The 72,089-nt window shown below is 41.7% G+C and overlaps 1 protein-coding gene across 1 annotated transcript; it reads left to right on the forward strand.

Annotated features, from left to right (window-relative positions):
- Window positions 1-14,060: 14,060 nt before the first annotated feature.
- On the forward strand, window positions 14,061-50,187 carry BPIFB1 (BPI fold containing family B member 1). Its single transcript, XM_078149083.1, has 17 exons — window positions 14,061-14,135; window positions 20,673-20,819; window positions 21,875-21,997; window positions 23,097-23,238; window positions 24,592-24,696; window positions 25,148-25,297; window positions 31,133-31,214; window positions 33,073-33,136; window positions 37,037-37,122; window positions 38,307-38,486; window positions 41,957-42,010; window positions 44,411-44,569; window positions 45,170-45,237; window positions 45,403-45,448; window positions 47,056-47,119; window positions 48,046-48,122; window positions 49,965-50,187. Exons 3-17 carry the CDS (start codon window positions 21,883-21,885, stop codon window positions 49,989-49,991), a joined length of 1,419 nt encoding a protein of 472 aa, XP_078005209.1. The 5' UTR covers window positions 14,061-14,135; window positions 20,673-20,819; window positions 21,875-21,882; the 3' UTR covers window positions 49,992-50,187.
- Window positions 50,188-72,089: the final 21,902 nt, after the last annotated feature.

Genomic DNA, 72,089 nt, shown 5'->3' on the forward strand with positions numbered 1-72,089 from the left:
TCAATCCCAGCTCTATCACTTACTGCCTGTATAATCTGGGGTGATCATTTGATTCCTCTGAGTCTCAATTTCTTCATCTGTAAAATAAGGGGCAGTTAGGTGGCACCGTGGATGGAGCACCAGGCCTGAAGTCAGGAAGCCTCATCTTCATGAGTTCAAATTTGGCCTCAGATACTTACTATCTGTGTGACAGTAATCCTCTTTGCCTCAGTTTCCTCATCTTCAAAAGGAGAAGGAAATTGCAAACCACTCCAGTATCTTTGTCATAGAAACCCCAAACGGGGTTATGAAGAGACAGACATGGCTGAAACAACTGAACAACAACAAAATGAGGGTGTTGGACTATATGGCCCTAAGGTCTCTTCCAGCGCTGAACCTTTCACCCTATAAACCCAAGATTGGGCTTCTACAGTTATTAGTATTGGGTCTATTAGTACTATTGAGTCTACAACTCTTAAAAAAATGTTATGCTTCACTCTCAAAAGAGGTATTTGAGAAGATACTAAATTACCACCGGGTGGTGCTATGGGAGTGATTTCTTTGCCCTAAGGAAGAATTCTGAGACCTCAAGCAATTAGGTGGCCTTTAACGAAAGCAAGGGCTGTGCCCAGCCCAGCCCTACTCCTATGGTACTGATAGCTTTCTGTCTGTCTGTCTCTCTCTTTCTCTCTCTCTCTTTACTCTCTGTGTATCTGTCTGTCTGTGTCAGTTTGTCTCAGTATGTCTTTTTCTCTATTCTCTCTCTCAGTCTGTCTCTGTCTTTCTTGCTTCTCTCTGTCTCCCTATCTTTGTCTCTGTCAGTCTCTGTCACACACACACACACACACACACACACACACACACAACACACACACAACACTTTTCCCTGTCTCTTTCCCTTTCTGTATCAGGACTGTATCATAACATGTGGGATATTTCTCTGTTTTCTGAAAGATCAAAAACATTCCACCGAAGCCCTAAGGGCAGCTAGCCAGTATAGTAGATAGTCAGGCCTGAAGTCAGGAAGGTTCGTCTTCCTGAGTTCAAATCCAGATTTGATCAACAACAAGGACCCTTTGAGATCACCTATTTCTACCTTACCCTCCTCTTTTTACATGTAAGGAAAAGGAGGTCCAGAGAAATAAATGACTTTCTAAAGGTCACAAGCAAGTATGCAACAGAGTTGGTATTCAAGCCCAAGTTCTCTGATCACAAACACAACATTATTTCCACTATAAAGTGCTTCCACGGAAGTTGGAGACAAGTAGAAAAGGCTAATCCTTTTTCCACATAATAACCCTTCGAATATTTGAAGACAGTTATCATACCCACCCTAGGTCTTTCTTTTTCAGGCTAAACCTTCCTAGTTCCTGAAGGAACCAATTCTCATGTATTACACTCTTCTGGACCTCTTGGATGCTCTCCATTCTATCATTGGTGTCCTTCCTATAAAGTACTTTCTAGAATTGAAAACAGCACTCCCAAATGTGGCCCAAGCAGGGAAGTGTATAGCCTCTCTGGGTGCTACACTCTGCAAAGTAGCCCAATAGCCATTGGCCAAACTCTGTCGACTCACATTGAGCTTACAATCCACTAAAACCATCAGATCTTTTGCTTAAAAGAAAAAAAAAATCACCATCTACTATTTAGCAATGCTTTTCTCATTTGGTACTTGTGAATTGAACTTTGAACCCAAGTGTGAGACTTGACATTTATCCTTATGGAATCCTATTTTATTAGATTTTAATTAGTGTTTTAGCCCACCTCATTAAGTGTTGTAACCTGACAGTGTTTGGCCCATGATTATCATCAAGTAGGAGGTTTGTGCCAACTACAATTCTGATGAACATGACACCTATGATTAAAATAAAATGTCCAATAATACGTAGTTAAGTAAAAATACCTGTGGTATTTTACTGGAAAACTTCTTCCAAGTTGACCTTGATCCATGAAAGACTATTCTTTGGGTCTGGCCAAGCTCACTCATTTCTAGCCCATGATTTCTCTAAGAAAGTCCCACCATCCTCTTGCCTGGTTAGATTGTCTCTGCAGGACTGTGACCAATTCTGGATCCTCCATTTTAGGAAGGAGGTTGATAAACTGGACCACGTCCAGAGCAGTGTGAACAAGATGGCAAGAAGTCTAGACTACGAGGAAGAGTTGAATGAACTGGAGATATTTAGCCTGCACCAAAAAATATACTTAGGAGAGACATGATAAGGTTCTTTAAGTATTTGAAAGGTTATCATGGGAAAGGAGGATTAGAATTATTCTGTTTGGCTCCAGACAGCCAAAGCAGGAACAAAAAGCAGAAATTGAAAAGACATCCAACTTACTGTGAGTGAGTGGAATTCCCTCTGTAACCTGAACTAGTCTTGACATTAATTTTAGCTGGAGCTCTCCTGGATATAAATATAATTGGGGTGAAGAGGAGAAAGTGGCACACAATGTAAGCTTCCTATACTGTGTACCTCCCCAGGACCCTCACACCCACAACTGGGCCATCCCCTCACCCTAGCTGTGTGATAAGGCACCTAATCTCCCTGAGTTTCCACTTCTGTAAAATAGGAATAATGAAACCTATGCTACATACCTGTGGTGAGGATCAAATGAGATAATGTATATAAAAGTACCTTTGAAAACATAAAGCCCTATATAAATGATAGCCTCATTATCACTCTGGACATTCTAGGACCCTTACATCCCACAGAGATACTCCCATTTCTCCAGTCTCGTCTAAATTCCTCAAGGTTGGCCCTTTGTCCCTCACTCTCTCAAGAGATAGTCCTGGGTTTTTCCTAAACTTCTTTGGGATGGCCTGAGCTCCAAAAACTCTCTAAAGATGCCCTCAAATTCTTCACAGTCACTAGAAACTACCCTACCCAGGAAGGAGAGAAGGTTCTTGTGTTTACATGACAAGACATGACAATTTGAGGGAAAACCAACTCAGAGCAGCCCCGATGCCAGAAGTAGGATTTTCTGGTTTCTAGCAGGTGCCTTCTGTCACCTCCAGCCCACTGCTACCTCGTGATCTTTCTGGGCTGTCAATTACCATGACTGGAAGCCTACCCTAGACTGGCATTGGGAGTGGAGGTGGGGAGTGGGGGGAGGGTTGAAGATACAATCTCCCTCTTCTAGGAACCTGGGGTTTTGCCAGGGAGAACAAAAACACAAAAGAAAAACTCTAGGGCCACATAGAGAGCCACAAAATGATTATACCAACTGCCAGGACAACATAGAAGAAAGGAGCAATTAAGGAAGAAGGTGAGTTTTGAGCTAGTTCTTGAAGTACTCAGAGAAAAAGAACTGGGAGAGTTCATGCTAGCCAGACAAAGTAGGGCCAGATAAGAAACAGAGAAGCATACAATGTCACTATCGGTTCTAGGGAAATTCTCTCCATGTATAGGGTGAGTGACATAGCTGGTATTAGAACCCAAGGTTCCTGACTCCTGGTCCAGGGCTCTTTCCTTTGGACAACACTCCTCAGTATATTGACAGCTATATTTCTGATCTTCCACGAAATACAGAGGCATCTAGCTTCAGCAGCCTGTGATTTCATTGGTACAGGCCACTACTGCAGAGGAGGATTCCTCTAGGATCTCTTAAGAGATTCTGTGGCCAAAAATATGCATTACACTGTGGTCAATTTGGGAAAGCCTTTCTGAACTTAACTGGCGAGTGTTAGTGCCGTACAGGTTCACAGGGCCTGGGCTATTCCAAGTTAGCAGGACCTCTTAGGGTTTGCATTCTACTGACATCACTTTTAAGAACCCAGGCTCCCTTCCATGACATGATGAGGTTTTATATTAGGACTTTGCTTTTGTTGTTGAGTCATTTTTTAACTTGTGACTAATTCTTCCTGCCTCATTTGGAATTTTCTTGGCAAAGATACCACAGTGATTAGCCATTTCCTTCTCCTACTCATTTTACACATGAGGAAACTGTGGTAAGCAGAGTTAAGTGACTTACTCAGGGTCACACAGCTAGTAAATTTCTGACTAGATTTGAACTTAGGAAGATGAGTTCAGGACTGACTCTAGGCCTAGCACTTTATCTAGCTGCCCTACTAAGGGTCCTACCATCTCTAAATCCTATCATCCTATTAATTCTGTCTAAGATCAAATTTCCTTTTTCTCTGCCAAGTCATATTATTTGCACATGTTGAGTTCATAATCAACTCCCTTCCAAAGCTTTCTGCTCCCATGAAAGCCTGATTGTTAATTCATTTAATTTAACAAACATTTGTCCAGCATCCATATCCCATCTTTGGGCTGTTGAATTTTTGAATCAAAATGCAGGACTTGACATTTATCCCTGAGAAACATTGCACATGTAACTCGTGAGATTCTTCTTTCTTTCTGTGGAAAGCCAAGGAAATGATTTGCTAAGAGCTTGGAAAAGAAAATTCTAAGATACTGACATGGAACAAAATGTCCCTCCTGACCCTCAGATGGTCCTCTTATCAATGGCAAGCACTGTAAGATGAGATAAAAAAAAAATGCCCTCTGCATTTTGCACATTCTCTCTTCTCTCTTTTTCTCATTTACTTTTGCACATCTTCTTAGTGAGATTGCTAGAGGCTATATGAGAGTACCAGTGACAGAGACATGTTCAGCCATACCAAGAGCAAAGAATTTGCATGAGGACTCTGGAGCAGTTGGAGATCATGCCACACCACAGTCAACATCACCTTCAAATCAGCCAAAAATCTGTAGCTATTCTGAATCCTGGAGCCATCATGGAATTTAACCTTCTCTAGTTTTCTTTGCTCCAAAAGTGTGTACCACTTCTCTCCTATTCCTTTATAAGACTCAAGTGTGCCTGCTGAGGAGACATCCTATCTGTACCTGGGAGGGAAAGGATCTGAAAAGGAGAGTTAATATTTCTTTTTGCATTCTAATTCCATGATATGAAACCTATGGGATCATATACTACATTTTCAACAAACTGAATTTTCTATTTCTCTAAGGACTCAAATTTCTGAAGGACAATGCTAATTTTAGTTGATCACTTTTATGACACCCACCATTTTAACATTTCATTTAAAATTGTTAATGTAAAACCAGAAAAAATTTAATTAGTTAATTTGTTTATTTTTAGTTTTCAACATTCATTTTTATAAGATTTTGAGTGCTAAGGTTTTCCCTTTCCTCTCTCTCCCCCCTCCCCAAGACAGCATGCAGTCTGATATAGGCTATACATGTACAATCATATTAAACATATTTCCACATTAATTATATTGTGAAAGAAGAATCAGAACAAAAGGGAAAAACCATGAGAAAGAAAAAACAAAAAACAACAAAAAAAACCAAAATAGTGTGCTTCGATCTGCATTTGGACTTCATAATTCTTTCTCTGGCTGTGGATAGCATTTTCCATCATGAGTCTTTCGGAATTGTCTTAGATCATTGCTTGCTGAGAAGAGCTAATTCTATCAAAGTTGGTCATTGTACAATGTTGCTGTTACTGTGTACAATGTTCTCTTGAAAACCAGAAAATTTTTGAAAGACTAGCTCAAAAATTACTAGAAAAAAAAACTGCTTCCCCCTCATTCCTCCAGTCATCAAGCTACGTAGTCATGACATACTAAGTGTTTGAATTCATAGGTGCCCAGGGAAGAAACCAGAGACTGAAATACCTCTGTGGGGTGGTGTTAAAAGAAATCTTGATTTGGGCCTCACTCTGGTCAATAAGGCAAACTCAGGAAAAGAAAGGCAAAAAGATTTTATTTAACACACCAAGGCAGATTACAGTTGGGTGAAGCCTATAGATTGATTCAAAACTGCTTGCTGCTTTTATGGGTAGGAGTAAACAACTTCCATAAGAGGGCAAAAGTATGTTGACTGGATTACATAATCATCAGAAGATGGAATTAATGCCCTAGATCCTTCCTCAGCTCCTGCCTCACTACAGTATTATAGGGGTAGAAATAGTGCCCATTTGCAAGGGCATTTGCGGAATACTCTCCTCTGCGAGTGACAGCACAAGGACACAAAGATTTTAAGCAAGGTTTAGCATGGAGCCCCGTAGGCTGACTTTTCACAATGGAAGCATGAGCCAAAAATATAAAAAGTTGGCTTCACATTTTAATATATGAGCAATATTTCATATATTTCATCCCCTATACAATCTTGGTGATGCAGTTTGGAGTTGATGGAAACTCAGAAATGTCAGGGTACAAGGTGGTATTTGCCTGGAAAGAATTCATGCACTCAAACCTTCTTCTAGTCAAAGTGGCAAGGTTTATTGTAAGACCAATAGTTTGGGTGAGAATCTTAGGGAATCTTTACTTAATGGAGGTGAGATTGCTGCTTATATGCCAAAAGGACTGTGAAAGGATTTGGATGGGATTAAGGAGTGCTAAGTAGTCTGGGGTGGGCCAGGTGCAATAGTGAAAGGAGGGAAAGGATTGTCAAGTAAGTTAATTAAGTCAGCTAGGTGGGCTGGGGTGGGCCAGTTATCTTAGGTGGAGGCCAATGATCTGGGCTGCTGAAATTTATGTGAAAATTCAGGGACTCAGTTGCTTTCAAAGATATGGCCTTTTCCTTTTAGGGATTGAGGTCTCATCACCCCATCATTGGAACCCAGGAGCTAGGAGGAAATGTCATGAAGGCTGACACCATGTTTAGGGGCATTCAATCTGTCAGCCTGCTACACAAGGTTTTGGCTCAATTTAAGGAAGAACTTCCTAATAATAACTGTCCAACAATAAAATGGACTTCCAAATGAAGCCCCCCCATTACTGAAGTTATCAAGTAAAGGCTGGTTGATGACCTGTCAGAGATACATTAAGGGAAATTTTTACACAATGTGGGAAACTGGAGTAGGTGACCTCTAAGGGTCTTTCCAACTCAAATTATCTATGATCCTAGGTTATAAGGATCTTAGAAATCATAGTTAACCCATTATTTCATGTTGGGGGAACTGGGCCAACTGGGCCATTATTTTGGACAAGTGAGTACCATTGGAGAGGTGGATGCATCAATCTTATAATAATTGTCATTTGGTCATTTCAGTCATGTCTAACCCTTCATGACCCCATTTGGGGTTTTCTTGGCAAAGACACTGAAGTAGTTTGCCATTTCCTTCTCCAGCTTATTTTATAGGTGAGGCAAACATGGTTAAGTGACTTGCTCAGGGTCCTACAGCTAGTTCCTGAGACTGGATTTGAACTAAGGTTTTCCTGACTCCAGGAAGGAAGTACTTTATCCACTGTGCCACCTAGCTGCCCCTATTAACAGTCACAGTTGACATATGTAAGACTTTACAGTGTTTGTTTTTCAAAACCCATTCCTAAAATAGTACTATGGTATTGGCATTGCATATATTATTCTCATTTTAAAGATGAAAAAATTGAAATTTAAAGAAGAAAGATGACTTGTTCCAAGCCAGAGAGCAAGTCAGCTGTGAAGTAGGGTATTCAAACCTAGGTGATTTGATTTGGGTAAGTACCTAGTAAGCAACCAGGTACTGCAGTAGAGTGCTGGTCTAGGAGTCAGGAAGACTTGAGTTTGAATCCTATTTCAGGCATTCAATATCCTTGAACTTCAGTTTCCTCATTTGCAAAAGACTTCATGGCTTCTTAGGTCTCTTCCAACTCTACATTTATGACCTTTGTCCAAATATTTTAGAGTCAGTAGTCAAATAGACGGAAAAATACAGGAGCTGAACCCCCAGAACAAAGAACCCTGGCAGTTACATGCCAAAGCCAGGTATGCCAGTAAAAGGTCTTTGAATGAGAAGCTGCACAATTCTTTACATGCCTTTCCTGCTCCAGGGTTGCCACCTGGGTCTCAGAGACCTGTCCTTTAAGCCACAAGCATTCTTTTCCTAAGGTCTGATGAGCTCATCCCAATGCAAAAATTAACTTGCAAGCAATATGAGCACTTAGCAAATGTCAGCAGTGGCCCCCTGGGGATGTGGATCAACATGAGGAAGGCAGGCACCCAGAATCCATGCCATTCATGGGCACTGCACTGCCTTCTGACATAAGAAGCCCATTCTTCTTCAGTTCCTGTAGGCCAGCTGCTCCCTGGAAGAAGATCTAGTCCTATCACGCTCCTTGCTCCTGCAGAATGGCTCTTTATGGCAGCCCCTGGAGCCCAGCACAGAGCAGATAAGGTCTGTCCCCTGTGGCTTCCTGCTCTGTCATTTTTCTACCATTGCTTCCTCCAGTCATTTGATCAGGTTTCATAGGCATGACTGAACCTCTATAAAGTCTGGCTTCCCTGATGACACGGCTTGAATTTGCTGAGCAGCTAGCTAGCCATGGTTGTGCCTCTGAATCACCAGTATCTCAGTCCTTTGGGGACACAGAGGTCTGTTTGTCCTCAGTCTCCCTCCAGTGGTCTCTAGTTAGCTTCCTCACAGAAACAGAAAGGCAGGGCAGGCCACATAAGTCCCTTCAACCTTTTAACTCATTATTTTGCCTGTGATATTGGTTAGAGATGAAGGAACTTTCTCCCTGGATGTGGTCAGGACAGGTAGCGCAGGGCTATCTCAAAATTGTGAGGCTGTGTTGAGTTCTGTAGGGAGGGAGCATACCCTTACCTCCTTCATATTGGCATTCTAAAGGAGGAAGGAGGAGTGGGGCTTGCCTCCCTCTCCGGGATCTAGGGCTGCCACTCCCCTCACAGTCCTCTCCCATCAGCTCTACTTCTCTCTCCCAAACTATAGTTTTAAAAATTTACTTTTTTTAATTAATGTTTATTTTCTCATGTTCCTCCCTAAATATATGTGTCAAACAAAACAAAATAAACATAGAAAAACAAAACCCTTGTAACAAATATGTATAGTCAAGCAAAACAAATAACTACATTGGCTGTGTCCAAAAACATATATCTCATTCTGCACCTTGACTCTATCACCTCTCTACCAAGAGGTTTCCCCCAATCTGTCTTCTTCCACTAGCTTAACTACACCCAGCCAGAATTAACTGCCCACCTGAACCAGGGTTCAGGTTCAGGGTTCATTCCCAATGGAATGCCCAGTATGATCATCTTTGGGCTGGCCATGAGGCATTCCAGGGTCGCTAGCATGTGGTAAATGTTCAATAAATGCCTTTTCATTTATGTAAGGGGTGTGTGCGTGTGTGTGAATGTGTATGTTACTCATGTTGGTTATGTGGGTCCACAACGGTCCGTCTAGATGTGGCTAACAGGGAGGTATGAATAGATTGCTATAGTCTCTTCTACTCTCCTTTCTTGGAGGAAGATTTTGATTCCTGCCAGGAGGACATTGAAGCTAGAAGTTGGTCACTCTGCTCTTAGAGAGGTGGCATGGGGCTAGAATTATGTCTATATGTCCCCCTAAATATTGTTAGTCAAAGGGAAATTTTTAAGTTCAAGCTGTACCCATGATTTCTGTCCTTTAACAGGGAATGACTGCCCCAAGCTATAAATGCAAGGCTTGACTGCCTTATTACCAAATGCACATAGTGAATAGCAGAAAAACCCCATTTATCCAAATTAATAGCAAATAAAAAATCAGAGGTTATACAGATGAGACTATATTGTTCAATACACAGAGTGAATGAACTGTTCCACTAGGGGGGCCTGAGACCCAAACCTCACCCAAGAGAAAATTTCCCAAAGCCTTGGGTTGTGGTAAGCCCTGGTTGTTGTTTTTAGTCATGTCCAACTCTTTGTAATCCCATTTTGGGTTTTCTTGGCAAAGATATTGGAATGGTTTGCCACTTCCTTCTCCAGCTCATTTTACAGATGAGAAAACTGAGGCAAATGGGATTAAATGACTTGCCCAGAGTCACAGAGCTAGTAAGTGTCTGAGGTCAGATTTGAATTCAGGTCTTCTGACTCCAGGCTAGGCCCTCTATTCACTGTGTCACCTACCTGCCCTTATTACATCTATATAAAGAAGGGTGTTGAGTAGATGATCTCTAAGCTCTGTTCCAATGCTGAGCTCTCTCAGATTGACATCCTCTGCTCAATATTCTAAAATCCCTCCCAGTTTTGATGTCCTTTTTAAAAAATATTTTATGTTTTAAAATCTTGTCTAGCTCTAATATTCTAAGAGTCCTTCCTAAGCTCTGATTTTCCATGTTCTAAAGGTACTTCCAGCTCTGAGATTCTGTTGTTTTGGAATATACTTCTTTCTGTTCATGCATGAATGACAATGCTAATAATACTACCTATCCCATCATTTAAATGGTATTTAAATTTCATTTAATTGAATTCCTACATTGCCTGAAGTCCTATCACTTAATTTAAGTTAAAGGAAATTATTCACTGGAGGTCTGGATCTATTCTCTTTCTTGTTGGTTTCCTCAGCTAAAATGTGAATTCCTGGAGGGCAAGGAAAGCTTCTACCTCCTCCACCAAAAACAAATGACAGGGTTAGAGCCATAGGAGGTGCCCACAAAGACCTGCTAGTGGATAAGCTCTTTAGAATTATCTGGGTTTATATTCTTTGAGGCAGGACGGCATAAGGGATAGAGGGTCAGGAAGACTGGATTCAAGTCCTATAAGAGCTCTGTGACTTTGAGTCAGTCACTAAACTTCCCAGGGTCCCCAGGCAATGCTCTGAGACTATACATTATTTGGTGGTGCCCATTTGGGAGGGAGTTCCTACCACAAAAGTTCCTTGATGAAATGATCCTTGGGTCCAGGCCAAAATGAATGAATGTATGAATGAATAAATGAATGAATGAAAAAAAAAGTGCTCTTGCACATGCTCTGTGCATTGGAATGATGGAACCAGGAACTATAGCCATATAGAAAAAAAAATTAAAATTAAAAAAAAATAGGGGCAACCAGGTGGTGCAGTGGGTAGAGCACTGGCCCTGAAGTCAGGAGGACCTGAGTTCAAATCTGATCTCAGACCAAACACTTAACACTTACTAGCTGTGTGACCCTGGGCAAGTCACTTAACCCCAATTGTCTAAAAATTTAAAAAAAATTAAATAAAAATTTTGGGGCAATATTTAACAAAATAAATAAAAATACAAAAGATTATAGATAATATTATGTGGTTCTCTAAGTCAACATGCAACCAGTAGGGATCCTCACATACGATTTAGTGGCTCCCTTTTTCTATTTCACTGGCCTAAATTACCTCTGAGGTTCCTTCCAGGTCTGGGAATCTTTGATTCTGTGCTGCTTTGACTTTCTCAGGGATACACACACACACTCACATAGTAAGTAGGCATTTTATATAAATATCACATACACACACACTGTGAATATAGTATATACATAATGCTGTGTGTGTGTGTCTATACACATTCGAATCCAGATCTTCTGGTCTCCCCCTTCCTCCCTCATCCTGCGATTTGGCTAACCCATCCTTCTCTTTGTTCCTCACACAAACGCTCCTGGGCTCCCCTGCCTTTGCTTTGCTGTGCCTCCCTCCTGCATGTACTCCCTCCTCACCTCTGCCTCGAAACATCCTTCTCTTCTTTCAAAACGCCTTCCATAGCAAACCCTTCTTGATCTCTTCAGCTACTAGTGTCCTCTCTCCCTAGCTTTGCTGTTGTTGTTTAGTCATGTTCAGCCATATCTGACTCTTCACAACCCCCTGAGGGGTTTTCTTGACAAAGATACTGAAGAGGTTTGCTATTGCCTTCTCCAGTTCATTTTACAGATGAGGAAACCGAGGTATAGAAGGCTATGAGGCTTGCTCAGGGTCACACAGCGGGGATGTGTCTGCAGCTGGATTTGAACTCAGGAAAATGAGTCTTCCTGACTCCAGGCCTGGCTCTCTATGCACTATGCCACTTAGCTTCCCTCCTTAACTACCTGACATTTAACCACTTCATATTTATTCTTTCTATATTTATTCTATCTGTATTTACATCCTTATCTCATCTATTAAAATGTAAACTCTTTGTTATTAGGAACCACTTAGTTCATTTATTTTTTTTATTCTTAGAATCTAACATTACTAATAGATGTTTGTTGATCGGTTGATTGATCTAAAACCAGTGTTCTTTATACTATAAAGAATGACCTTCAGAGCTGAGACTCAGCTTTTTAAATCTCCTCGGTGATTACAGACCTTTTCAATATCAGATTTGACCTGTAGAAACAGCCCAGAGTCATTTGGAGCTGCTTCTGGGAATGAAGTGAGTAATCACACTGGGGAATACCTACCTCTGTGTATCACAACATGGTGGAGCACAACATGATGGAAGGGGATGCCAGATTTGGCTCCAAGTGACTTGGGTTCAAGACTAGCTAACTTACTATGTTCGGAACTCTCTAACTTCCAGCACTTAGCATAGAGGACATAGTAGTTACTTAATAAATGTTTATTGAGTGACTGACTATATAACCCCAGCATTCAGTTTTCATATCTGTAAAATGAAAGACTTGGACAAGGCAATACTAAGACATCTTGCATCTCTAAATGCTAATAATAGAAATATCAATATTTAATGTGATGCAGAGTGAAGTGAGCAGAACCAGGAGAACAATTTACATGGTAACAACAATATTGTAAAAATAATCAACTGTGAAAGATTTAGTAACTCTGATCAACACAATGACCCACTAGTGTTCCAAAGCACTCATGACGAAACATGCGGTCCCCCTCCACACAAGAACCAAAAGACTCAGAGTGCAGATTGAAGCATTATTTTTTTCTCTGTCTTTTTTCTTTCTTTTTTTTTTGGGGGGGGGGACGGAAAAGGGGACATGTCTAATGTGGAGATTTGTTTTTCCTGGTTTCATATTTGAAATGGACTTTGTATTTCTTGCTTTGTCAATGGGTGGATGGAGTGTAAATGGAGGGAGAGAATTTGGAATTGAAAATAAGATAAAATTTAATTAAAAAAAGGAAAAAATAATAAAATAAAATAAATTATTTAAGAAAGAAAAGAAAGAAGGAAGGAAGAAGAGAAGGTAGGAGGGAGGTAAGGAGGGAAGAAAGAAAGAAAGAAAGAAAGAAAGAAAGAAAGAAAGAAAGAAAGAAAGAAAGAAAGAAAGAAAGAAAGAAAGAAGAAAGAAGAAAGAAAGACAGGAAGGAAGGAAGGAAGGGGAGAGAGAGAGAGAGAGAGAGAGGAGAGAGAGAGAGAGAGAGAGAGAGAGAGAGAGAGAGAGAGAGAGAAAGGAAAGAAAAGAAAAAGGAAAGAAAAACCTCTCTTTGACCCAGAAAGGAGATGACTTAATCAAGGTCACAATACAGAAAAGCTAAAACCAAAACCCATGACTTCTGATCCTGAGGCCCAGGGCTTTTCCCACTGCACTTTATTGACAACTCATCTGAAGACGGCAGCTTGGGGATAAGTTAGAAGAAGGCCAGTAGAGGAATCTTTCTATTTCATATAAGTTGGACACGTCTCTGAAACTCTGCTAATTGGCACTAGGAAATGTTTTCTGAAGAAACTGTCATGGAAAGAACATCGGATACACAGAAGAAAAATTTAAAGTTTCAAAAGGGGACAGAAGCAGGGTCATTTTGTCACTTGTCAAATTTAATGAATGCTTAAAAAAATCTCATCATAACAAAAGTCCACAGTTTCATACACAAATCTGTGTTGGAATTTTTGTGTATGTTGACAATTATTAAGTTCATAATTTTTTTTAAAAAATTTCTTTGGATTTGTAGCTGGAGAACCTGGGTTCAAATCCCTATCCTGCTGCTCACTACCTGTGTGACTTTGATGAAGTCATTAATCAGTCTTGGCCGTAGTTTCCATTTTCAAAATGAGAAGCTCTCCAACACCCCTTCCATCTCTAGATTCCACATACCCAGGATCTTCCCAAGCCTTATAGTCTGTTATTTGCCAAGGCATCAGAAGATTCATGTTCCATAGACCATTCTTTTCTCAGGCAGCAATGCCCATGTTTTCTAGAACTCATGCTGAGGCCCAGCCTCCAGTAAAAGAGCTCTATCCCATTGGGGTTCCTCAGCCTGGTGGAGAATCCTCCCAACTTCCTTTCCCTGGGACCCAGGAAACTTGAGCTGTGAGTTGATGCAGGTTAAGGGTGTTGTTTTAGCTCATCGGGTCTCACAAATATTTACCTTGGAGGACTCTAAATACAATGGAGGCTACAGCCAGTCAGGCCCAAAGGGAAGCACACCCATTCCTGACTCCAGGTTCTCAGAATAAAAGGACAGAGTGTCCCCCATGGTCCCACCAGGAGACGGTGGCCCGACTGAGGTGACAAGTGGAGAGCTGGAAACTCCAGCTAGTGCAGGTAAAAATGATGTGAACTGTGTAACGAATTTTGCTTTGCTGTAAAATACCACAGAGATTTCCCAGGTAGAGACAACTACTGAATGGAACAAGAAATTCCACTGCTGTCTTCTGCTGTGGGTCTTCATGTTTGGTGAGGCTGGAATTTACTAGCTTCCAGAGATCCTCAGGTTAAGTAGATGAGCTGTGATGAATCAGCCTGAGCGACTAAAACTTTTGTTTGTATCCAATCCTGTCATTACTGTGTAGTCTGAAGCCTTATAAATATACATTTTAAAGCCACCTTTCCTATTTGATTCTAGATTTCATTCAATTTTGTTTCAAGATGCCATATTTGCCTCCCTTGTTGCCTTTATTGGGGCAATATTTTGATTGGCTTGTGCCCTGTGCTTAAGCAGCTAGGTGGTACAGGGTGGAAAGCATGGACCTGGAGATGTCAGACCTGAGTTCATATTGGCTCCCAGGCACTCACTAGCTGTGTGAACTTGGGAAAGTCATTTAATTTCTATCTATCTCAGTTTCCACACAGGAATAACAATGGTACTTAGCTCCTTAGATTGTTGTGAGATTTGACTGAGATAACATTTGTAAAGTCCTTTGTAAACATTAGCTAGCAATATGACTAAGAATAATAATAAATGATTGTTGATTGTGCAGGAGGAGGCAGGTACAAAGCACGATGAAAGGCAGTCTGTGAAAAGTTCACAGACAGCTTAATTCAACTAATCTTTATTGAGCACCTACTGTGCAAAGCACTGTGTGGATAAGTAAGAATTAATTAGTTGCTTTTTGTTTGGATGAGAAGTAATCCATAGTTTCATTTATTGATGAAGTCTTCTATTCTTAAGGAGAGATGGAAGAACGTGTGATAAATAATAAAATTAAATTGATTCAGGTCTGGTTGAATGGCCAAGAAATCAATTGTTCAGTGTCGATTTGGAAGGAGTTTTCCAACTGAGTCACCCATGATCTGTCCTTGGCCCTCTGTCATTTAACATTTTAATCAATGAATGTGCATCTAAAGGCACCTTTATCAAATTTGTTGATGACATAAAGCTGGAAAGATCAGTCATACACTGGATGACAAGAATCCAGATTCCTCCCCCTCTAATCCTAATAGGTTAGAACTCAGGCTGAATCTAATATAAAAAGTTTAACAGAGATAATTAGAAAGTCTTAATCTTGGGTTCAACAAAATCAATTTCACAAGTGTATGACAGAGGGTGAGAGTATGATTAGGCAGCAGTTCATCTGAAAAATACACAGACATTTTAGTGGACTTCAAGTTCAGCTTGAGTCAAAGCAAATCAACTAGTCCAATCTTGGGAAGCTTTAAGAAAGGGAACCAAAACTAGTACAATACATTAAATCAATGCTCAGTAACATAACATCCATTATCTAACTCTCAGGCATAAGGATGCTATAGCCTAGCCACACTCTGCCCTGATTAAACCACAGCTATGCTCAGGCCTGGGAACTGTATTTTAGGAAAGATGTTGATAAACTAAAAGGAAATCCCAAGGAAGGTGGTGACCACAGTGGCTAAGGGCCTTAAGTTCGTACCACGTGGAGACTGGCTAAATTTGTTAGCCTGGAGAATAAAGGAGGGACTAGAGAGCTATTTTGAGATGTTCGAAGGGCTGTCATGTGGGAGAGAGATTAGACTTGTTCTCATTGACCCCAAAGGGAAATGGGTGGTTGTTCCAACTAGTTAGAAATAGAGAGTTTCTGAGATCCTTCCTGGCTCTGAATTTCTATGATTTCATATTCAGTGCTCAAATTCAGTGCTCCAGGCTGGGCAGGAGGAGGATACAGGTTCTGAGGAACTCGGTTTCCATGCAAACTCCAATTTTCATTTATGGAGAGATATTCAGATGCTCCCATTGTTTCTACCCTCAAAGTCGAAACTCTTCCATTTCCACACCTTAGTTCATTATCAGCATTAGAGCACGACCACTGCTGATTTTTACAGGTAATTACCCTTAGGGAGAGAGCTATCAGCAGGTAATGTCCTAGATATGTTTCTAGAGATGCCTATGTTTGACAGCTGTCTGCTGCGTGTCCTTGAGGGGGTGAAGGACAGAGTTATTGTTTACCATCTGTTACATGCCCATATGTTTTCTTCAGGGAGGAAGTGGCATAATTGTCAGGGGGTCATCACTGCCACAAAGCATCTGTGCTACAGAAGGTGAGACGGCAAGTGGCCTCTGATCATTAAAGGCTAAATAGCCCCATGACAGCTTAAGGGAGATGCTTTAGTTAGGCATTCATAGAATCCTTGTAGAAAATTAACTTTTTCCTTTGAGTCTGCTTATAGTTGTTAGGTAGTGAATTGTTCCTTCTTTAGGGACAATCTCCAGATTTGCAATAATTTTTGATACTGGTCAGCATCTAATTTATTTGTCTCTCCAGGTTTAGTTTTTGAACTGGGGCTTTGTGCCAAAATTAAGTTTTTCTCCCTGCTATGATGTTGGGTGGTGCAGTGTCCCAGAATTAGGTTGCTCTGGAGCCATGAAGTTCAGTGGGATGGATCTTCGTGGTACTTTCTGGCATCTCAGTATAGGGTGTTGGGAGCCTCAGAAGCCCTTGGGTCTGCAATATTCCAATGTGAGTGCTAAAGCTATAGGCTGGCCACTGCTCACAATGCAGCATTCCCCACCCCCTTCCCAACACCCCCACTTAGAGTTTTCTGATCATCTTGGGGCGTTCTCAGGAGAGCCCTCTTCTGTTGTTGCCTCAGGACACAGAATCTTGTAGGCTCACTAGCTCATGTGTGGGTGTGTGGGTGTCTATGTGTCTCTGTGTCTGTGTGTGTGTCCCTAGCTATCTCTAATAGCCCTAAAACACTATGCTGGGCATTCCTATTGCCTTTTGGCTTCTTGCTGACCTCTTATGCAGTTCTAGGATAGAAGAAGTCACCTACTATGGTTTCAGAATGGATTTCTTGATCATTATTCCATCCGGTGTAAATTGCAGGCTTTTGCTGTGGAAGCTGGATGGGCAGCTATCTTGTCAGGAAGTCCCCTCCTTTTCGACTCGATTACAAGAGCTAACATATACCTTAAAGACTGTCTAGGCTAGCCTCTTTATTTTACAGATAAGGAAACTGAGGGTCAGAGAAAATCAGAATCTCAGAGGCCATCTAGTCTAATCCACACCAAAACAGTAATTTCTTCTTGACAAATGATCATATAGCCTTTGGCGAAAACTTCTAGTGATGGGTAACTCACTATTTTCCAAATCAATGTATACTATTTTATTGATAGATCTAATAATTAGAAAGTTTTACCTTATGTCAAACCAAAACCTACTTCTTTGTAACCTCCATCTACTGTTCCTAGTTCTATCCTCTGGGACCAAGCATAGGTGAAATGTCTTGTCCAAAGTTATGTGTTAAAATAGAACCCAGTTCTTCTGAGTTCCAGCCCAGAACTCTTCACTCTACGTAAAGCTACTGTCCGTCATGAAGTTTGGCTTTTACATCATTCTCGGATTCTGACCTTGTTCCCTGGCTTGTTCCATTTTTGACCTCTACCTTCTATGTGCTAATGATTTAAAAAAAAGTAATATTAACTATTCATATTTTAAGACGGCTTTAAGGTTTAGAAAACACTTTGTTCATAATGCCCTTTTGAGCTATCTTTATTTTATGGATGATGAAACTGAGTCCCAGAAGGGGAAACTGACTTCCCTGAGGTAATGCAGCTACTAAGGGCCAGAGACAGGACTTGAACCCACATTCTGTGCCTCCACGTCCAGCATGCTTTCTGCTCTAAGCCACTGACAATCCTCACTTTCCTCTCTAGTTGGTTCTGGTCTTTGCCTTAGTTCTGCCAGTTCTGTTTTCCATCAAATTGGCCGTGGCATTGGGCTGGCCTCCTCCACTCATGGGTAATTGCAGCACAATTCCCTGTGGCAGTAAAGATGGGAGTCACCAGGTGTGTTCTTCAATGATGCCAAGACAAAACGTCTCTCAGTGATGGCACTGATTCACAAAAGATGCAACTTCAGCAGCAGTTCCCTGCAGAAAGTTGTGGAAAGACTTTGAACCTTCAGGGCCAGAACTTCTCTGATAGGAGGTCTCAATCAGATCATTCAGGCAATGATTTAATTCTTCTTTGGACTAATTTCCTCTTCCAATGTCCCATTGTGTTATGACAGTGACCTTGACTTCTTGAAGGCTCTATACTAGTAGAGAACAAATGCATCCTACCCAGCTGGAAGGACTTCAGGTATTAGTTCTGGTGATATGTACTGTGTGTTATCTAAGGACAAGCTTAGACAATGCAGCGAGACCCATAATCCATCACCAGGGGCTTGGCCAACAGAAGATAGAATTTTTCATCCGTGACAATCAATTAAGCTTGTCTAGAAAGGCCTGGAGGGCTGGAATCTATGTTGCTAGAGGAAGTACCCAAAAAGATGAAATCATAGATCTATATAATATAATGACCGATCTTTATAATCAGTCAATCAACAAACATTTGTTAACCACCAACTATGTACCAGGCAATGTACTAAGTGATGAGAACACGATGAAAGGCAAAACCATAGTCTCTGCCCTAAGGAATTCACAGTCTAATATGAGAGAAAACTGTGAGATAGGAAGCCAAGGGAAAGATACTGTGGGAGAAACAACAGTAGGAGAAGACATAGCCCTTGGCTTCAGGAAGCTCACAGTCTATTTGGGAAGACAAAACACCTGTAAGAGTTAATTATAACTTCCGTTTCTGTGGTATTCTTAGGTTCACAAAGCATTTTCCTGGCAATAGCCCTGTGAGGTAGGCAATACAAAGCATTATTATCCTCATTTGACGGATAAAGAAGCTGAGGTCTAGAGAGATGAAGGGGTTACCAAAGGTACAGAGTTAGTGAGAATTGAGGCCAGGGCTGGAACCCTGGTCTTTGGGATCTATTGTGGTTATTGCTATTCAGTTGCTCAGTCATGTCTGACTTTTCATGACCCCATGGACTATCCCACACCAGGCTCATCTGTCCTCCATTATCTCTTGAAGTCTGTCCTAAGTCATGTTCCTTGTGTCCCTGATACTATCTATCCATCTCATCCTTTGCCATCCCCTTCTCTTTTTGTCTTCAATCTTCCCCAACATCAGGGTCTTTTTCAATTGGTCTCATCTTCTCATTATGTGACCAAAGTATTTAAGCTTTGGCTTTAGTATTGGACCTTCCAATGAATAGCCTAAATTTATTTCTCTAAATATTGACTGATTTGACCTCCTTGCTGTCCAAGGGACCCTCAAAGATCTACTCCAGTACCACAATTCAAAAGCATCAATTCTATAGTGCTCAGCTTTCCTTATAGTCCAACTCTCATAGTCATACTTTACTACTGGAAGAATCATAGCTTTGACCATATGAATCTTTGTCAGCAAGGTCTTATCTCTGCTTTTAGTAATCTGTTCAAATTTGCCACAGTTTTCCTTCTAAGGAGCAAGGGTCATTTAATTTCATGGCTATGGTTGCTGTCTGCAGTGATCTTTGAGCCCAAGAATGTAAAATCTGACACTGCTTCCATTTCTTCTTCCTCTATTTGCCAGGAAGTGATTGGGACCATTTGCTAATATCTTATGGGGTTTTTTTTTTATGTTAAGCTTCGAGATAGCTTTTATACTCTCTTCTTTCACCCTCACCAAGAGGCTTCTTAATTCTTCTTCACTTTCTGCCATCAGAGTGGTATCATCTGCATATCTGAGATTGTTGACATTTCTTCCAGGAATTCCAGCTTTTGATTCATACAGCCTGGCATTTTGCATGATATACTCTGTATGTAAGTTAAATAAATAAGGTGACAATATACAACCTTGTCACACCCTTTTCCAATCTTAAACCAATCAGTTGCTCCATGTTCAGCTCTAACTGTTTCTTCTTGGCCCGCATATAGGTTACTCAGGAGACAAGTAAGATGATCTGGTACTCCTACTTCTTTGTGGATTTGTCACATTTTGTTGCGATCCACACAGTTAAAAGATTTAATGTAGCCAATGAAGCAAAATCAGAGGCTTGTCTTGGAACTCCACTTTCACCATAATCCAGTGAATGTTGGCAATTTAGCCTCTAGTTTTTCTGTGTCTTTGAAAGCCAGCCTGCACTTCTGGTAATTAAGGAAGAGTCAAATAATACGAGAGATATCACAAGACAGTGTGGGCTAAGAATCAGAGAGCCAAGGGTATATCGCTTACAGGATGTCTGAACTGGGTTGTTCAGGCTTTCTATCAGGGTCTGGAAATTAAACAGGGCCTTGAAGGCAGAGTATGTCATCCTAGGTATGGCAGACCTTAGCCAAGGCACAGAGGAGGGAATGAGCCTAGTGCTGAGGAAGGGGGAGAATGGGAAGACAAGCCTGACTGAAAGGGGGCTGAGGTTAAGCAGGCGAGCAGCAAGTATGGGACAGAGCTAGACAAATAGGGCGGAGCCAGATTTTGGAAGTTTTCAAATGCTGGGTTAGTGAGTTTAGATTTTACCCTGTAGGCAGTGGTCCCCAACCATATGGTGAAAAAGAATTCCTCTTTTACTCCAGGCCTTGAGTTCCACTGAATAAGAAGACAGGAGGCAGAAAGAGGTGTTGGCAGTGAAACCTGGGAAGACCAGCAGTGCTATCCACCCAACTCTGCTCCCACCCAATTCAATTGCTGCTTCCTCCAAGAAGTCTTCCCTGATTTACACAGTTGGTCACAACCATCCCTGCAGACTTCACACAGCACAATTTTGCACTCCTCTAATGCCCTGCAATCTTGTTTCTTATGTGTATATGTCTTATTCCCATATTGGACTGTGAGTTCTATAAGGGCAGGGATGATAGTATAGCTTATTTTTATCTCCTCTAGCACCTAGCAAGGAGTTCTTCACCCAGTAGGCACTTAATAGATGGATATTGAATGAATGCTTGTCCTGCTGCAAATCCCAGCAAAATGTCCAAAGGGGATCTGGTGGAGAGGAAGGATGTGAGCTCTTAAAACTACAAAACATTTGAGCTATAAGGAATTTGAAGACTATCTTGCGTAATGAGCCTTTCACTTTAAAGAGTCAGAAATGTCAGCTTAGAGAGAAGGATCCTGCCTAGAGTCATATCCTTGCCCTTAAAAGGCAAAGTTGTGGTTTAGGTAGCACTTGAGTCACATCTTCTTGCACATAAGACCCTCCAGAAAACTCCAGCTACCCAATTACAGGTTCAGTTTACCAGTAGTCAGCCACACGACAAAATTAGTTCAAAGCAAAGGCATTTAATGAAATGCCTAGAGGCAGCTAGGTGGGACAGTGGATAGAGTGCTGGGCCTGGAGTTAGGAGAACCTGAGTTTCAAATGTGACCTCAGACATTTATGATTTGTGTAATCCTGGGTAAGACACTTGACCGCTGTCTGCCTCAGTTTCCTCAATTGCAAAATGGGGATAATAATAGCACCTACCTCCCAGAGCTATTGTGAGGATCAATGACATAATATTTGTAAAGCACGTAGCGCAGTACCAGGCACATAGTAGGAACCTAATAAATGTTTCCTTCCTTCCTTCCTTCCTTCCTTCCTTCCTTCCTTCCTTCCTTCCTTCCTTCCATCTGTCCTTATTTCCCTTGCTTTTATTATATATTTGTGTCCAACAACAAGCCCTGTTTTTATACTAGGCATACCCTTTCCCAAAATTCTTCCTCTTGCCTGGTCCTTCTAATAGGATCATTTCACTTCCATGAGGCATTGTGATCATTCCATATTCTTTGCTGATTATAGGAATAAAGATGTTCCAGCCATGGGGACTGGCACTTCTCTGGGGTTTGCTTGTAATATCCTTGGCCCAAGCTTCACCAAAAGGCCAGGCAATTTTGAGCATTGGCCCAGAAGTCATCAACAAAGGTAAGTTAGAGTGATAGGTCAAAAGGATAGGACAGCAGGGACTGTCACACACTAAAACTATTAGGGCTATACAACATGGAATGAGTAGGGCGTCAGGTCCACATCAATCAAAGGATTCAGTGCCAGGACACTAGAGAAAGATTGCTGGCGTTGTAGTCCTGTGTCCAGAACTCTTTGAAACAGCTGCTACTGAGCCTTTCTTGAAAGTCTGTCCTATTTTGGAGGAGCCATGCAGTACCAGGACCAATGATGCTCATATGGAGAACAGAGATAGGATTCAATACATGACAAGGATTAGAATTCAGATTATGGCTGAGATATGGCTGGAGTTGGGGCTCAATCTGAGGCCAGTCATATGGTCTAATCTATAAACAGAGTCAAGAATTAATCTGTGCCTGGGGTTAATGTTTGTCCTGGGCATGAGTGAGGGACTTATCTCAGTGTGTGTTCAGAGGTTTGAGGAGGGCTTACTGGATCACATACAGGGACACTAGGATTTTAGCTCCGAGTTGCATCTGTAACTAAGACTTCTTTCATTGGGGAAGAGGTTGGCTGATTCATTGGTTGTGGTGTATGTAGACATACACCTGAAAACAAGGAGAAGAATGGACAAGAGTGGGAGGAGGCATGAAAAATTCAAGTTGTGAGGATAGTTTTGACAGGAGGGGAGAAGCCATCCCCCAGAAAGACCCATTTTCCAGAGGTGAAGGTGGACCTTGGCACGGGGCAGGTGAGGGAGCAGACTAGGTGCAAGGAGGTGCATGGACAGTGGTCTGAGGACAGCCAAAAGGAGGAAGCGTGTTCCCTTGGGAAAGTAGTGCACTTCCCTGGATGCAGATGTTCTGGTACAAGACTCCAGCAGCTATATCCTAGTTACAGCTCTGCTCAGGAGACACGGTGGTCCATCAGCTGAGCACACAGGAAGTTCTCTGATACTCTATTGAGCCCCCAAACCCAAGTTTCCTCTTGGGTAAAATGGCAATAATACTTGTACTACTTACCTCAAAGAATTTTCTTTTTAAATTTTTAGGAAAGTGTTTCATAAATCATATATTTCTACAGACATAGCAATTATGATTTCAAGGAATTCTTTTTTCAGTTTTTTCCCAGGAACTTATAAATCAGAATGCTATTCAGATCCTAAAAGATTTGCCTCTTTATGAAGCCATGAGAAAGAATCAATTCAGCGAGATGCCCTTGATTGGAGGCGTCATCAGTGGTTTTCTGAAGCAGATTGCATGGTGAGCAATTGGGTGACACCAAGTACATCCTGATATGACTCAGTCTCTGGAGGGAAAGATTTCAATGTCACTTATTTACAATAACAATTAGTTGATTCAATTCAATTCAATAATATTTATTAAGTACTATACACTATGTATTGTGCTAAGCAGGGAGGTACCTTGCTCTTAAGGAGCTTAGAGTCTAGCTGAACCAGGAACAAAGAGAAAACAGTACAAACAGCCCTGGATTCAGAGTCCTGGGACTTGGGTTCAAGCCTCTTAAACATTCTGGGCCTCAGTTTCTCAATCTATAAAATAGAGTGGAACTGGATAATCCAGGAGGTCTAAATGTACATCTTCATGTATGATCCCATGTGTGTGTGATAGAAAGTGTGCGAGAGTATGTCAGAGAGATAAAGTGCATGCATGAAGTGAGGAAGGGAAAGTTGGGGATGAGGGGTTTATGTAGCATCAACAGGACGAGACCCATATTAAAGTCTGACATTTGTACTTGAGCACATATTTATGTGCTCTGTCTCTCTCACTCTTGCTGTGTCTCTTTCTCTCTCTTTCTATTCCTTTCTCTTCTCTCTCTATTTCTCTCTGTCTCTCTCTCACATATAAACAGATGTATACACATACAAGCCCCTATGTGGTACCCTGAATGTGTGACTATCTCCTCCAGAACCAGACCCTCAGTTTAACTGGCAATTCAGCACAAAATCAGTTCCCATAGTCCCTCAAGACCAAGACTGTGTGTGTGTGTGTGTGTGTGTGTGTATGTTAATGCATATTTATAAAAAATCTAATTAAAAAGTATTCTTCAAAGAACTCTGCTGCATGTCAGGCCTTAGGCAGCTCCTGACCTTGTCCACCTTAGCTCTTATTCTCTACATGTATGTGAAAAGAATGGGTGGGTGTGTTTATATGTATATGTATACATGTATGTTTGTATGTACATGTGTGCATGTGTGTATGTGTGTTTAATGAAATTTTGCTCTAGAATCAATGACCTTTAAGGTCTCAGAGATTCCAGGATTCTAGGATTCTATACAGTTCTGACAAGAGGGCTAATTCAGTTACTTCAGTAAAAAAAAATCAAACGAAGTAGTCATTTGGCATTCCATGACATTCTCTTTCACTAAGGTATGAAATAAGGCCATTTAAAAATCACTAACACAAGAAAGTGTGCTTGGGTCCTATGGTTTCTATTTATCCCCCATGATATGCTTTTTGTACATGAATGAGTTGTGTGTAAACTCCGTCTCTCCCATTAAGAAGGAAGACACCTTGGTCCCAAGACAACATTGTGGCTCTAAGAGTAAGGATCCTGGGCCTCATCCTTGCTTGACTGTCATTCCTTTACTGCAGGCTGAAAGTCACTGAGGCTGCCATTCCCCAACTGGCATTTCAACTTCCTGAGCAGGGTCATCTCCAGATCTGGATCCCCCTGGATATGGTGGCTACCCTTAATACGTGAGTAATCCCACCAAGGGTTTGGGCCACCTCCTTCATTAAAGTGGGGGCCAAATGAAGTAGCACTTGTCCGAAGTAAGGCTGTACTCTCCATTCCTTTTCCCTGGGGTCCCTTGGCTTTCTATCCCTGTTACTGAGCCCAGGCTAAATCCAATCTCACTTAAGTCCTTGAGGATATGGCATATCTGGTAGCCATAGATATGACAAGGGGTCTGAGCATGAAACCTAGCCAATCTACATGTAAGAGAAAGTCAGGAAAATAAACTCGAGAGAGTAGTTTCACAGCTTCTGGCACAAACCCGGCATTTTCACAACTCCCTGCCCTGGGCAGACACTCAGTGCTCCCAATTTCCTCCTGCCATCTCTTTAGCTAAGTTCTGCCTGCTGAGTTCTATTGGGAGATTGGGTGAGGCTCAGGGTAATTTCCTGGAGTATCTCTATTCCTTCTTAGCATAATTATGAACAAACTCATTGAGCTGCACATGGAAATTGATGTCATAGCTGAAATCCATACGAAAACTGATTATCAAGGGAACTCTCATGTAGTCCTTGGACAGTGTACCAACAGCCCCAATAATTTACACGTCACTCTTCTACAAAAGTGAGTATTTGTCATTTAATAACTAAGAACTTTTTTTTATGTGAAGCAATTGGGGTTAAGTGACTTGTCCAGAGTCACACAGCTAGTGAGTGTTATGTGTCTGAGGCCGGATTTGGACTCAGGTCCTCCTGACTCCAGGGCCAGTGCTCTATCCACTGCGCCACCTAGCTGCCCCAGTAACTAATAACTTTTTACGTGTAGGCAGCACTTGATAGTTCTTCAAAATACCTTCTTATCCATCTGATTTGATTCTTTACTTTATCAAAGGAGTCACCTTTATTTTTTTCCAAATTACATAAGATGAAATTGAATAGAGATAAATGTGCATTCTTACACTTTGGTTAAATAAGTATCAACTTTGTAAGTACGAGATGAGATAGGCATGGTTGTATGGCACTTTGTCCAAAAAAAAAACATTTAAAGAGATGTTAAGTGGACTAGTCATAAGCTTGAGATGCATCAATATTGTGGTATGGCAGCCAAGAAGGCTATTTCATCCTAGACTTCATTTGCAGAGGCATAATATTCAGGACTTGGGAGGAAAGAGCCATATTGTATCCTGCCCTGGTCAAACCAAATATGGAATACTGTGTTGATTAATGGGTAGCCCACTTTAGGAAAGACAGCTATTCTGTAAGGATCAGAATTATTATTATACCCCAAAACAATCAACAATGATTGGTCCATATCTCCTTCCAATCTCTACAAAATTTTATAAGGGTATATTCCACATGTATATTGAGGATATTGAAGTCAAGAAAAGGAAACAGGTTGTCTTTCATAAACAATGTTAAACAGCATCATAGCCACAAAAAATGAGTGAAAGTGGCAAATAATATAGGATCTCATTGTTCTTTTTGTTTGTTAACTATTTTTAAAAAGCATTCCATTTGGTAGAGTAAAATATGCCCTATCAAATCTTTTCTCTAACAGCATGTATCTGACGCATACGTTAAAATCATATGATCGATTGAAAATGTAGCAGCAGATAAAATTTGTGTTATGACCCTCAGATTATTGATGCCAAATGAATTATAAAACACAGAGACGACTCTCACCAGAGAAGTTTTCTGTCATTTACTATGTCAGTTGAGGGATCCAAACCCAATAGAGATTTTTTTTTGAGGTGCTCCAGATGTTCCTCTTTGCAAATAGTATTGTACTGATTACATTGAATCTGGTAACACTCCTGAGCCTTTTAAGGGAGACCCACATTAGCTAAAAAAAAAAAAAGCGCTAATTCTTCACATGGGAAAAAAATGGATAATGAATGCATATGTAATTGTATAGAAAATCCATAGAGCTGGTCTATCATAAATATAGCTTAGACAGTGAAAAGAAAGTGGACTTGGCCAAGAAAGGAACTGAAGGAAGCGAGAGGACTGGACTGAATGGCATAGTGCTTTTAACGACCTCAAGTTTCTTGCTGACACAAAAGCCTATCTTTTCACCATAAATACATCTCCGGTGATGTTGTATAGCTCTGAGTAATGTGGTAACATATTCTTCAAAGAATTACAGTTTTAGGCCACTCAAGAGGCAATGGAGAAGCACATTGTGGATGTAAATGTGATGAATTATATTATTAGAGTTTCAGATGTTTATAGGAGGCACTAACTTCACTTATAAGTTCTCAGGCTACTTGCCCAATTACCATAATAAATCTAATCAGCACAAGTGCTAAAGCAGTCCAGGTGTATGTTTGAATATTTTCTCATAAATAATAAAATTTCAACATCTCTTAATCAGTTAAGCTCAGAGCCCCTACTCCAGCATATCAAATATTTTTGATGAAGCTCAGGTTTGCAAGGTATTTCGTTCTGGGTTACATCTTTAGGGCCTTGGCTTTTTGAAATGTGATATTCCATTCTCGTTTGTAGTGTCTGGTGGCTGAATAGTTCTGTGTTATTGAATTTCTATATTCAGAAGTTCTGGGAACATTTCTGGCGTTATTTCTTGTGTTATCATATTCAGGCATTTTTGCTTCCCATGTTTTTCTGGGAAGCAAATGATTCCTAAGTGGTCTCTACATATCCTGACTTCGAGATCAGTTTGTTTTGCATATGTGCAGATTACTGTTCTTTCATATTACTGCTTTTTAGTTCCCCTTCCAGATTCCTTTACTTCAGAGGATTGGTATTGCCCAATAAGTTATTCTTTTTTTGCCTCTTTAAAGAGACTTGACACCCTAGATTCAAGTTTTTCTCTTCTGTTAATTATTTCTCCTGTGCAGGCCACAAATTCTGCCTTTTATGCTTCTTTCAAGATTCTGATTTCTTTCTCGAACCATTCAGGAACATTGACTTTCTGCCTTTTTTTTTTATGGGAGTCCCCTAAGGATTGGAACCCAAAGGTCTCTCATTCTTCTCTCACATTGGGGAATCCACTTTTCATTGGCCTGGCAAGGTAGGAGAGAGTGAAGGAAATAAAATTTCTTCTATGTAAACATGTTCATTTATGCAGTAGCTTAAAGAGCATTGGACTACAAATCAAAAACACTCACTGGTTATGCAACTATGGACAAGTTACTTAACTCTTCATTTTTCCACTTCCTTATGTGTATAATAATAATAATTGTGCTACCTATTTTTCATTATGAGGAAAGTGTTTTCAAAAATGCGAAGGCTTATATAAGTGTGATGTGTCACTAAGTCATCACTGGGGCCCTGTCAAAGTCTTTTGCAATCTGATGTTCAGTTTTTCTTCTAATCAATGAATTCTTGGTTCTTTTGGGAGGAAACAAAAACCTGCAAACTTCTGAAGGTATTAATAACATCAAATAGCCATTAGGAACAATTTTGATAAGTTGAATTAGACAAGTATATATTTTAATTATCCAGACACACAGTTTTTATAATAAACAGAAAAAGTTCTGGAGGAAAATATGATTTACATTTTTTCAGATCTTCAGTGCTCACAAAATTGCTTGAAGCATCAAATGACCTAAAACACAGCTTCATCTATTCCCGACAAGTGGCCTTAGTAGCAATGGAACAGAGCAACAGTAGTCTATGAAAAATAACAACAGTAATAAAGCAGCAACAATGTAACATTAAGGTTTGCAAAATGCTTGACTTATATAATCTCATTTAATTCTCATTCCTTTATCTTTACTAATCTTTGAATAAATTAATTGATGAACCATTCTTTATTAAGCTCTTGATACATGTCAAGCACTGTGCTAAGTGCTAAGGATACAAATACAAAAGCAGCGAATTTGCTTGCCCTCAAGTACTTACATTCTAATCAGGGAAATCGTACTCATAGAGGAATCGTGGAGATCCGGAATGGTGAATAAAGTCTCAAGAGAGTATGACACACTCCATTCAGAAGCAATGCCCAAGTTAATTTGATCATGGCTCATGGTTCCAAAAAGGGTAAGGACATTTTGAAGGAGGAGGCTGAAGACGTTGGAAGAAAGTAAAGCATGGCTGAGACTTTCCAGAAATAGTGCCTAGAAGAGGTATCCACTAATTAGGAAAGGGGGGGCCTCAAAGCTTAAGTTCATCCTGGCCATAGTCTCTGGTATGGGTGTTCTGCTCTTTGGCAAGGAGATTGTAGTATGAACAGAGAGGAGGGAGTCCTTTAATATGACAGTAGAAATGACTTTCTCTTTTTGATAAATTTCTGGGGATTGTGATAATCTTTGGCTCCTTAGATGATAAATATAGGGACAGAGAAACATAATTTATGTCTAGGAAATAAAGCAACAACAACTTAACTATTTTTATGAGCTAGCTCACTAAATCACAAGGAAATGTGATTATTTGTTTTCTGTAGTAGCAGAAAGTTCATTTTCCTGAGACTTCTGCAGATGTTGTTCAGTGGGGTCCAATTCTTTGTGACCCCATGGACTAGTCCATGGGTTTTTCTTGGCAAAGATACTGGAATGATTTATCATTTTCTTCTCCAGTATGTCTCCATTTTACAGATGAGAAACCGAGGCAAATAGGGATTAAGTGACTTGCCCAGGGTCATACAGATAGTAAGTGTCTGAGGTCAGATTTAAACTCAGATCATCCTGACACTAGGCCCAGTGCTCTATCTACGGTACCATTTAGCTGCCCCACTGCAGATATTGGCAATGGCCAAAAACGGATAAAATATTCAGATCTGCTTAGGTTCAGGGGTCTTTTAAAAATGTTTTGTTGATACTCCTTTGTTTACATTGCTTTCAGTTCCCCATGACTACCCCATTCCTCAACAGCACCTCACTTCCCCCCCCCCAAAAAAAAAGAACCTTCCCTTATAGCAAATAAGGAAATTGACATTTTGGCCATTTTTTAAATGCATGCCCCATTCTACATCTAAAATCTATAATTTCTTTGCCAGTAGGTGAGAAGCATGCTACATGACCCATTAGTCTTCTGAAATCACAACTAAACCCTATGCTCCTCAAAATTTTGAAGTCTTTTGATGTTTTTTTTTACATTTTCAATGACTTCTTTATTCAGTCCTCATGCTTTTTTACCTTGCTATAGCTTTTCTGACCCATGTGACCATTTCACCTTACTAGAACAGAGATGACAAACATGCCTGAATGGATATACTTCCTGAATAAAATAAAGTGTGCAAGTATTTAACAAAATAAATAAAGATGCAATAGAACACAGATAATGTTAATGTGTGGTTTTCTAAGTCAATATGCAGGGACCCTTATGTAAGGTTTAGTGGCCCCATTTCTATTGGAATTTGACACTACTGTACAAACTACTCTTGCTTTTAAAGATAGCACAACTTGGTTGGTTCTCCTCCTTCCCCTCTAGTAACCCCTTCCCCACTTCCTTTACTGGCTTTTGTTGTTGTGGCGGTAGTGGTGGTGGTGGTTTTGAACTGTCCAACTCTTTCTGACCCCATTGGAGTTTTCTTGGCAAAGACGCCAATTGGCCATTTCCTTCTCTAGCATATTTTTACAGATGAGGAAACTGAGGCAAACAAGGTTAAGTGACTTGCTCAGAGTTACACAGTTAATGTCTGAGGCCAGGTTAGAACTCAGGAAGATGAGTCTTCCTGACTCCAGGAGAGAATTCAGAACAGAGGTCAGCTTTCTATCCAATATAGCATGCTGCTTCTTTTCATATTAGTATATATAAGTTAATAGGTATGTGTGTTTATATCCATGTATATGTATTCATATTGTGTAATATATACTATTTGTACATATGTGAAGTAATATTATATGTAAAGACTCCACTAAAATCTATTCCTATGTTTTATCATAACCTGGCAGCAACCCTAAGTTCTTAAAGACTGTTTTAGAGAAACACAGGTTCTTACAGATCCTACCAATCTGGAAATGTTTCCATAATGGCCAGGTAATGGATTGTACATCTCTTGTCCAAGGACCAGCTTATAAAGTTTAAAGAAATTTATCACCCAGTGAGTCTTGAGTTGATGGTGTTTTTCTGGCCACGGCCACCCACAAAGACCTTTTATTAAGTTATAGATGTGGCAATGTGGAGTAGTGGGTAGGGCTCAGGACATGGATTTAGGAAAAGCTGGGTTCAAATTCTACCTCAAACATTTAGCAGTTGCATAAGTCTAAGCAAGATTCAACTTCTGCTGCCCAACCATCTTCATCTATAAAACAAAGATAACAATTGCATCAGTCTCAAAGGGGTATTGGGAGGATAAAGTGAAATCATGTATATAAGCTTTAAAGTTCTAGATAAATGTGAACTCTTGCTAACCGATCTATATCAGTGGACAAAGTCTCCACACCAACACCATTACAGAGTGTTTCTATTTAAGTAGAAGCATCATTTGATACTATTATAGCTGTGATATATATATATAACTGTTGGTTTTCATATTTCTCTGTTTTATTTTGGGCAGGTTCTCTTTTGCAATCAACTTCTTCGCTAGCCAGGTCATCGATGTCCTGATGCCAGCACTGCCTATGTTAGTGAAAAATGATGTGAGTGTAATGCTTTTTCCTTATGGGTGGGAGAGCATAGCATTATGGGAATCCATTCATGCCAGTAACCGACCTAGTGACCTCTGCTCTACAGTGGCAGTGACTGGGCCATTCTCAGGAACAAGCAGTCATTTCAGTTGCGAGAACTGAACTTGGGTAATGAGTTAGTGAATCCAATTTGACCATGTTTGTTTCAGCTGGGGAAAAAAAGGAAGACTTAGGGATTGGTATGAGCACTGTCTTCAAACATCAGGAAGGCTATCGTGGTAAAGAGATATCAGACCAGGGGTTCTTAACCTTTTTGTGTCATGGACTTCTTTGCCAGTCCAGCAAGTGCTATGGACTCCTTCTTTGAATGTTTTTAAATGCATAAAATAAAATATGCAAGATTTCAAAGCAAATCAATTACATTAAGATATAATAATTAAAATATAAAATTAAACAAAACCAAAGCACCAAGTCTATGAACCCTAGATTAAGAATTCCTTAAATTATCCTTAAGGGCAAGGAGTCTCTTGATTTTTATTGGTATTCCCAGCACTTGGCACAGAGTTTGGCCTATAATATTGTAATAAGTGTTTGTTCCTTCATTCGTTGCTGCTTGGCTCTAGGAGGTAAAAGTAGAAGCAATGGATAGAAGCCCCAGGGGAATCAGATTTCAGCTCATTGTAAAAATTTCCTAACAATCAACACTGTCTCAAAGTGGAGCTGATTGTCTCAGGAGGTATTGGCCTCCTCTTTGCTGGAGGTCTTCAGACAGAGCTTGGTTAATTGCTTGTCAGGGATGTTTTTAGACAGGATTCCTACTTCCGACTGGGGTTGACTAGATGCCCTCTAAGTTCCCACCCAACTCCGAGGTATACTTGGACTGCCAATAATCATGTGGGTCAGACAGCAACCTAAAGTCTTGCTCAAGAAGAGAGTTACAACCTGACCTTTGCCTCCTTTGTAGCCATATTGTGCTTTACTACAAAACAACTCCCATCTTATAACTCCTTTGTTGGGCTGTCTTATGTGAAGCAATGTCATGTTACACTGTGCTGAAAAGTTGTGTGTAAACTAAATTTTTGTAGGTTGAATCCAATGTTGTCATTGACTCGAAATTGCACAGACTTTTTCAATGTGCTTTCTCATCATGCCCAATTGCTCTTCTTTGACTAATAACTGTTTTCAAATATTAGAAAGGGTGCATGTGGAGGAGGGATTGCATTTCCTCTGTTTAGCCCCAGTAGGCTGAATCAAGAGTAATAGGTAGCAGTTACAGGGGCAAATTTAGACTAGATGTCAGAGAAAACTTCCTAGCAACTGGAACTGTCCAAGAGCAAAATCACCAGCGTCAAGAGGTGATGAGTTCCCTTCTCCTCCATTTAAGAGGCTAGATTTTTGAGTAACTTTCTGGGTATGTCATAGTGGGCATTCCTTTGGTATATAGGTTGGACTAGATGACCAATGAGGTCCTATCTAAGTCTCAATTCTGACTTAAGTTTTAGCTTATCAAATCCTTCCTTCCTTCCTTCCTTCCTTCCTTCCTTCCTTCCTTCCTCCCTTCCTTCCTTCCTTCTTCCTTCCTTCCTTCCTTCCTTCCTTCCTTCCTTCCTTCCTTCCTTCCTTCCTTCTTCCTTCCTTCCTTCCTTCCTTTTCCTTCTTCCTTCCTTCCTTCCTTCCTTCCTTCCTTCCTTCCTTCCTTCCTTCCTTCCTTCCTTCCTTCCTTCCCCTTACTAACACTAACACTAACATAACTCCTCAAACAAATCTCACATCTGCATGGGAGATTGCATAAATTAGTAGGCCAGGCTGATAGCAGTGCTTGGTGCTCTCACTAAGCTTCCACTGAAATCCAAAATTTTTGTTGTTATAGGTATGCCCAGTCATTGAAAAGGCCTTTAAGAGCATGACTTCCAAAATCTATGCTTGGTCAACCTGTAAGTTCTAGGCATTTCATGTTTTCTTCCCTTGTCAAATGAGTTCTATTTTCTGCCACTTGGGCTGAGCAGCATGCTATAAACCTTAGGGATGTGGATGGGAGGAGGGGAGCCCTCCCCAGGTCAGCCACTTTCATCTTTATTGAGTGACTACTGTGTGCCCAGTACTTCTCATGCATACTCCTATTTCTAGTGTGGCTTTAAGATCTGTAGAGCCCTTTCCTCACTATTTTGGGGAGTGGATGGGTCAAGTGCTATTAATCTTATTTTACAAATGTAGAAACTGAAGTAATGAGAGAACAAATGGCTTGCCTATGGTCACCCAGAGCCTTTATTAGAGAAATATCAGAGCCCATTCCCACTGCGGAATTTGCAGTGCTGTGAAAAAGACTCAGATACTGCAATCAACTCTAAATGAACATAGGGCAGGGTAGTATTAGAAACTCAAGGGTTTGGAAGTTCTGGGGTCATGTGAAATTCTTCAGAGAAATTATAGAGAAGACAGAAGCCTGGAGGCTTCTAGGCAGTATAATTAGGTTGAAAGAGAAAGAAATATTCCATTTTCTGGGAATTCAATTTGACAAATACATGCCATGTACAGGACTCTGTCATGGGCATTTGGGTGCGAAGATGGTTCAGATGCAGTTCCTGCTGTCAAGGACCTTCCAGTTCAGTAGAGGAGTAAGACATAGACACAGATAAATACAACAAAATTGGACGTGAGACTCTGATGGTTTTCCTCTTGTGCTCTGTGTGGAATGGAAACTGTCTAATAAAAAGGTAGAGTTTAGAGACTGGGTCAGCAGAGAAGGGAGGACACATACCAACGAAATCCAACAAAATTCTTGAAATACTGAAGTGGGATGTATGTGCCAAGGAGAGATACCGACAAAATGCAGTAAGAAACTCGAGGAAAGATCACTTTAAGCTGGAGGGAGAGAGGAAATTAGGGAAGGCACCTGACAAGCATTGAAGGAAAGGATGGATTTCAATAAGCAGAGAACAAGGGAAGTTGGAAAAGTATGAAGCATTGTCAACTACCTAGAGCTGAACCCTTCATAAAGCCCCGGGGTAATCATGAAGACTCCATTGAACGTTGATCCCTCATTCCATTCATTCCATCTGCCCGATGCAGAGTTAGTAGGAATCAGAGAGAAAGGTCTTCTCCCCACCCTTCCCAGAGGGTTCTGATGTCACAGGGCAGAGAGGTCAGACTTGTTCTGCTTGCTTTCAGAGGCCAGAACTTGGAGCAATGGGTGGAGGTTAGAGGGCAATAGTATTTAGCTTCACTTAGGGCTCATACATCTAGAGCCAGAAGTGATGTGAGGAGTCATCCTCCTCATTTTACAGAGGAGGAAACTGAGGGCAGCTAGGTGGTACAGTGGATAGAGCTCTGGCCTTGGAGTCAGGAGGACCTGAAATCCAATCTGGGCTCAGACACTTGATGCTTACTAGCTGTGTGACCCTGGGCAAGTCACTTAACTCTGATTGCTTCACCAAAAAGAAACCAAGAAAAAAAAAACAGAAGAGGAAACTAAGGCCCAGAGAGGGGAAGTGACTTACTTCAGATTACATAGGTAGAAAGTGGCAGAGGTAGGATTTGAACCCAGGTCTTCTGCTTGTCACACCAGTATTCTTTCCACTATACCATACTGTCCCATCATCACCATCACCAGCAGCATCATCAGTAGAGATATGCATCCTGCCATAAGGAATAAAGTAGGACCATAGGGTTAGAAAGACCTGGATTCAAGTCTTGCCTCTGACACATACAAACCACAAGGCTATGGTCAAGTCACTTAACTCCTCAAGCAAAACTCTAAGGCTATGAATTACATCCAAGTTGCCATTCTGCATTCCTACACCTACTAAATCACAGGGATCTGTATATCCTTCCCCTCAAAAAAAAAATTACATTTCTTTAGCACTTTTACAGTTGCGAAACACTTCCTTCTCAACCAAACTTTTACAATTGGTACACTTACTATAATCACTATTTTACAAATGAGGAGCCTGAGATTCAGAGAAGTAAAATCTAGATACCATTACTGGGCAGTGTGGGAGAGACTGAAAGGTAGCCTAGATGGGGAGGGGAATCACCGAAATACAGCTGCCTTCTTGAAGTAAGGAAATGTATAGGAGTATAGGGTCAACTGTTCTCATTTGTTGATTGTAGACTTAACCAAGGTCTTTGGTACCATTCTCATCCTGACCACATGGGGGTGGTACGTCACTCTTTAAGCTGCTATGTGGACCTGACCCTTCAATGAAAGAGACAGACAGAGAGAGAGACACAGAAACAGAGAGAAACAGAGACAGACAGACAGACAGACAGAGACAAAGGAAAGACAGAGATAGAGACAAACAGATAAAGGAGAGAGACAGTGAGAGAGAGATAGAGACAGACAGACAAGGGGGAGAGACAGAGACAGACAAGGGGGAGAGAGAGACAGAGAGAAACAAAAACAGACAGACAAAGGAGAGAGAGACAGAGTGAGATAAAGATAGACAAAAGGAGAGAGACAGAGACACAGAGACAGACAGACAAAGGAGAAAGAGAGAGAGACAGAGAGAGAGAGAGAGAGAGAGAGAGAGAGAGAGAGAGAGAGAGAGAAGGAAGGAAGGAAGAAGGAAGGAAGGAAGGAAGGAAGGAAGGAAGGAAGGAAGGAAGGAAGGAAGGAAGGAAGGAAGGAAGGAGGGAGGGAAGAAGGGAGGGAGGGAAGGAAGAAAGAAAAGGAGGAAAGGAAAGAAGAAAGAAAAAGGAGAGAGGGAAGGAAGAAAGAAAGAGACAACGAAGAGAGAGAAAGAAGGAAAGGGGGAAGCAAGGAAGACAGAAAGGAAGGAAGCTGGAGGAGTTCAGGCAAAGAGAAACTATAGGATTTTAGATCCGGAAGGGACTCTAGAAAGCATCTAGTCCTGCCTACGGACTGGGACAAAGTAAAATTTCCTAGAGAAGATAGAACCTTAGCTGAGCATCTGGAGGATGGATTAGATTTGGGTGAGTTCGAGATAAGGAGGAAAGGCATCCGTATGTGAGGGAATAGAGCAAAAAAGTACCTAGGTGGACACCTTTGAGAGCAATTAGGTGGCAGAGTGGATAAAGCTGCAGGCCTGAAGTAAAGAAAATCTGAGTTCAATCTGGCCTCAGACATTTATTAGCTGTGTGACCCTGGGCGAGTCACTTAACCCTGTTTGCCTCAGTTTCCTCAACTGTAAAAAGATCTGGAGAAGGAATGGCAAACCACTCCATATCTTTGCCAAGAAAACCCCAAATGGGGTCACAAGAGAATGACACAACTGAAATAACTAAACAACAGGGAGCTACTGGTGGGGATGGTATAATAAGGTGGCACTTTTGAGCAGAAGTTTCGTATCAGAAAAGAGAGATAAGGCTGGAAAGGTAGTTTGAGAGTAGACTGTGGAGACTTTTAAACGACAGGGGAATAGGCCTGGCTTTTTGTCCAATCTCTCCCTATTACATTCTAAGCTCTTTAAGACAAGATGCCACAATTTTGCTTTTCTCTCTCGCTTTCTTTCCTTCTTTCACATTTCCCTGTTCCTGCAGTGGTCTTGCAGGGCTATTAACAGACTTAACAGAGTTAATCAGGCTCTCATCTCAAAGGAGCAGTCCTTAAACATCTTAACCATAAAGCCAAAGAATGTCAGAGATGGAAAGAGAACCCAGAATGTTGGAGCTAGAAGGGGCCTTAGAAAATAGAATGTCAGAACTAGAAGGAACCTTAAAATACAGAATGACAGAATTCTAAGGGGCCTTAGAGACACTGCCCTCTCAAAGCGCCTTAGCCTGTATCTATTTCCAATACTTCATACTATTATCCAGTATATTTTATATGTAGCATGCTGTGTATTTTTAGCAAACATTCTGCTATCCTCTTGCAGTGCTAGTGCCAATTGGATCCAGCTCCCTGGGTTTTGAGGTCCTGTCATCTTCAGTTGTGGATAGCAACTTTGAGCTGGATCTCAAAGTGAGTATGGCTGCCAATTGATAATCATTGATATGCTTATTTTAGCCCATCAAAGAGAGAACTTATAGATCAGCCCTTAAAAGTCTTTAAGGAGACAGTGTGTCTTCCTGGGTAGGGTGAGGGGGCTGATGATGTGCATATTGAATAAAGCTCAGAAGTCCTCTAGATTCTGGCTCTTGTTAAAGCCCTAAAAAGATGTTGGAGCTGTCCAGAACAAGTCTCCTCACCCCTCAGGCTCACTGTTCTTGGAGGCAATGTGTGATCAGTACCATTCCAGCTTGGGGCTAACCACTCACTCTAAGGTTTGCATTTTCCTCACCTCTAGGCTATTTCTACACTGGGGACTAGAAATAGATAGATAGATAGATAGATAGATAGATAGATAGATAGATAGATAGATAGATAGATAGATAGTAGATAGATAGATAGATAGATAGATAGATAGATAGAACTATATTCTATTCAACTTTATTTCCATCTAAGCAGAATTAGAACTATGATATCATTGATATAGCGATAGTACCTTCTCTATAATTGAAAGCCTTAGAGTTTCCTAGAGCATTGGAAGGCTGTGACCTGTGCGAAGTCACACTACCAATGTATCAGAAATGAGACTTGAACCCAGGCCTTCCTGACTTTAAGGAACACTCTGAACGCCAAGCCACATTATCTCTTGATAGTTTTAGAGATTATCTAGATTCAGGCCCCCTTGAATAGCTTGGGGTTTTTTTTTCCTGTCTTAGAGGAAAAAAAAGAACATATTGTCAGAGTTGGAAAGGACCTTAGAATGCAGATCATAGAATGTTAGAACTGAGTGAGTCCTTAAAACTAGAATATAGGCTGTCAAAGCTAGAGGAACCCTTAGAATGGAGAATACTTGAGCTGGAGTGAATCATAGATCATCTAGTCCAATGCTTTCATTTTGCAGAGAAAAACACCTGAGTGCCAAAGGGCTCTCCTGATCAACTCATCATTACAACTTGGGCGTGAGCTTGGCTCTGAGGCTCCTAGTAGCTAAAGCTGCCCCCATAGCATACTTGTGGGTTTCTGATTGGTAATGCAGGGAGCAGAAAGTCCTAGGCCAGCCATGTTCTCCTACCCAGTGATGCAGTCAGAGCTTAGACTGAGAAGGCTGCATGAACAGAATACTCTCACAGCTTCCTCTTTCCCATATATCTCCCCAGGTTAAGTTTCAGGACCCAGCAGGAAAGCTGATCAAGGTCTTCAATGATTCTCTGAGCTCTCTGACATTGTCCAGGTTGGATGACTTTGGGTTAAATTTCATAGTGAGACAGAATGTGGTGAACACCATCATTGAGGCACTGCTGCCCTCGGGGGAGCTAACAGTTCTTCTGGACTCTGTGGTAAGGAAGTCCCGCCTTATGGATGGGCTGCCTACGATGTGTGGGTGCAATCAGAGCATCGAAGAGTTTGAGGAGACTTAAAAGAGCATCCATCTCAACTTTCCATCTGGTAAAAGGAAGAAAATGAGGATATATTAATCACTTACTAAGCTCTTTACAAATATCATCTCATTTAATCCTCATAACAACCCTGGGAGATAGGTGCTATTATTATCCCCACATTCTACTTGAAGAAACTGAGGCAAACAGACTAAATGACTTGCCCAAGGTCACACAGCTAGTAAGTACCTTGAGATCAGATTTGAACTCAGGATTTCCTGACTCCAAGCCCAGCATTCTATCCACTGCAACAGCTGACTTTTTTTTTTAGACAACCCCCTTCTAAAGTTCCCTCCATTGTGAGAGGAAGAGAAAATCTCCTACAGTATTTCATCCATCCTTCACCTAATCTCCACCCACACAGACACTACCCTAATGGAGGCCCCCATCACCTGTCACCTGGAGTACAGCAGTAGTCTCTTCATTGGACTTTCAGATTCCAGGGTCTTCCCTTTCCAATCCATCCTCTACACAATTACCAAAGTGAGTTTTTTTTCTGAAAACAGAGTCTCAGTCATGTCACTCACCTGCTCAAGAATGTTCAGTGATCCCTTCTTTCCTCTAGGATGGAATTCAAACTCTTCTGCTTGACATCTAAAATCCTTTATAGTCTGGCTGTAATCTACCTTTTCAGTCTTATTGTTTATTATTCCCCTTACATTTAATCTCCTGTTGCTATGACTTTGCAAAGACTGCCCCCAGTGGCCAGAGGTCCACCTCTCTCACCTGAGCGTCATGGAATTCTTAGCTCCATTCAAAACTCTCTTTAAAGGCCACTTCCCCCAGGAAGCCTGTCTTGATTCTCCTGCCATCAGACTATTCCCTCCACAAACAATGAGAGCCCTTTGAATTTACCATGTTATGTTTTCTATTGATTTATCTATAAATGTGTTATGTCATCCCCACTCCTCCAAATTCAGTTGTCTGAATCCTGATTTGAACTCATGAAAATGAGTCTTCCTGGCTTCAAGCTCAGTGCTCTCTCCATTAAGCTACCTATTCACAATTGCTCCTTGAATTGGTGATGTGAGTAAGCAGCTTGGATGATTATGCCATGGAGGCTATTCATGTTCATGTATGGTTTGAACCAGACAGAGAGGGGTAAGCCCCCTTACCCCTCTATGTGTATTCTCAATCCCATCTCTCCCATCTTCTCCAGCAGACTGTCCCTGTTATCACTTCTACTCTCTCTCTTATCTTCAGCCTCTGTCCAGTGGCTTCTTCCTTGGTGCCTACAAACACACCCAAGCTTCTCCCACCTTTTAATAACCCTCCCTTGAACTTACCTTCCTTGCAGGCCATAATCCTATACCTCTCCTTCCTTTCTCTGCTAAATTCCTTGAGAAAGCTATATATTCTTGTTGCCCTCACTTCCTCTCTTTTAATTTTGTTTCAAATCATCTGAAATCTCATTTCTGACCTCATTGTTCAGTTGAAACTACTCTCTCCAAAGCTACCAGTGATCTCTTAATTACCAGATCTAAAGACCTTTTCTCATTCTTCATCCTTCTTGATCTCTCTGCAGCCTTCGACACTATTGATGATCTCCTCCTGGATATATTCTCTCCCATAGGCTGTTGTAGTACCATCTTCTCTTGCTATTCCTCCTGTCCGACCACTCCTTCTCAGTTTCCTTTGCTAATTCTTCATCCATATCACATATGGTGACCATGTTTGTCCTCCATGTTTGTCTAGGTCCTCTTCTCTTTTCCTTCTATATTATATCACTTGATGATCTCATTAGTATCCATGACTTCAATGATCATCTCAAGGTAGATGATCCCCAGATTATAAATATGTATGTATGTATATATATATATATATATATATATATATATATATATATATGAACATCTATATCCATATTCATATCTATCTCTATATTTTATACACACACACACACACACATACACAGTTCTAATCTTTCTTCTGAATTATATCCTATATCACCAGCTGTCTTTTAGGCATCTTGAACCAGTTGTACCATACTGAGTCACATATCAGACTCAGCGGCACAAAGCAGAACTTATTATCTTTCCTTCAAATCTTTCCTTTCTGTCGTCTGTTACTTGTCTGTTACTATCTAGAGCACTATCATTCCCCTAGAAACCCATGATTATAACCTTAGTATCATTGTCAACCCCTCACTCTCACTCTCCATTTATTGCTGATGTTATCGTTATTTCTGCCTTTCCAGTATTTCTCATATAAGTTTCCTTTTCTTCATTCACACCACCATGGTATACAGTCCCTCATCACCTCACACCTAGATTACTGCAAATCTTCTAATTGCTCTCAAATTTCAAATATCTCCCCACTCCAGGCCACCCTCCCCTCAGCTGTCAGTGTGATTTTCCCAAAGTGTTGATCTAACCATGTAACTCTCTCACTCAATAAACTCTAGTCCTCTGTTTCACATTTAAAGTTCTTTGTGACCAAGTCGCTTCCTACCTTTATTTCCACTCTCATAAGTCACTATTCCTTCTTACATATTACTCTTTTTTACATGTGGCTCTTCTCTGTATGCTTCATGGTCCAACTACACTGGCCTATGTGCTAATCTTCACACAGGACATTCCATTCCTGTATCTGTGCTTTTGGCACTGGCTGTCCCCCATGCTTAGAATGGTCTCCTTCATAAGTGCTGCCTCCTCATGTCCCCAGTTTCATTTGAGAATTAACTCAAATCCTATATTCTGCAGGAAGTTGTTCCAGTCCCTCCAGCTCTAGTTCCTTCTCTTGTGAGATTGCCTGCTATTTACTCTACCTACTTATGTCTATGTTATCTTCCTTATCATATAGTGTGAGCTCCTTGGGAGCAAGGACTGTTGTTTGAACTTTTTTTTCCCTCTTCTTGGAGCTTAGCACAATGCCCTACGTGTAGTAAATGTCTGATAAATGCTTGTTGACTGTCTGACTTGTGGGATACGAAGTAGGCACCGGTACTTCACAATTGCGCATTGGATTGGTGGTATGAGTGAGCAGCGTGGATGAGTATGCCTTGGAAATATTCATGTTTGTATATGGTTTGAACCATACAACCCTTGAGTTGCCTTCTAACTCTTATCCTATGAACTATCTCTAGCTCCAAAAATGGGGAACTATCCAGAATACTATCTCCTTGATCTCATTGTAACAGAAAAATTGATTTTCTGTTCTCTATTTTCTATTCCATTCCAATTCATCCATTAATTCATTATTGCCATAAGTTTGAGTATTAGATGACACCTTAGAGAATCTTACCCTCATTTTATAGATGAGGAAATTGAGGCCCAGAGAGAGGAAGGGACTTCCTAAGGTCATACAATCAGTAAAGCAGTTTTCTGGTATCACTCAACTTCTAACAAGCTTTGGTCTCCTTTTATCCTTAGTTTCCTGAGTTGGCTCATCAACTGAAATCAGTCCTCAATCAAATCAACACAAAGGTTAGTCTATTCTCTATATCATTTCCCACATCTCTTAAGTAAAGTGTCTGTCTGTCTGCAGTTGCTCCCTGAAGGGACTGGCTCAAGGAGCCTAGGGTCAAACCAACTGTTACTGTCTAAGATATCCTTCTAATGGGATGTTTGTGACCCCATTCTCTGGGCTCAGTATCTTCTCAGCTCTGCTTCCCTCTCCAGAAGATTTGCTGTCCACCAAAGCTTTCAGAGGGATGACCATTGTCTCTGAAGACACACACACACACACACACACACACACACACACACATTGGTTCATAGATCGAAGAATAGATACAAATTAGCTTAACCTGTGCTGGCTGGTATGACATAGATGAGCCATAGTTACATGAGGAATAGTTATAAAAACTAGGGGTGTTTAGCTACGTCAAGGGGAGGAAAGGAAGGAAGTTAGGAAAGACTTCAAGGACAGTCAGTGACGTCCAATTTCTGAAGGGGTATCATGAAGAAGAAGGAGAAGGATTGTACTGAGGGTGGAACTAGGAGCAGAGCAGTTGGTAGAAGTGACAAAGGACAGCAGATATTGGCTGTAAAAAATGAAACATTTTCCTTATAGTAGCCCTGTGAAGTAGGTAGTACAAATAAAGTATCATCCACCTTTTATAGTTGAGAAAATTGAGGGTTAGATAAGAGAGAGAAAGAGAGAGAGAGAGAGAGAGAGAGAGAGAGAGAGAGAGAGAGAGAGAGAGAGACAGAGAGACAGAGAGAGAGAGAGACAGAGAGAGAGAGACAGAGAGAGAGAGAGAGAGAGAGAGAGAAGAGAGAGAGAGAGAGAGAGGAGAGAGAGAGAGAGTTGGGGGCGGAGGGGGAGTGACTTACCCAAGTTCATATAATGGCTAGCATTTGCTTAGCACTTTAAGGTTTATAAAGAGCTAGCACTAAAATGGTGGATCAATCCAGGATGCAAGCTTGGGCCACCTGATTCCAAATCCAAGGTTCTTTTTACTTTATCATAATGATGGGTATTGTATAGACGATAGTTTGGGAAGCTGAAGGAAAACCACTAGGCAGGAATGAGTGAACTAGAGAAGAAGGAAGTTGAGTTTAAATGCAGCTATTAGCCTGCCTTCCAAATAAATGCAAAGTAGTGACTTGTCATCTAGGTAATTGTAATCCCAGAGGCCTTCAACCTAACTAGGATATATGGCAGCAATTAAAGTTCAATCTCCATTAATGATGGGAGGAAAAATATCTCTGACAGAACAGGGTGATTTTGGGAATTCAGTTGCCATAGGGAGAGTTTTCTGTAATGAAAAAGGGATTTGGAGTCCACTTTTTCTTCTTATACCCTGGAGTTGAAGAATGATATAGAAATGTTTGTTGTTTCCTGTTGGAGGCTCCTAGAACCATCTTTGTGAGCCCAGATCTTTCCATCTAGGCTGAGACTGCAGATGGAAAAGGGGAGAGGATTTTAAATAAACCCAACCTTTCTTGAGCTGTTTTTGTTTTTTAACTAGGAGTAGAAGGTTTGATCCTGGAAGAACTCTTAGAACATAAACTATCTGCATTAGAAGAGATGGTAGAGATACTTTAGTCCAACCCTTTCATTTTACAGATAAGGAAACTGAGGCCCAGAGAGGAGAAATGACTTGTCCAGGGTCACAGCTGGAGAGCTGAAATTCAAACTCATTTCCTTCAATTCTAAACCAAGTGCTCTTTCCGTTATAGATCAGCTCGATTTTTATTTGCTTTTTTCATTTTTTTCCTCTTCTGGAAACCAAAGTTAGCAGAACAAATGCACTCAGTGGGGGTTTTCAGATGAGAGAGCAGCAGTTAATTAAATTTTCCCTTCAGAAATTTTGGATTGTGTACTGGGGTGAGGAGAGGTAGAAGGAGTATCCATGGCTCCTCCACCTGTACATTTATGTAACAAATCAAAAGTCAGCTATAGTCCCCAAACTAGTAGAGAAAATAACATATTCTCCAACATATTCTCCCTTTCCCCAATCTTCCAAGTCTTCTCCTTGTACTACCCCACAGTTTGTCTTCCTGTTCCTTGTGTCCTAAGCTTGTACCCTCCCCTCTAAAAGTGATGTTTCCAGGCTTGCTTCAAGTGATCCTGGTCCCTGGAGCTACCCATCTCTAGGGTATAGAGTTATCCTTATGGAACCCTACTTTGAGTCTCACTTTCCACATCTGCAAAATGGAAATAATCATACCCCTGTCCTGCATTCCTCATAGACTGGCTATGTACCCAATGAGAGGATTATAAGGAAAATTAAGTCATTTTTCCTCTGGGCCCTAATTGACTCATCTCTCAAAGGGCGATAATAAATTCACGTGCTATATACCTCACCAGGTTGTTGTGAAGAAGGGCTGTAGAAACTGAAAGAGTCTAGATGTACATGAGTTGTTATCATTATCTAGGCTTCCGTACAGTTGGGACCAACTCAGATTGTGAAGATCTTCACCCGGCACCATCCACATATCTGCCTGAAAGCTGGCAGTGCCAGTGTAGCCCAGCTGGTTGTGTTTCAGGTGTTTGCTACCAACCAAGCCACCCAGCCTCTTTTCACTTTGAGCATCGTAAGTAGTATGGCCCTCAGTCATGGCAGAGCTTGAAGAGAGATGTTAGAGGTTGACTAGTCCACTCCCATAATTTGACAGATGAGGAAATTGAGAGAGGTAAAGTGACTTGTTCAGGGTCACATAAGCAGTAATTAAAATAGTAAGGATTCGAACTCAGGATCCCTGACTCTAAATCTAAGATTCCTTCTGTTTTACCACTCTACAAAATGCCTCTATGACCATTAACTCCTCTGAAGACAGGATAGGAGCTGACTTCTTGATGTGGTACTTGAACTTTTGACCTTTGCCTTAGTCTCCTACAGAAGCTATCCCCTGCTCCATTAGCCCCTTAGGCTCCTATTTTTATTTGTTTTGGGTTTTTTTTTTTGTCTTTTTTTGGCTAGGCAATGGGGTTAAGTGACTTACCCAGGGTCATACAGTTAGTAAGTGTCAAGTGTCTGAAGCCGGATTTGAATTCAGGTCCTCCTGACTCCAGGGCCAGTACTCTATCCACTGCACCACCTAGCTGCCCCTTAAACTCCTATTTTTAAAAAGTTGCTTTCACTCAAGGTCTCTGACTTTTCAGGTCAAATTATGATGACTTTTTTTTTTTTACAGGAAGCCCGCTCTGAAGGTCAGTTCTACACTAAAGGGAACAGACTCTTTCTCAACCTCAGTGGAATCAGGTAAAAACATAAAACTTCACTCACTCATTTGTTCATCCAACAAACCTTTATTAAATACCTTCTCTCTGTAAATCCTTGTATTAGGTGTTGAGGGGCATTGGAAATTTAAATAAGTCATAGTTCCCGTCCTCAAAGATCATCCTGACATTGGCTCTTCTGTTACAGCTCTGATCAAATCCAGCTGATGAGCTCGGAAACAGGCTTGTTCAGCGTAAGTCTTTGATTTGGTCAGTGTTAGGTCCAGCGTCCATCAGACTGGAGGGAAAGCTTGGGCTGGAGTCACAGTGGGACACAATCCCTTTTCCCTAAAAATGGACTCATTCAAGGAAAACACAGAAGTCTCCATGATTGTCTAAGACCAGCTTTTTCCAGACATCATATGACCCAGGCACTTCAGGTCCTGGGGACCATGCATCTGGATTAATTCCATTCCAACCCAAGTCCTGAGTGCTGACCATCATCCAAATGCTAAGAACAGGAACAAACAAGAGTACTTCTTCTTGGACGGGGTTTTAGGTCTGACTTACGTAAACCATCGTCTATATTCTCCACTTAGAGTAAAAAGCATGAACCATTGAATCTGGAAAGTATCTTAGAGGTCATTTAATTGAGTCTCTATCAGCCAGTCCCAGGTCCTGGACTTCTCAGGTCAAATTATGGTGACTTCTTAAGTGTGGGAAGCTGATGGTCAGCTTTCTGCCAAAGGGACTTTTATCTGGGTCATGAGGTGGGGAGGGGAAGTTAAGGTAGGGAAAAACTGAGCCCCAGATAAAGAGAGCTACTTGTCTAAGGACACACAGACCCAGATCAGTCTGTCCAAATGTTGGGATTTGAACCCACAACTCTTCCCGGGCAGGGCTTTTCCTCTCCTCATCAAGCTGGCTCACATTACTCATGGACATTTGGCCTCAGTGAAGTTGGGAGCGTTCCTCCCTGGGTCATAGTGTCACCATTGCTAAGATAAGACACTTAGACCACTAGATCTCTATGTTCTCCCTCAAACGTCATTTAGGACCTTGTCTGAACCTCTAATTCACTTATATGATAGATCTTTAAGGACCCTGTATTCTCTGACAGTCTATGATTCCCAAGGCCAAGGTCATGACTTCAATTCAAAACAACAAACATCTAAGTGTCTACTATGTTTAGGACTATGTGGTTGGTACTGGGCTGCACAAACATACGAAACGGCATGGTCTCTGCCATTTAAGGAGCCTATAGTCTATACTATGTATGCACAAATGAGCATTTACAAGGTAGAGTATGATGAGGACAAAAGACAGGACAGTCCAAAGGCTATGAGAAATCCCCTCCCCAGGAAGGGATCAGAGCCTTTGTGGAGGAGGCAGCACCTGAACTAGGGTAATCCAAGAAGAATTTACAGACATTTCCTCTCTTGGGTTGGACTCCTAGGAGAGATCTCTTCTTAGGCCACATCTATATGCCAGGGGCAGTGGAACAACGTAGGAAGCCTGACAAAGCCTATGATGGTGCCATCTTCTGTTCTCTCCCTCCTCCTTGCCCTGGGACCACCATTAAGGCTTCCTAACTTCCTCACCACCAACAGTAGGAATGTACCAACTTTCATATATGATCTTCTCCCTTACCCACCACAGGACACAAGATTTAAGTTGTTCTACTTAGCAGTAGGGATAAGCTTCATTGAGTCATCCACTGTCCCCTCCTCCCCACCCCATCAAATCCCTCATACATATTCTCTCTTGCCTGTTTCCTCTGGGATTATCTGAAGCCTACAGGGCTATGGAGAAGAAACACTGCATGGACAGGAGTGCAAGGCTTCATTTTTTTTTGTTGCAGCCTGAACTTATGGGAAACGTGATAAACGAAATCTTACTCGCTGTGTTGTTGCCAAACCAGAATGGTAAGCATAGCCACTCAAGGTGGTCAGAGGAGGTTAAGCCTGTCATGGCCAAGGTAGTCAGAGAAGGCTTCCTGGAGGGGGCAAGATGTTAGCTGGACTTTGAAGGATGGGTAGCGTTAGAGAGAAAGCAGGAACAGTGGGAGGGGAACATCTTGAGCAATGGCCAGGAGGCAAGAATGTGTGCATAATGGTTGTAGGTCAAGTAATTGGGACCTAAAGCTGGAAATAAATGGATGGAGGGAGATTGTACCAGATTTTGAAGGCCTCAAATGCCAATCAATACTTATTAAGTGCATATTGTACACAGGGCCTTGTCCTAGGTATTAAGGCAGATAAATAGCATTAAGATATAATTCCTCTCCTTATAGAACTCATAGTTTAGCATGGAATAAAATGCAAAGCTAGATAGCTACAATATGCAATATTTATTATATAAGTGCATTAGAGGGTCAAATAAGATGCTAAGTGACATTTCAGGAAGAATATATTTTATGAAATGGTGAAGGGGGAAGGAGAGATCAGAGACCTACCTACAGAATATGCATTTGAGTTGGGTTTTAAAGGAGGGGTAGGAATCCCACAGTGGAAAAGGGAGAGAAAGGAGATTCCATAGGGAACAGATCAAGCAAAGGTAGAGGATTTTATCTTGTAGGCCATGGGGAGTCATCAAGGGGCTTGAAACAGAAAAAAGATATCAAAAGGTGGCGCCTTTCTCATGAGCTGCTCAAAGGAATGAATAGGGAGAGAAGGGTCCTGGGAAGCTGGGAGAGCAGGGTGTCAGGGAGGCCCACGTTGGTAGGAGTGAGGATACCTCCACTGTGGAACTTTCAGGGCCTGTCCTAAGAATCCGAGATTCCTAAAATGCAAATGGTGGATTCCTGGGGATGGCCCTCTTCTCCTACTCAAACACATGTGCTTTGCTTAAGGTTTATTGCGATATGGAATTTCCTTGTCCCACTTTAAGAACTTTGGATATGATGAAATGAAAGTGACTCCTATCCAGGTGGGTAAGACATTCTGGTAGTTCCTGATACTGCTGTTTTAGGGAGACCTTATAGTGAAGGGGAAAGAATATTGATCTTGGAGGCACAGAGAAGGAAAGCCACTTACCCAAAGTCACATAGCAAATCAAACTGAGACTAGAATTTAGTGCTCTGGATTCCCAAATCAAATCAATCAATCAATAAACATTTATTAAGCACCTATTATAAGCCAGACACTCTGGTAAGTGTAGGAAATACAAATACAAATAAAATCAAAGACAGTTCCTGCCCTCAATGAGCTTACAATCTAACAGGGTAAGATAATAATAATAATAAAAACAAATTTATATAGCACCTATGTGCCAGACATTATGCTAAGTGTTTTACAATTATTTATCTCATTTGATCCCCACAATAACCTTGGGAGGTAGATGCTATTATCCCCACTTTAAAGATGAGGAAAATGGGGTAAACAGAGGTTAAGTGACTTGTTCAGGGTTAGGCAGTTAGTAACTGTCTGAGGAAGGTTTGAAGTCAGATCTTCCTGACTCCAGGCCTGACACTCTATCTACTGTGCCACTAGCTGCCTCTAGATAATACACAAAAGGAAGCTGAAAAGTAGGAGAGTAACCTTAAGAAGAGTAGTGGAGAAGGTGCCAAGCACAGGGACATGGTAGAGAGTTCCAGTGAAGTTCCAAAGTCAGTGTAACTGATGGGAAATGTGGAGAAAAACTATGCTGAGCCCCATCCTGAAGCTCAAGACCCTGCCCCTCCAATCAGAGGGTCAATTAGAGGAGCATATTGATGAAATGTGAGAACTAGGCAGACTCAGTCTCAACAGGATAATGAGATTTCCCAATGATAGGTTTCCTGAGGAAGGAAGGCATGATAGAGAGATCCAAAGAAGTCCAAAAGCAGCACAGCCGGTGTCTCATCTTCTTTCCACTGAACCTTATGCTGCCTCACATGAGAAAGCCATACACACACATACGCACACACACACACACACACACACACACACACACACACACCCCACCACCACCACCACCACCACCACCACCAATACATCACACAACACTGAACTTGGCCACAACAATTCAGAGACAAGTGTAAGCTTCAGCTGATCAGGCAACTCAGGGGGAAATCAAAGCAATGACATGGCCTCAAATTTCCATCTTTGCCATGGCCATAGAGACTAGGCTACTTGTCAGTCTGACTGTCTATCAGGTCTCAGTCAGCTGATCCTGCTCTGTCCTTAGCAGCATTATTTACTCTGAGGAAGGCTCTTAGCCCTCAGCCTGCAGCCTAGATAACCTTCCCAGTTTAGGAAAATTCATATCCTTCAGACAGTATTATCAGAGGAGTTGTATCCAGTAATAATGAACTTTCAAAGCAAGTAGCATGGCACAATAGAAAGAATTCTGGACTTAGTGTTAGAGGACCTGGGTTTCAATCTATACTTTGCCACTTAGTAAAATGACCGTGTGGAACGTGGACAAGTCACTTGACCTCAGTTTCCTCATTTACAAGATTTGATAATTGGACTAGATTATTTCTAAGATCCCATCTATTTGTTAATCTTTGGGCCTACCAAAGTACAGGAGAGTAGCTACAGCTGGGTGAGAGGCTGTCTGCCATTTGAGGATAGCCTAGATGGTTCAGAGAGAGGCCAGAAGGCTGGTCACTGGAGTATTACTTGTTTTTAGCCATAGTGATTCTTAATGACAATCTGCTAGGGCATAGAAGGTTGTGACTCATACAGGTGGAATGAATACTTCCACCAATAAATTCATAGATCTCTGCCGTATGTGCTAGACATAGTCTTCTCATCCAGGTCGCTGGTTTGATTTGTCCTCTTCTAGGGTGCACTCTGGATCATGTCTTCCTAATTCTAGAATATCTGCCGCTCTTGGCTCAGCAGACACATCCGTAAAAGAAAGTCAGAGGAGACAGAGACGATGGCAGAAGGAGAGATCACCAAGTTTGCTCCTAAATCAGACTTTAAGGGAGCTGAAAGTGGGAGAACACAAGAACTTTCTAGTCTGTAGACGTTCTAACTTATCAATAAACATGTTTGTCCCTGCACTGGTGGCATTGTTTAACTCCCCCCAGGCAGAGAGGTGGGTCTGGGGTCTGGATCAGCACACCTGCCTTATTCTCTCCCAGCTCTGTTGATTCTGTTTTGGCTGCTGGTGCTGGGGTGATCTCTGAATGAAAATAGCAGGTTGTTGATGTTGGCAGCACGGTGTCACGGACCGAGCACTGAATTAACAGCCCCGTGAGGCTTGGGTGCCTGTCCTGATTCTTCTACTAACTGTGTGACCTTGAGCAAATCACGTAATCATCCTGAGTCTTCATAAAGATAAAGGCGCTGAACTAGGTATTCCCTAAGGTTCCTTCTAAAGGTGGCATTCTAGGTTGGTGTTCTCAGACCCTCCCAGCCCAAATAATCTGTGGTCTTTGTCCTAAGGCCACCTCTGACATTCAGGGTTCTGGGAATGATTGAGACATTCAGGGTCTCTGATTAGGCCGCAACCAGCCAACCGTTTTTTCAACCTAACATTTTTCATCAAAAATCCAATTCTGTGGGGGCTGTTAGGTGGCACAGTAGATAGAGCTCTGGCCTTGGAGTCAGAAGGACCTGAGTTCACCTCTGGCCTCAACACTTGAAACTTACTAGCTGTGTGACCCTGGGCAAGTCACCTTAACCCCGATTGCCTCACCCCCCCCCCCAAAAAAAAGGCCAAAACAACAACCACAACCCAATTTAGTATAGAAAAACAGGACGATCTTTATTTTTAAAGATGTTTATCTTTTCTTTTTGAGATTATGTGTGTATGCACACACACACACATACACACACATACGTTTAAAGTGCTATGTAGATGCTTTTATAGCCCATTTCCCTCGTTCTTCTTCCTCACTCCTGAATTTCTGTGATTTCTTTCTTCCGTGGATATGCACTGCAGACCCACAAAAGCATATTTATAAGTCTTCTTGAAAGGAAAACACACAGAGCTAAAACTAGGAATTTTTGTCCCTAGGCAAGAGGTACAGAAGGTGTCTTCAGTTGAAGTGGCACAGGGCACCCCTTGCCATGCAGGATGGGGAAGAAGCTTATCCCAGGGCACCATCAGATAGCTTCCAAGGTTAACTAATCATTGTTGTTAAGTAGTTAAGCAAAGTCTAGCCAGTCCAGAGGCCCCAAGTGTGCACATGTGGGTGTGGGCATATGGGGGGAGATGAGGTAGAGATTTGAGACGTTTGACATATCTACCTGCCTCTCTCTTCCACCCACCCCCCTGCCATGTTGGCAAAGAGGCAATATGCCAGATGCTTATCTCTCTTCCTTCCTGCTAATGATGAGTAAGGCCTAGCCTAGGCAGAGGGGAGGAGAAGTGGCAAAGGGTCAAGATCTTCTGAACAAAGACAGTTCAATTTGGAGCTTAAAGTAGCATTCCTGACTTGGGGCCAGGTGAGTGTGTGGCCACATGGTCTCCACAGCACCATGGATGGGGAAGGGGAGGGCTTAGTTGTGGGGAGCAGCAGGGAGTACTTCATTACTAGGCCACGTGTGGCCAAAGTGAAAGGCATAGACCCCCACGTGACACCACCCTCACCTCACTCTTCCATCCACATGTAGCTCTTAACAACTGCCTCCTGCAACTCTTATGTTGACCCAGACATTGAGAAGAAGGGATGGGACTCTCACAAAGCAGGAAGGGGATGGAAGCTAATGGCAACACCATGCCTTCATCCTAATCAGATGGCTTCCCCAACCCTTCTCTGCAGGGGATGGGGCAGGAGACCATGTCCTCCCTGCTGACGTGAAGACCCATCGCTCTGTAGGTCCTCTTGTGCTAGGTCTCCTGTCCAAGCCTTTCTTTCCCTGAGGAGGGAAGTCCTAAGGGCCTCCTTGTAAAGGCCAGTATGAATGGTCAGGTCCACACTTCAAGGATTCTACTTGGTGTTGGGGCAACCCCATGCCTTCCCTTACCATGGGCTCAGACACATCATTCACCGCAGAATTCTGCCACTAAATCGCTGTGAGATACTGGATAGGTTTCTTCCTCATTCTGGGCCTCAGTTTCTTCATTTATAAATGGAGGGGCTTGACCTCGCTAGCATCCTCTATCGATCCTTTGGCTCAGGCATGCCATAATCCTCCAACACTATGATTCAGGAACTATCCACCATTCTCACTTCTATACTCCTTGTCCATCCTTGACCTGGATTAGAGGATAATTATAAGATCTATGAAAAAAAAAAGGAGATGCCCATCTACCACTTTCTGGACTCTGGTGAAAGTGTAAGTCCTATTTGCCAAAGTAGACAGGTTTTAGTAATTAAGCCAGGAGCTAAGTACAAGGAAAGAAAGAGGTCCCCGAGTGTGGGGGGCTAGTGCTGGTATTCCTGTCTTTCCCTACTGCCATGTTCTCATGTGTGTATCCCTCTCTGCTCCCTCTGTAACCATGGGGGAATTGATTTTTTTAGCACCCAGGGAAAAAACCTTGGTAACCCTGCCATAGTTAGAGGTCTAAGAGTGTATATTACATCCAGCTTTCCAGAACTATACTGTAACTGTATAAACGAGCATAACTACTGCCAAGGCATGATAACTGATGTGGGAGAAGTGCCTTGAAGCAACTGTCTAGCCTTCTCACCCTTTGCTCCTAAGATTGAACTCTTTGATTGGCTAACTTACATTTTAAAGAAAGTGTCCCCTTCAGTCATATTCACTCCTTCATTGCCCTTCAGGATACACTCCTCCTACTACTCCCCACTCTCACTTTTTTCTTTCCTTTTATATGTTGTCTTCTCCCGTTAGAATGGAGGCTCCTTGAGAAAAGGTACTGCTTTTCTGTCTCTGTATCCCTAGTACTTAGCACAGTAATAGGAACATACTGGGCACTCAATTAATGCTTGTTGACTTCACTCATTGGAAACAAGATGGTAAAAGTTCTTTGTGGCGACTACTCTTGAACTCACACCCTGGTGTGAAATGCAGCCCTCTTTCCACCACACTATTGCTTTCCATTCTGGCATTAAATCTGGGAAAGGAAGAAGGTAGGCATGTCTACTCTCTTCTGTCCATTTTTACGCTGACTGAGAAAAACAAACACAATTGTATTTGACTGGCCACAGGTGTCTATCTAACAATTACAGACATCTTTTTCTGGTAGCAGGCAGCTCAGCCAATCAACCGATCAATAAACATCTCCTAAGTACCTAGTATGTGCCAGGCACCGTGTTAAGCTCAGTAACAACAGTGCAAAGGAGAGAACTTGGTTTACTCTTCCTACTGTTTTATGTGTCTCATCTCTATTTCTTTTCTTTTCTTTCTCTTCTTTTCTTTTTTAAGGCAATTGGGGTTAAGTGACTTGCCTAGGGTCACACAGCTAGTAAGTGTCAAGTGTTTGGTGTAAGGCCAGATTTGAACTCAGGTCCTCTGACTTCCACTGTGCCCCCTAGCTGTCCCTTCATCACTATTTTTTGATATTGTTAGTACAGCATTCCTAAAAATGGCTCTGCTAGCCACCCAAGGGCCTAGGTTTGAGCTACTTCCCCAGCAAAGTAGATTATTAGCTCTCCAGGGCCAAACAGAACCTGACAGTTCATCAAATACTTGAAGGCTGCCCCCATCCTCCTCCTTCTCTCACCCCCAACTCCTAGTGTTCTTCAGGCTAAATATCTAATACTAATTAGGGACCAAAAAGAACATGGAGAATTGAGGACTAAGTGATGCTATGAAGGATGCACTAAGGTTCCCCCCACCTGACATGCTGTCACCCCTATGAGGGCAGGGACTGCATCTTATCCTCCTTTATGTACCTCCCCCCCCAACGCACACACCCAGTAGCACAGGGCCAGGTACACAGGAGGCATCCCATTCTCTTGACCCTCTGTCTTTGTGATTCACAACTTCCATTACAAGAAAGTAATCTGGGATCTGGGGGAGCAATCCATGGCCAAAGCACAGAGCTTTATTTATGGGAATCTAATGGGTTAATATAAGGATGGAGTCTATGTGCATGCCTGGCCTCCTCTACCCATCTCTTCTAATAGCGGTAACAAGTCTATAATAGGGTACATGTGGTATAGTGGAAAGAGCTCTGGGGTCAATTGCAGAAAAAAAAAAAACCCAACCATTTCTGTCATTTACTACTTTGTGACCTTGGAAAAATCACTTAAATTCTCTGAGATCAGTTTCCTAATTTATAAAATAAGGGGGTTATATTACCTAGGGGTGTCCAAGGTTCCTTCTTGCTTTGTCCCTATGAACTTTATAGTAAAAAATCAAATTTACACAGTAATTGGGGCAGCTAGGTGGCACAGTGGATAGAGCACTGGCCCTGGAGTCAGGAGGACCTGAGTTCAAATCTGGCCTCAGACACATAACGCTCACTAGCTGTGTGACTCTGGTCAAGTCACTTAACCTCAGTTGCCTCACCAAAAGAAAAAAAAAATTATATAGTGATTTAAGATTTACGGAGCAGTGTCCAAACGAATCTGTGAAATGGGTAATGCAAGCAGTACTACTTCTATTTTGCAGATGAGAAAATTGAGACCCAGAAAGCGGGAAAGGTCACACTCGAGCAAATACACACACACACACACACACACACACACACACACACACACACACACACAGAGAAAGCAAGAAAATGAAAAAGCTGGAATTCTATTCCAAGACTTCCCATCCCTGACCTGTGCTAAATCCTACCAAGCAATGTAATCTGTGTTTAAATCTTCTCAAGCTACAAAGTTGCTCTGCCTGAGAGAAGTTGACTCTAGAGACTTGATTTCTGCCCCTAAGTTGTTGTGCAATATTGGACAGGCATCTTCCCCATCCTGGGCTTCAATTTCTTCCTTTGTAAATGGAATGCCTTGACCTAGCTAATCTCTATGGATCCTTTGGTGCAGGCAAATCATAATCCTATGATTCTGTGGCTGTCCTTTTCTCACCCTAGCTGCTGGCATCAGGATCAGAGCAGAACAATGGCCTCCTTGCTGTGGGGCTGACTATGATGGGGGAGGTGCCGTAGTCCAATGTCATCCTGAGGGAGATTACATGGGATTAGATTGCGTCTGGTGTTGAGGGAAATGATGTTTTCCCAACAAAGACTAATACAGAGTTTTGAAAATTCATGTTAAGAACAATAGGATCAAATGTCTTTTGTGAATCCACAGAGGAAAGAGTGGGGCCCAGAGGGCCTGGGCAACTTAAGTCAACAAGGGTCCTGTTTCCTTGGCCAAGGCCTCAATTTAACCTTGAGTTGCTTCCTAGATCAGGGGTGCTTTCTTTACCTTTTTTATACCATGAGTCACTTTGGCAATCTGGCAATGCCCATGGAACTCTTCTCAGAATGTTTTTTTTTTAATTAATTGATTTGTTTTTAGTTTTCAACAATCTCTTCCATAAACTTTTGAGCTTTAAATTTTTTTCTCCCCCTCCCTCCCTACCTCCTTCCCCAAAACAGAGTACAGTCTGATATAGGCTATATATATATATACATTCCTATTAAACATATTTTCACATTAGTCATGTTGTAAAGAAGAATTAAAACCTAATAGGAGGAACCATAAGAAAGAGGAAACAAAACAAAACAGAAGAAAAAAAAGAGCAAATAGTGTGCCTTGCTCTACATTCAAATTCCATAATTCTTTCTCTGGATGTGGATAGCATTTTCCAACATGAGACTTTTGGAGATGTTTTAGATCCTTGCATTGCTGAGAAGGGCTAAGTCTGTCAAAGTTAGTCATCATATGACGTGGCTGTTACTGTGTACAACGTCCTCCTGGTTCTGCTCACTTCACTCAGCATCAGTCCATACAAGTCAGAATGTTGTTTTTAAATGAATTAAATGAAATATATTGTATTAAAAAGGAAACCAAAGGTTAGTGAAAATAAAAATATAATTTTTTCCCATACAATTTTACAGACCTCCTGAAATTTATCACCAGATTAGCTACCTCCTGTTCTAGAGCCTTAAGTACCATCAAAACACACAGTGCAAAATGGACTGAATCTGGAACCCAAAGACTTAAGTTCAAATTCTAGCTGTGCCCCTTAATATCCACCTGACCTCAAGCAAATCACTTAAGTTCTCTGGACTTCAGGGTACTCCTCTGTTAAATGAGGGGGTGGGGCTACATGGCCTCTGGGGTCCCTTCCAGTTCTAAACCAATGATACTAAGAATTCTAGACTCTCAGAGATGAAAGGAGTCTTGCAATTCTATAGTCCAGCTCATGCCCAAACAGGAATCTCATAGACATCTAGCTTCTTCTGTGGTGGGGAACTGATCACCTCCCAAGGCAGCCCAATCCACTTTTGACTCTCTCTAATTGTTGGGGAATGTTTCCTTACATTGAGTCAAAATCTGCCTCTCTGCACCCTCTACCTTTCACTCCTCAGTCTGTCTCTGGAACCTGATGGAACTGGACAGTTCATCAAATAACTGAAGGTAGCTCTTAGCCTAGCTCCCACCCCTGTACAAGACTTTCCTACTCAAGACTGAATATCTGATCCCAACTGAGGACCATAGAAAAGACTGTGGGTTCCCCAAGTGATGCCCCTGCCAGATACACTGTCAGCCCCCTGAGGACGGGTACTTCATTTTATCCTTTAGAGCTCCCTGCACCCAGCAGCACAGGTCCATATAGAGGAGGAGCCCAGGAAGTCCAGAATTTGATGTCATGGAAAGAGCATTGAGTTTGGAGTCAGAAGACTGAAGTTGGAAGTGCACTCTAGCTCTTACAAATTGTGTCACCTCAGGAAAAAAAGTGCTTCCTGTCTCTGTCTTTCAGTTTGTTCCCCTTGAAAATAATGAGCTTGAGGTACCTTCAAGCTCCAGTGTTCTATGTTTTTAATAGAACGCTGAATGAATGATTGAATGAACAAATGAATGAAACCCAACTGGAAAGGACCAAGTCCAGGAATTAAGGAGCAGCTATCTTCTGCTCCTCCTGCCCCAGGGGAAATCTTTTGAAAATAGTTGCTCTAGGTTTATGTACTCCTCAAATCCTCTGATTCTTCTATTTTTGTCTTTCTCTGTATAACAAACTACTAATTACCTAATCAAGTTCTCTCTTCCTACCACATGTCTCCTTATTCCTTTCTGCCTGGCTCCTTTTCTGGACCCTATCCCCCATCTATTTATACATAGAAGCTTCCAGCTGATTGGTGCCTCTCTGCCTATGATCCTGGACTTTGAAAACCATTCACACCTGCCTAATGGTACTCTCCCCACCCCTATAAAATGACCGAGCAATTCTGATCCATGAGCTTCTAGGATTCCACTCAACTCCCATCTTTCAGGAATGGCCATGACCCCTGGAGCTGCCCTGACCATTGAACTGCCTGGGCTGCTCAGAATCATGAACCTCAAGACCTGGACAGCCATAGACCCTTCTCCTCTTCCTGCTATAGCCTGAAGACTTTACCTCCCCAAATTCTCTGGTGATATCCCTAATCGTAGCCCTGCCCTGCTGTACTTTGGATGTGTTAGTCCCCAGTTCCAGTGGGAGGGAGGTGAAACCTGCCTTGTTTGGAGAAGTCAGTCCTGGCCCCTCGGTGAGGGGCTCATTGGGTTGCCTGGTACTTAACTCTCATTCATCTGGAGGGAAGAAGGGTGCTAGAGTGAAACCATTCAGACCTTCCCTTTGGGGCCTTCTCTTAAACACTTCAAAGCAAACCAAACGAAAGGGTCTATCCTTTCGGCACTGTCTAATTGCCTCCTCTAATTCTTCTTTGAATTCTTTTCATTTTGAGCCTGAGAAACTGGGTTTGAATTCTAAAACTGCCTTTATGAATTTGGGCAATCAATCAACAAACATTTAGTAAGCATCTACTCTGTGTTGTTGCTGAGTCCTATCTAATTCATCCCGACCCCATGGGGGGGGGGGCTCTTGGCAAAGACACTGGAATGGTTTGCCATTTCCTTCTCTAGCTCATTTTACACATGAGGAACTGAGGTAAACAGGATTAAGGGATTTCCCCAGGGTCACACACTTAGGGTCTGTGGCCAGATTTGAACTCAGGAAGATAAATATTCCTGCCTCTGCTCTATCCCCTACACCACCTGGCTGCCCCCACCTACTCCATGGCAGGCACTATGCTAGGTTCTAGGAATACAAAGTCAAAAGACAAAATAGTCCCTGCCTTCAAGGAACTTTCTTTCCAGGGAAAAATATGCACACATATATGTAAGCACAAATACATGCAGGTAAATACAAGGTAAAGGGGTAGGAAGAGTATACGAGGAAGTAGCAGCTGAAGGCATTTGGAAAGTTCTCTTGTAATAGGTGGTCATTGAGTTTAGGTTCTTAAAAAGAAGCCAAGGGGCAGCTAGGTGGCAGAGTGGATAAAGCACCGGCCCTGAAGTCAGGAGGATCTGAGTTCAAATCTGACCTCAGACCAAACACTTGATACTTACTAGCTGTGTGACTCTAGGCAAGTCACTTAACCCCAATTACCTAAAAATAAATAATTTAAAAATTTTTAAAAAGAAGTCAAGATGAGGAAGAAGTACCTTCCAGACACGTGGAACAGCCTGTAGTAAACAAAAGTGATATCAGGATTCTGCTGATGGTAGAGTGCTGGACCTGGAGTCAGGAAGAGCTGAATTCAAATCCTACCTCTGACTCTTACCAGCTATATGATATCTCTAAAGCTTTGACCTGCAAAATAAGAGGGTTGGACTAAATGGTCTCTAAGGTCCCTTTCCAGCTCTAAATTTAGAATTCCATAAACCACTGGTTTTTCCCACCCAGCTTTAAGAAGGTTAACTTTGACCTGGAAAACTAAAGGCTTATCTTTCATAATCTTTGGATTACGTAAGCATACACTACATCGGATTCACTGTAATGGACTTTTACTTTACCTGGGCCCCAGATAGGATTGCAGAAAACTAGGCCTGTAGGACTATGTATGTTTGGGAACAACTGGACTAGATGCAGTAGAAAGAATACTGGGTTTGGAGTCGTTTGGAGTCTGGATTTGAATCCTAGTTCTGTTACCTGTGTGGCTGAGGACAAGTTAGTGTTTCTGGGCCTCAGTTTCCTGATCTTTAAAGTGGAAGGCAATAGTGAGCTAGGGTGTGGATCCGGATGATTGGGTTTCAAGTCTCAGACAAATCACTTGACCTCCAGTGCTCCCCAGCAACTCTCTCTAAGACTTTAAGATGCCGAGTGTCCCATCGGCCATGATGAGGAAAGTTACTTATCTGCTGGTTCCTATATCATCAAGTGACTTTGATCGATGCTCCTGCTTGCCAAGTTTCATCTTCCCAGGCTGAGGCTGCTGGAGCTTGGAAGGATTGTCTTGGAAATAGAGATCCTGGGTGATGGCTTCTGCAGTTATCCCCCTGCCTATGACATAAAGATCTGGGTAATTTTTTTCTTTCTGGGCTGTGCCACTGAAGCCCATGAAAGGCTTTCCAATGTTAAACTCTGGCCAAAGCCTAGCTCCTGTTCACTTGATAACTGGGAGGACTGCCCTGTTCTGTCTTTGAAAGACAGTACAAGTAGGCCTTTGAAACAGTTCAAGCCTCTGTTTGAACAGCTCTAGTGACAAGGAGCTCACTACCCTACAACACTGCCTATTATGATTAAATCCTTTACAGGAATGAACCAGAATCTGCCTCTGTGTAGCTTCCCTCCCTAGGTAATGCCAACACTCACTGTGATGATTGGCATGGGGGAAAGAGAGTCAGATTGAAGTTAGAAGACATGAGTTTAAATACAGATTAGTATAGGTTGTGCTGGGTGATCTGTGAGATCCATCACCTGCCTCCTCTGAGATTCTCTGAGCCTCAGCTCTGCTTTCTACCACTTATTAACTGTACAACTTAGGATAGGCAAGGTGACTGGGCCACAGCTTCCCCATTTGTCAAATAGGGATGATAGCACTTGCACTATTTTTCTAAAAGGATTATGGTGAGAAAAGTGCTTTGTAAACCTTATAGTGCTATAGAAATTGGAGTGATTTCTATTATCACCATCCTTTCCTTCTGTTCCTCCCTCCCACACCTTCAACACTCCTTTACCCTGTGCTGCTCTTCTTCCTTCCTTTCTTTCTTCCTTCCTTCCTTCCTTTCCTTCTTCCTTCCTTCCCTTCTTTCTTTTTCTTTCTTTCTTTCTTTCTTTCTTCCTTTTTTTCTTTCTTTCTTTCTTTCTTTCTTTCTTTTCTTTCTTTCTTTCTTTTCTTCCTTCCTTCCTTCCTTCCTTCCTTCCTTCCTTCCTTCCTTCCTTCCTTCCTTCCTTCCTTCCTTCCTTTCTTTCTTTCTTTCTTTCTTTCTTTCTTTCTTTCTTTCTTTCTTTCCTCTGCTGAAGCCTGTGTTGGGCACTGAGGAAAGCACAGAGATGAATATGATGTAGCTCTTACCCTCATGGAGCTCACAATCTAGTAAGCTCCCATCAATCTAGTTGGGAAGAAAAGACAAGTAAACAGATAACTATAGAACAAAAGAAATGTGGGTAAAAGAGAGGTATCATGCAACACGTAAGGAAGGAAAGATGTCTTCGGGCTGAAGGACTATAGGAGAGGTGGATCTGGAACCTTCGAGGATGAGAAGATTCAGTGCCAGAAGATTGAGGGGATTCCTACAATGATTGGGAGAACAGACTTGATGGCCCCCATAGCCCCACAGACCTGGGATTTTCATCTGTTTCTCTGGTTCATTTCTTGGGAAGAGTTCTCTTGTCTCCCATGTTCTTAAGTGTGACCTTGTTAACCTCATTGCTAGGTAGGGGCACTGGCCTCTCTGAGCTTCCACTATAGCAATGCTTCTGGGGGCCATTCAACTCTGCTGGGCCCTGCTGCCCCTGGCCTGGAGGTGCTGAGCATAGGATCTTTTTGAAAGTCAGAGAAAGAATTTGAAACAAGTGAGTGATGACCTAGTGACCTGTGCATGGCCCAGGGCTCCAGGTGAAAAATTCTGAGCAGAAGGAGACCAGGGTTTGTGAAAAACTGAGGAGGGTATTCAAGGAAGGGGAGGCCAAGAACTTAAGCAAGAGGGTCAAGTGACAGTTTTCCTGGGTTAGAGTTATATAACTAAAGTTTTGTAACTCACAACAGCTCTGCTTTTTATAATGCTTCAGTTTTTACTAGGTGTTTTCCTCATAATGGCATGTATCAGGTAGGGAACCCAATTATTAATCCAACTTTAATGGATTAGGAAACTGAGGCCCAAGGTAGTGAAGTCACTTTACACAGGTCTGGGGGACTGGATCACAGATTTAGAGTTGGAAGAGACCAAAAGGCATGTAGTCCAGCCATTTCATTTTACAGAAGAGGAAACTGGGGCCCAAGGCAGTTAAGGGATTAGTCCAAGGTCACACAGCTAGTACACATCAGAGGTGCAATTTGTACCCAGAATCAGGGCTCTTTCCACTGTACTGCACTGCTTTTCTGGAATCCAGGTCTCCTGAGCTTAATGCTCATCACTGTTTCCTACTGATGTGGATAGACAGCAGGTCCATGAAAGGGTTAACTTGTGTTAGGGCTAGAAGCAGGAGAAAGCAGTTTGTCATGCATGGTCCTATGATCTCAGGGGAGATGGAGCAGAGGTGAGGAGCCATTTCCTCATGTTCAGAGGAGGAAAGAACCCAGCCCCATGTTCACTGAAGGCATGCAATCTCCTTTGAGATTTCAGATCTTTTTTTTTTTTGTGATGGGTGGCCCTTTTGATGAACGACACAGATGGATATGATGGGACTTCCATTTTGTACAATCTACCCCTTGTGAAAGAGAAGCTAAGAAAGGGGCCAGTCATGGGAGTAGTCCTCAATCCTGACCTGGTTCTGATTGGGGATCTGCTCGCCGGGAGGAGATTCCCTACGGTTAGAAAAGTGATACAGGCTGGAGCGTGAATCCAAGAAAGCTTGTTCTTTGTGCCAATGGTTCTCTCCCTTCCTCCATAAAGGGTGGGTAGGGTTTTAAGGAACTAACTCTGAATCAGTCATCTAGCACTACCTTTATGGAGACTTGAGCAGGAGGTCTTATTTGCCTTCAAATATGGCCAACCTAAGGAGTAACATTTTTTTTTAGGCAATTGGGGTTAGGTGACTTGCCTAGGGTCACACAGCTAGTAAGTGTGTCAAGTGTTTAGTCTGAGGCTGGATTTGAACTCAGGTACTCCTGACTTCAAGGCAGGTGCTCTATCCACTGCGCCACCTACCTGCCCCTAAGGAGTAACATTTCAAGAGGATGGGAAGACCTTAATATCTTCTCCATCTCATCCTTCTCCACCTGCAGGCTGATGCTGAAATCCAAGTACTTCCTGGGATATAACATGGTATAATACAACATGCCAGACAATATATGTCATCAAACACTTGTTAAGCATTTACTGTATTCAGAACCCTGGGCTTGGTGTTCAAAGAGATTCAGCATTTAGAGAAGAAGTCAGGGCTGGTAGGGAGATAAAAAGTCTACACAGATAAGTGTATACCTAATGTATAATAGGCACTTTTAACGAATGTTTAGTTGAATAAATGAATATTTCATGAGTACATCCATGAATCTTCCCTGTGCCTCAGCCACTCGAGAGGTGGTCTCACTTGAAACTTCATCATTCATCACAGAAATATATGTTCTACCTCCATGTGATCTTGAACTCTCAGAGTTCCCCTTTCAGGTAAAAATCTCCCGTCCATCTATCTCTTCCTGTGCGTTAGTACTGCAGAACCTATTTCTTCTGACTACAACCTTCACTCCCTCTACCCCCCTCTATTCTCCCAGTCTATCATCTGCTCTGTCTCTATTTCCCTCCCTTAATAATCTTAACCCTATAAGTCAAATTCAACTTGTTTACTAGTTTGATAGTTCAACTATACACTGTCCTTTGAATCCTTTGCCTCTTTGCTCTTTGGAGTTCTGTTCTGACAAACCCCATCCCTGAATTATTCCCCTCCCCCTCATCCTCCTTCTCATCCCCTCCTAATTGCCTGCCAAATGCTGATAGAGGAAGCCACGCCACCAGACTAACTAGTTCCGATACAAATTTATGTTATCTTATCTCAACTATGTCCTTACCATTGCATGCCAAACCCTTTATTATTCCCTGACTGATTCGCTGGCCATCCCCCTCTATGGCTTTTTAGGGTTTCTCTTCCTCTTTCAAGCTCCCTACATTAACCTTTCCCCCATCTTTCTTGGAGTGCTTCTTACATCCCAGAGAAAACCAGGCTCTTTGCTATGAGTTTTCTCCATTTCCCCCACTCCATATCTCAAAACCTCTCTATGTAATCCACCATTTTCCCCCATTTGCTAGTCTCTGGGGAAGAAGTGACCCTTCTCTTTACTTTGACCTCTCTACATAACGCCTTTGATCCTGACCTTTCTCACCTCCTCTAGAAACATACTTCTTTGATCATTTGCTCTCATGTTAAGCATGTCTCCATTTAACAGCTCTTTCTCCATGGCCTACAAGCATTCTGACATTTCCCCCATCTTTAACAAATCTTCCCTTGACACTGACATTCATTCAGGCAATTTCTCCATCCCTCCTCCTTATTCCTAGGAATTCTTATCCCTAGTTGGACTCGGAAAATGTCGTCTGTCTTAATCTCCTCCACTTCCTCACCACCCACTCACTTCAAACCTCTGGCCATCTGCTTTTGACTCCACCACTAAACTGAAACTTCTCTTATACTTAACAACTCTCCCTCAAAAACCTTCTGTGGTTTTCTATTGCCTTTAGGAATAAATACAAACTCCTTAGAGCATTCTAAAATCTGGCTACAACCTACCTTTGCAGACTTTTTTCACATAACTCCTTTTTATAAATTCTGTGTTCTAGCTAAACTGGCCTGCTCCTTAGTCCCAAACCCAACATTCTGTCTTCTCTCTCCATGCTGTAATACAAGCTTCCCCCATTTCTGGAATGCATTCCCTCCTCAATGCCACCTCTCAGAATCCTTATCTTTCTTCCAGGCTTAATTCAGATGCAACTTCCTCTCTGAAGCCTGCCTGGATTCCTTCCTCCCCAATCCCCCCAGTGCTCTCCCTCTTCTCAAATGACCTGGGAGGAGGGGGGTGTCATGGAAAGCATTACCAACTGGAGGGATTGTAGAATACACTTGAAAAGGACCTTAGAAGTTCATCTAGTTCCATCCCTTTATTTTGTAGGTAAGCGCGCTCAGGCACAAACTGCTTAATTAACTTATCCAAGGTCATACAGGTTGTAAGCAGAGGAGATGAATCTTGAATCAAGGCCTCTGACTCCAAATAGACCACCCTTTCTTTATACTATAGGAATGAGGGAAACAGGCTTTATTAAGTGCCTAACTATGTGCCTGGCATTGGGGCTAAGCACTTTACAAACATTATCTCATTGGATCCTCATGACAGCCCTAGAGGGTAGGTGCTGTTATTACCATCCTCATTTTATAGATGAGGAAACTGGTGAGAAAGGCAACTTGAATGATTGATTTTTCCATTGGAAACATAAGAATTAGAAAAATTAGACTCCCTTTTGTCCTGCATATTGACTTAGAAACCAAACAAACAAGAATAATATTATGTTGTATTGGGTTTTTACTTATTTTGGTCAACAATTCTCGATTACAATTTAATCGGCTTCCCACTACACTTTGGAGTCCATAAGCCATGAGTCAGGGCCGCACTGCCTCTCTTCTTTTTCCAGGTTCCTTTGTTTGGAGGTGATTAAGACCAACCAAATTGGGGTCTGAATGGAGAGGGATGAAAACCAGATCCAAATGGTTCTAGAAGCAGGTAATACTCCCCCTGCTTCCCTTAACATCAAGGTCTTAGAACAGTGAGTAGCTGCTACTCCTTCCTTCCTCTCCTCCTCCCTGTGCTGGGAGTTATGGCAGCCTGCTGAAAGGGGATGCTCAGAGCTGGGTTACTAAGCATTAAGGTCATAACTCACCTGCATAATACTATGTCAAGATCACTACCTCTGAACTCAGAACACGAGTTCAAATCCTGATTCTGATGTAGTATGATGGTTGTTTAAACCCCCTGAGTCTCTGTTTCCTCCTTTATAATTGTGTATTTGTGAAGGGGTAGTTAAGAGTTTGTAACACTGTGAACCAGAATTCATTTGCTGGATGAGGAGAAAGCAAATTTTTAAAAATTCATTTTTAAAAATAAAATTTTATTGATCTTTTTGTTTTTATATCACCAGAATCACCTAGTGTGCCTTCCCCCACTCCCTCCTCCCATATAACAAATTTACACAGAAAAAAGTTTGAAAATACATGCAGTGTGACTTTAAATACAGAATAGGTATCACACTGATTGTCTTTTCAGTGTGCGGGAGAAAGACTAGAGGGAGGGAGAGAATTTGGAACTCAAAAAATTTTAAAAATGTTTAAATATATGTGTGTGTATTTTTTTTTTGGAGAAACAGAGATATCACCTTTTTGTATCTATTTCCTCCCTCAGTGACACATTTCCCCGCTCAGGTGCTCAGGGCCCTTCTGTTCTCTATCACTTCTAATCCATACGTCCCTATTCTCACGACAGACTCCTAAGCTCTGTGGTCCCAGAGGGAATCAGGCACCCTGGCGAATGAATGAATGAATGAATGAATGAATGAATGAATGAATGAATGAATGAAAAAAAGAGCTGAGTGCTGGGGAAAAAAATAGAAAAGGGAAAAGAGTTTCTGTGCTCATGTTGCTTACATTCTAATAAGAGGAGACAACACTTATAGGAAAGTGCTGTATAAGAAAATGCTATAGGTATTTTTATATCTTCAAGTCTGAACCCCTTCAGTGATGAAGACTTCAAAGACTGTGTCCTCTCCATTAGTCTCACTAAGGATACTATCCTGATGGATGGATTGGTAAGAGGCTCCCTGCCTCCTGCTGTCAGACATGCCCTAGGCCAGGGGTGGGAAACCTGCAACCTCAAGGCCACACATGGCCCTCCAGGTCCTCAAGTGCAACCCTTTGACTGAATCCATTTGGAGGCTTCAAGGCTGCAGGTTCCCCACCCCTGCTAGGCTTTCTTTGGGGTTCCATTGTCATTTCTATATGACTTTGAACACCCTGTTCCAAACTCTATATGTCATGGTATCTCCAATAGTATCTGTCAGCTCCTGCCTCCATCTAATACCTGGTCAGTTTTTGTTTTGGCTTTCTTTTTTTTTTCCTGATCATGGAGACCAGTAAGAGGATGGCTAAATTTTTTTTAAAAATCATAATAACAGACATTTATGCAGCACCTTGAAGTCTGTAAATCACTTTGCATACATTATCTCATTTTATGCTCTTGTGATGTATAAAAAGTTCAAGGGACATAGTTTCTGGGTAATTAATCATTTTATTAATTATTGCTAGCAGATAATTAATAAAAGGGTTATTTGGTCATCTCTCCTAAACCAAAACCCCCTCATGGAACCCACTCAATGCTTATATGCCCTTGGAAGACTAGGTGTTCCTGTGGATGGAAATCAACTCTGATTGGTTAACAAGTAATGAGAGAATGAATATTATAATAAGAGATAGGCTTATTCTAATGAGGGTCTGAGGGATGTGACTCTAATCGTTCAGTCTTAGCCAAATAGACACTACACCCATATGGCCTATCTAGGGTAATTTAGATCAAAGGAGGAATCCACTTTTACCCAGACCTGTCTGACTAAAACACAATGGGTGAGAATCCACAAATTCACTCAAACTAGAATTTCTCTACTTTTTGATCAGATCTGAATTTTCCCAGTGTGGTGTATCTGCTCAAGATTTCATCTGTTCATCAGCCCTGCCCTTCAAAGTCTGGGTGAGGACTAATTTCTGAATGAGGAGGTAAGAAGAGAGAGAGAGAGAAATAATCCCGTGTCTCACTCCCAACAACCCCATGCAGTTTGTACTTTAAGTTATTATTACCCATTTTACAGATGAAGAAATGAGGCTCAGAGAGGTGGAATGATTTGCCTTAGATCAATAATACATTTCAGAGGCTTGGATTTGAAGCTAGGTTTTCATGCCTCCAATGCTAGCATTCCCTTCATTATGCCAGCTTGTCTAAAAGACGCATAGGCTCATCTCCTCTCCTGCCCTGTGCCCAGACCTAGAATCATAGACTTTTAGGCAGGCAAGAGATTATCTAGTCTAGTCCAATCCTCTTGCTTTACAAAGGATGAAACTGAGACTGAGAGTGGGGAGGGATCTTGTTCAAAGTCATGCAAAGCTGCACGTGGCAGAGGTGGAGTTTAATCCTGGATCCTCGGCCTCCAAATTCGGTGCTCTTTCCACTACACCACCCTGCCTCAGTCCTTCCTGGCACAGTCACCCTGGTCATAAAGGGAGGGATGTACAGCTAATCCCCTAAACGATTACTGCGCGTTGGATGTCAGCGAAGAAATTATCTTCAATTCTTTAAGGAAAAGGGGCTACGTGCAGGTTCAACTCTGAGTTTTCCTCCTTAAACGCAATGCATTTCAAAAGTCTTTGCTTAGACATCAAGCTGGATACTCACCCCCATACTGTGCTTGGCTATAGGGAATATAGGACAGCATAAAACCCAGTCAGTCCTTACCCTTATGAGTGTCCCAGGATCCCTGAGGAGTCAAAAATAAAAGTCCTCAATTAGAACAAGGTAAGAATGGAAAGAATCAAATGTCCTGTGAAGAACAATGGACAATATACTTTTTTTGACCTTTAGAGGAGGGAGAGATCAGTGTGGATTAAAGCAGAATCATAGAATCTCAGTAGTGGAAGGGTCCTTAGAAAAAGAATCTAGCCCTACCCACCCACATTTTTTTTTTTTGGCTAGGCAATGGGGTTAGGTGACTTGCCAGGGTCACACAGCTAGTAAGTGTCAAGTGTCTGAGGCTGGATTTGACCACCTTCATTTTATAGAGAAGGAAACTGAGGCCCAGAGAGGGACATTCAAGAAAGAATGCTGTTGGATAGAGCTCCAGCCTTGGAGTCAGGAGGACCTGAGTTCAAATCTGGCCTCAGACACTTGATACTTACTAGCTGTGTGACCCTGGGCAAGTCACTTAACCCTGATTGCCTCACCTTGCTCCCAAAGAAAAAAAAAAGAAAGAGTGCTGCCTTTAGAGCCAGGGGAACTGCATTTGAATCCAGATTCTGTTATTCAATACACTCACATGACCTTGGACAAGTCCTTTTTCTTCTCTGGGTCTCATTTTCCTCATCTACAAAATGAAAGGTTTAGATTAGATGAGCTCCAAGGTATCTGCCAGCTCGGAATCCTAGGATCCTTGACACCTGATATAAGGCTCAGATTCCCTGTCCTTGTCCTTCATGGCAAGCCCCTAGGTCCCTTGGCACCTGTCAGTCCCACTGAATTCCTGTCTTGTTGATTCCCTGGAAGCTTAGTATTACCCCAAGTCATACTGAGAGGCGTTATCTCATATGTCGGCTCTTCACTCCATGGTCACTGACACCGAGGAAGGGTCGCAACATGTTTGACCTGATACTGCCTGGGCAGGTCTACGATGCCTTCTCGTCCTGTCCTGTCTGTATGCCAGCAAGTCCATTGCCATCCATGCAGTAAACCTCAGAGTGAGTGTGGAGAAGAATAATAACAACAACAACAACAACAACAGTACTGACATTTGTAAAGCAGCTCAGAATTTACAAAGTGCTTTCTTCACAACAGTCCTAGATGCAGGAAAGGCAAGTGCTATTTTCTTTATTTTATGAATGAGGGAACTCCAGTTTCTATAGGTAAAATGACTTGCCTAAAGTCACACAGTAGTAAGTGTCAGAGCCAGGATTCAAATCTAGGGCCTCCCATAAAGGATGACACCCATCTTCACCTCACACTCTAAAGCAAGATGTTCCATCCATAGAGAAAAAAGGAAAACCTTCCTCAGTGTAAATACTGTTCCACAGAGACAGGTCTGGGCCAAGAAATAGGAATGAGCCAAGACTGAACACCTTGTACTGGCTGCTGGTGTGGGATGGTCAAGTGGCCACATCACTGGGCTGTGATCCAGGGTGACTGGGTTCTAGTCTTGTTCTGCTAATAATTCTAGTGCCCCTTGATGCGATATTGGACTGAATATTGGGGAGGAAGCCAGTGCTTCCCTTCTGAAGGGTTCAGAGGTTGCTATTTATCAGTCTCACATTAACAATAGAGGAGATTGCTGTCTTCCTGGAACAAATATCCTGGATGAGCCTAAAAACTTCCAAGATATATCTATTCTAATGATGACTGCTCACTTCTGGACATTCAGGTGGGAACATATGACATTGCTTGGGGGAAATTTTAACTTCCTTACAGCTCTTGTGCTCTGAGTCTATGAAAACCTCTGAATCTGGTTTCTTCATCTATAACATGAAGATAAAGAAAATGCTTGCTCTACCTATTTCAATCAGTCAATCAGCTAATGAGTATTACTCTAATTAGACAGGAAGGGCAACTGAGCTTTAGGGGAAGGAAGATAGCAGCTTCAGTCACAGACTTATAGGATCTTCAAGTTTGAGGGACCTCAGAAATCATCTAGTTAAAACTATACCTGGCTAAGAATCCACCTGACTATGTCAAACTTTTTTGTGCAGCCATGCCACAGTACTGGCTCTTCTTAGATTTTGTGTGCTGTGAATTACTAAGCATGTTCACTAATATTCTTCTTGCTATGTTGTAGTTACTCTGTAGCATATCTATCTATCTATCTATCTATCTATCTATCTATCTATCTAGGCAATTTTCATCCACTTTAGTAATTTTAAGGACATATCCATTTTCCTTATCAGTTTAATTAGCCATTTTAATTAGCCAATTTAATTTTGCAAGACCTTGAGTAAACACACACATATTTGTGCATACATATATGTATGTAGCTATATGTCTTATATGCATACATGCATACATACATGTGTATACACACATATACATATAGCGTTGGTTAGGAGTATGTATGTACTCCATTTCTGACTAAGAACCCATTATTTCTGTATTTTAAACGGTTGTCCAGAAATCCAATCCTGTTCTCTGGTACTACACTTGTAACTCTTCCTCTTTGGAAATCAATCTTTTTCTTCCAAATTACCACCTTTGCCCCCAAGGCTTTCAGTTTCTTAGCCAGACTTTATAATACCTAGCAGTTCTTTCTAGGTTCTTTCTGGCAGTATTATTTGTCCACTAGAATTGCATACGGTCAAGAAGTTTGACATCTTGGGTAATTTTTTTATACCACAGTGGATATTTGTTCCAAGAAGATGGCAGTCTTTTGCTGTAAATGTAAGAAAACAGCTGTCTCAATAGCCTTCAGTAGGGAGTCACCAGTCTAACCACCACTACTCATGTTTTAGACTTTTTTTCCCCTTGGCTAGGCAGTGAGGTTAAGTGACTTGCCCAGGGTCACACAGCTAGTAAGTGTCAAGTATCTGAGGCCAGATTTGAACTCAGGTCCTCCTGACTCTAGACCCTGTGCTCTATCCACTGCACCACTTAACTGACCTCATTTTTTAGACCTTGAGAATGTAAGCCTTTATCATACATAGTCCTCTGAAAGTCCAGCTCTCTCTTTACGAGCTGAGACCTTCTGCTACTCTTTGCCTCCCTGATCATAGTTGGATACCTCTGCTGAGCTGCGTCTCTTCTGCTCTCCACCGCTGGTCAGCTCTCAGCATCTCTGTTAAGACTGCTGCTCTTTTTTGAGGCATATCCAGTGGGACTACTATTGCTCTCTTCTGCCACCTCCTGGCATTAAGCTACTGAGCAGCAGCATTCCCCTTAGGAAGAAGAAGCTAATAGTTCTTTGGTTAGATGGTCCCAGGGGCCATCTTTTGATCTTTTGTGTTGTAAACCCATAGGCATCAAGATGCAACCAGGAAATTTGTGAATCTCTTTGGCATTCTTAAATCATTGTTTTTGAGTAAGGGTCAGAAAATCCCTTTTAGTTGCCTTCATACAGGAAAATAATTCACAGGACCTCTATTTAGCAAAATTTCAAAAGAGCTGAATGAAACTGAATATTTCTCAATGTTGTCCCCTCTTCCTTCCTCCCATCATGCCAATCATGTTCCATGAGAATCACTGGGACTGAGGAGGGTAGAAAAGACCAAAAAAGTCATTTGAGCCTTACATGATTCCTGTCTGCTGTTCCCTGTTCTCAAGTAAAGATTCTCTTCTATTCTCTTTTGACTCTTCAGATCATATGTGTGTGTGTATGTATATGTATGCACACACACATATATACACATATACATATATATATATACGCATATACACACACAACACACACTATATATATATTTTGTTTTCCCCAATTGCATGTAAAACTAATTTTGAACATTAATTTTTTACAATTTTTCAATTCTCTCCTTCTCTCTCCCTCCATGATATAGTAAACAAATTGATATAGGTTATACATGTGCAATCACAAAAAAAAACTATTTCCATATTAGTCATATTGTGAAAAAAGACACAGACCAAAAAAAAAAAACAAGAAAAAAGAAAGAAAATGAAAAATAGTGTGCTTCAATATGTATTGAATCATGAATGGAAAGGAACTTTTGAACAAACAATGTTAAAAAAATGTCAGAAAATAGAATGTCAGAGTTATTATGGAACTTAGAGATCATGCAGTCTATTCCCTGCCTCCAACCTAATTTTAAAGAATATGAAACTCGGGGACCATTTTAAAGAAGAGGAAACTCAGGACCAGAAAAGCTGGAAGTGATTTGCCCAAGGCCACACCAGAAGTTGGTGATTTGGACTAGCCTAGATTCTTTTTTATTGCTATATTGTTTGTTGCATGAATGAACGAATGAATAGTAAATACCCACTCTACTCTTAGGTTTCCTCTGTTTTAAATTCTTACAGGAATACATCCAATTAGTAGCAGACTTGGCACTAAACATCAGAACTCCAAATCTCCCCAACATCCATCTGGAGGGAGGTCAACCAGATAGGAATCCTGTTCCTGGGAGAACTAGGCCACTCTACCACTTCCTTAGTTGAATGGGTGAGTAAGCCTCCGCTCCTCTTTAAGTCCCACATCCCTTGAATGGTGAGTAGGGAATGTGATAGAAA

This window comes from Phascolarctos cinereus, unplaced genomic scaffold (genome assembly GCF_003287225.1).
Source record: "Phascolarctos cinereus isolate Bilbo 61053 unplaced genomic scaffold, phaCin_HiC Scaffold_2;HRSCAF=192, whole genome shotgun sequence".
Lineage (NCBI taxonomy): Eukaryota > Metazoa > Chordata > Mammalia > Diprotodontia > Phascolarctidae > Phascolarctos > Phascolarctos cinereus.

Excerpts from the sequence above, each read along its gene's own strand:
- BPIFB1 (XM_078149083.1), top strand. The coding sequence starts at position 21,883 with ATGTTCCAGCCATGGGGACTGGCACTTCTCTGGGGTTTGCTTGTAATA. Across the intron at positions 31,215-33,072 it reads CTATGTTAGTGAAAAATGAT|GTATGCCCAGTCATTGAAAA; the intron begins GTGAGTGTAATG and ends TTGTTGTTATAG. Across the intron at positions 48,123-49,964 it reads TGAAAGTGACTCCTATCCAG|GGTGCACTCTGGATCATGTC; the intron begins GTGGGTAAGACA and ends GTCCTCTTCTAG.